The following is a 72,089-nucleotide window of genomic DNA, read 5'->3' as shown; positions in this document are numbered from 1 at the left end:
TTCCTCCAAGGGTTGAACTGTTTGCATGGTTTGTCTTAGTAGGCAGGGTGAACACTAAAGAGAGACTAAGTAGACTAGGAATTATACATCATACTGATAAGATTTGTGTTTTGTGTAAAAGGAAATAGAATTTGTGCATCATTTGTTTCTTGGTTGTGAGTTTACATGGCAGGTATGGTGCACTTGGCTGAAGAGTGTTGATAGAGCTTGGGCTCTTCCGGAGACAGTCAAAGAGCTGTTTGAGAGTTGGACGGAAGTGTCTAGTCGTAATTTTGAGCAAAAGATGCGGTTGGTAGGGTTCTTTGCAGTTATCTGAAACATTTGGTTGGAACGGAATAGCAGAATATTCCAAAGCTCTGAGATAAGTGTTGATGGAATCAAGAATAAGTCATTTTTGAGTTACAGGTAATGGTATGGTGTTGATCCGTTTAGTTGTTGATGGCAATGCCAGAGATGACAACAGATTATATCGTTTTATACTGTGTTTATTGTCTTGTTCTTGTTGTGATCTATTTCTACATGCTCTACTTTAGTATGTTGAGCTCCCTTTCTTCAAAAAAAATTTGGTTAATACTTATCAGCAGTATCAAGTGAACCTCAATTAATTCACAAATGAATCGAAATTAGTTCAGATTTGAACAAGCATTTAAAAAGATTCAATCATCAACAAAAACACATCAAATTCATTTCTGGATCCAAATGAAACTCAAATAAACTAAGAAATGAACCGGAATTATTTAATGATGGCACCAGAGAGAAATTCAGAACCAATAAAGATGTTAGCAAAATGTTAATATTGTTGGTGATGACGATAACGAAAGAGAAAGAAGAAGAAGAAGAAGAAGAAGAAGAAGAAGAAGAAGAAGAAGAAGAAGAAGAAGAAGAAGACGTAGTATAAGGGAAGAAGAAAAAGAGCCTGCGTGCGAATTTTTAAGAAGAAAAAGAAAAAGATGTAAAACTTTATTCATTTAAAATATATCCCCTAACTACCATACAATTTTTCTGTGGCAGAAATTCCACACAAAGCATGCTGCCATCAGATTAAAATGGACCGAATCCTCCTGAGAATTCATAGAACCGCCATGCACGAGGTAGCTTCAATTTCAATCATTTGTTGTTGAGACATTCTCACTCTTTCCAGTGAAACAAGATCTCCTTCCAAGCTTCATTCACTAAGATTATCTTATTTTAAAAAAATCTTTTGATTTCTAACTTTTTAAATTGGATTTGCCTTTTCTGAGGTTATTCATTTACTTTAGAGAAAAAAAGTAATATAATCCGAATCCTTGATAATATAAATGATTATGATCATCTTAAATAAATAAATAGTAAATAAATACATTAAAAGAAGTTAAAAGAAGACTTTTTAATTGGATTTCTCGGGATCGTGCAACAACTGCAACAACTTCCAAAATCGCATGATTTCTTCTTTTTATTTCATTTTCTTTTTCTTTTATTTCGTTTTTTATTTCTTTTTCTTCAACAAAAAAGAGAAATTTTATTTTTGATTCTATTTTTTCACAACATTTAATTCTCTTTTTATGTTTTATATCACGTTCTTCTATGATATTGTTGCTGTCTTTGTTATCTTTTTTTTTTTATTTTTGTCTTCTGTAACTCACATTTAAAGTTATGTCATGAAAGAGATTAATAGTGACCAATAGTGATTTTTCATCTTTTTTGAATACTTAACATTTTTTTGAAAAGCCTGGTAAAAAAACAAAATAAATTAATTTAAAATGGGTCAAGAAATATTTTTTTATTTTAATATTAAAAAAATACTCATGTAAATGTACTCAATTCCTTTTAGATAAATATACTCAATTTTTTTTATACTTGAAATAAGAATATAACTGAGAACAAAATAAAGGGTGTTTAGAATAACTAACGATGTGATGTTAGTTTAATAGATCTCTATTAAATTTATATTGATATAAATTAAATTAATTTATTTATATTTTTATGTGATTTTATGTGTTTATGATGCTTGTTTCATGTCTAATGTTGTAGTTTAAGTTTGAATGTGTGACTTGTTAATCCTAATTTAAGTAGCCTACACTTATCATTCTCATTGTATTGATGTAGAACGATAAATAGGATAAAGTTAGAATAGACATATAATAAAAAATATAAACAAAACAATCATCTCAAATTCCTTAAAGTCATTCATTCTAAATTCGAAAAGAAAAATTGTAAAGTTCAAATAAAGAGCTTTTCATTCTATCATTTAGTTATCTAAATTTGGTATTGTAATTTGACTCCATTCGATGCTGTAACTTGATTCCATGATTGATCAGTAATATATTGGCATGAATAAAGTGGCAAAACAGCTTGATTTTCAGGATTTGAAGTGAAAATTTCAGCTTGTAATATAAACACTATTATAAGAAAAATAATAATACATAAGAACTTCAATAAGTTTTAAAAATGTTTAAAAATGATAGTAAGGAATAAAAAATATTACAACTTGACAGTTTTGGGTGGAATGTTTCCTTGTTAACGCCATTCTCTTGTTTGATTGTTTTTCAACCCAATTCTATAGTCTTTTTTGCCTTTTCATCCTTCCTTTTTTTTCAACCCTTTCACATTTTCAAGTAATCTTTCTAACGCATCTCCATCTGAACAGCTATTAACGATTTCTTTTGCATTTAAAATATTTGAAACATCATCATCTTGATTGTGTCTACAAAAAGAATCTACCTTCTTATATGCCTCGTCTATAACTTGTTCAACAAAATTAGATGTTACTTCAAAATTTGATGATTGTGTAGCTAATTTGATTGCTTTAGAACATATATTCTTATACCGTGTTATAGCATCCACTCTAGTATCACTTTGAACAACTTTTTCATCTGAGTCATGAACAATCATCTCTCTTGCTTCTCTAGTCCATCTCTTCAAAATGTACTGATCCAGAATTTGTTTCACATCCCAAACATTTAAAACATTCAAACTATAACAACATAAGAATCCCATTATTTCAAACATTCCACAACTACAAATAATTATCATATCTTTCACGTTGCTAGAATGCCAGATACGGTGTATTGCCCATCTTTTTCAAAAATGGCAACTTGATATTCAGACATTTGATTGTTCTCTTTACGAAAAACAATATAAGCAGCAGAACTCCAATAAACTTGATCCGTCACCTTATAACTCGGTCTTTATTGTGCATTATGAGTTATAACTCGGCGTTAACTATCATTCATTCTTTGCTTGTAACCGACACCTTCATTACCGACTTAATGACCATCATTTCCATCTTAATGGGCATCATTCCCATCTTAATGACCAAACGGTCATAACATGAATATCATTCATCAATTTTATGCCTATAAAAGCCACCAATTTCTATATCTCAAAACATCACATGATAAGTTATATTTTCATGTCTTAGATTCTATATTCATAGAATTATTAAACAAAACACATGAAAAATTCAATTTCATGTCTTACATTCTATATTCATAGAATTATTATAAAGACACACCTGATAAGTTCAATTTCATGTTTAACATTCTATAATCATAGAATTCTTATACCTCTTAAACACTTACTGACTTGAGCGTCGGAGTGTCTTTTGCAGGTATTCACACCCCCTTATTCTTTCATTGCCGACGTATACCTCATGTTGACAGAGAGCTTACAAGTATTCACCGGTGGACGAACTATACACCAGCCAACCTCTACAAGAACAATTCGCGCCCACCGTGGAGCCGGTAAACTAATTTCCTACTCCATTGAATAGATTAAAAAATTTTGAATTATATTCAAATACTTGAATCAATTTTCAAATAACATTTATATATTTTAGTAACTTATATATTCTAATTTTTTTATTTCTCAACCTCTATTCAAAAATCAGTTTCATAAGGCCATATAATATTCATTGAGGATTTTACAAACAATTCATTTAGAATGATGAAATGACTACTGACACTAATCTTTAATTTGTTATACTTTCTATCAATAATTCGAAGCCTAAAAATATGCACTTCAAACTCCTAAAAATTTAAATAAATCTTTAATTTCATGCTCTTTAATTACTTGCCGTGTTCTATTTTTTTTATTCTTGACCAAAAGCGGAAAGAGTACAAAACCTGCTATACAGTCGCTTATAATTTTGTTTTCAGCTCATGGGATCATCTACTACACAGTAGTCTCATCTCTTATATTTTTCTTATCTGTTGTTATGAGAGTGTTGATAAAATCTCTCTCTATATATCATTGTCATTTTAAATCCAAACGTACCATGATTCATTTTTTACATTAGCTATTCTTATCCATGTGTCACACTTGTCGAACATCTTTTGTTCTCTATACTCCAGTTGTGCAAAGACTTCTTTATACTCAAAATATTCATGAATTATTATTATTATTATTATTATTTAAATTTCATTAAATTTTCTCTCTATACTCCAAAATCAAGGTCTGTAAATCTATATAAAAAAAATTTAAAATGTGTAAAGTATCTTTTTTGTCCCCAACGTTTAGGATAAGTCCCAAAGTTGTCTCTAATGTTTCAATCGTCCTATTTAAGTCCCTAACGTTTCAAAATTGGCTCAATGTTGTCCTGCCATTAGGGATCCGTTAACAGAATTGATGGCGTGACAAAATTGAGACGATTTTGAAACGTTAGGAACTTAAATAGAAAAAGAAAACGTTAGGGACAAAAACGATACATAGAAATAAATTTTATTTTTATCCTTTAGTAATATCAATTTTTTACTGTATATAATATTCAATTATTTTTTAATCACATCTAAGTAAATTACACTTAATCACACTACTTTCATTCTAAATAAATTTTTTTATGTTTTTATATTAACTTATAACTTTAAGTGTAAAATTATAAAAAAATAAATTTATTTAAAATGAAAGTAATGTGATTAAGTGTAATTTACTTAGATGTGATTAAAAAAATAATTGAATATTATGTACAGTAAAAAATTGATATTATTGAAAGATCAATAAAACTAAAATTTATTTCTATGTATCATTTTTGTCCCCAATGTTTTCGTCCTATTTAAGTAACGTTTCAAAATCGTCTCAATTTTGTCTCACCGTCAATTCTGGTAACGAATCTCTAATGGCAAGACAACATTGAGTCAATTTTGAAATGTTAGGGACTTAAATAGGACGATTAAAACGTTAGGGACAACTTTAAGACTTACCCCAAACGTTGGGGATAAAAACGATACTTTACTCAATTTAAAAGTCATTCTTAAAGTTTGATAAACTACAACATCAAATTAAAAGCATGTTTAATTTCAATTTATATATGAATTCATTCATCACACATGAATAAATTCCAAACATATCATTTTTATATGGCATTATAATTTCCATACGATCATGCTAATTTTTTTCCATGAATTATATTTATTTATTTATTTTTATTATCATCTATACAATTAGATGAGTCCAAACCTCGAATGTAATTGAATTCTTTCAAATCTCATAATAAAATTTTCCAATAACACTATATTAATTCAATCTCTATTATTTATTTTATTATCAATACTTCATTCTTTCTTCCTACTACATTTATAAATTTAAAATGTATTTTTGCATGAATTTAAATTCAAAATTGAATTGTTAAAAAATAATCCTAATAGCTCTATGTCATTTGATTGATTATATATTCTTTATTCTCTAGCAATATATAACTGTTGCACTATTCATTTTATTAAATTTGTTGATTTAATACAAAAAGTTAAGCAAAAATACGTGCAAACGTTCAAAATTTACTATTGTTGCACAAGGAATATCCCTCGTTATATTGTAACTGCTAAAAACATTATACTTCGCATTCCAATAGTATACACCTTTATATAGCAATGAGCCCATTTTTCCTTCACTTTATAAATACTCTTCAACCAAGGATTGTCTTTCACTTTGTATCTTTCAAACAATGCATCCCATGCCTCTTGAAATTGAAACTGATCTTCAGAATTATACATACAAGCTTTGAAAATTTTCAAGATAAAAGAACCATCTTTCAACTTATTCCCTAAATTTCTAATAGCATTTTGCATAATATGCCAGACACATAATCCATGATATGTTTCAGCCATTTTTTTCTACCAAAGCACTTACCATAGCAGGATCTTGATCAGTAGAAATAGTTTTAGGCTTTTTTTCATGTGAGCTTCCAAAAATGATTCAAATAACTACATAAAAGATTCTTTTGATTCGTCATACAAAAGAGCAGTGTCAAATATTACTATTTCTGGATGGTGATTGAATCCACAAAAAACACCCAATGGTCTATTTTCTTTGTTTGTGTAGTATGTAGTCAAATGTGATTACATCACCAAAGATAGCATAATTAATAACCATTCTTGCATCAATCCAAAAAATAGTTGTTATTTTCTCTTCATTATCTAACTATATAGCATATTGAAACAAGGGATTATCAAGTAGTTGTCGATAAAAATACTTTAATAAACTACCTGCTTCACTATAGGCCAAGTCTCGCTTTCATTTGCTTTGAAGATAGTTTTTTTGGTCTTGTTTGGTATATCCAAGAAATCTTTACCATCAGCCTGTAAACTTATTTGTTAGTTAATGTGTTTTCTTTGGTCTTATGCCAGCTTTATCTGCCAAATCTATTTGCAATGCTTGTATTTCTAAAATCTTTCTTTGTGATAGCATCATATGACGGTTTTCGAAATTTGCAAAATATGATTGTGATTTAACTCAAGGTCACAAATCACATTTTTTATATCTTGAGCAAACTTGAGTGACATTCTTACTTGATAACTTGTTCTAGTCTCGGCGTGAGGTTGCTTTGTTAAATGATCTTGTTTATCTGGTCTTCGTTGGCCTTTCTTTGTACGAATAAGTCTAAAACTACTCACAGAATTATCAACCTTGCATTTATTTGCATACAATTGTCAAACATCAAAACCCATCATTCCACCATAATTTTTTCAGAAGTCTTTAGCTTCTAGTACCGTGTCAAATTTCATGCATAATTTTGGTATTTTTTTGCTATAATTGGCCGGCCTGAACAAAATAAGTAATAAAATCCTAAATATAATTGTTATAAACATACATAATAAGAGTACTAAATATAATTGTTATAATGGAAAAAGTAATTAATGTAGAATTGTGTTGTGCAATTTGAGTTTTTTTCATATTTTGAGAAATCATTTGACAATCTTCTGCAAATATAGAAAAATATATTGAGTAAAATTTTATCAAATATATTGTAGTGAAATTTGAAATTATTCAATAAAAAAATTACCTTTTCATAGTGGTATCATTGTGACTATCAACTCATTTATTTTTTTGGATAAATCTACCGTTTTAGTTTCAGGAAGCAACACCTCCATGTTTGGCTTGCTAGGAAATCCTCTTAACTCTAGTAGGGGACAACAAAATGCTTGTCTCCATTGGGAACACCATCATCGTAGTGTCTATAGATAGAACCAGAATACTCGTTTCACTTGGTAATTCTGTCATCTTTGTAACTACCATTTTTTGGTTCAGTGACACTGTCGTCTTCAATATTTGTATGGTCTTCTTCATTATTTACTCAATACAAATTTTATTGTTGTACACATTCAATTTTGCAAAAATTCAACTCTGTGCGCAATCTTTGTAAAATGGCACGTTTTTTCTTTTTGATTTTTTAATAGTTGATGTTTTGATTCTTTTTTTAATGCATTTATTTATTATTTATTTATTTAAGATGATCAGAACCATTTATATTATTGGTGGACGAAATTGTGATTCATATGTTATTGCATTTTGTAGAATTCATTGCTTTTTCTTTCCCTAGCAATGGCGCCAAAAACATGATGCCAATACCATGGTTTACAACTATGTGTGGTCACAACTCCGTTCAACTTAACCAGCAAGTGTACTGGGTCATCCAAGTAATACCTTACGTGAGTAAGGGTCGATCCCACAGAGATTGTTAGTATGAAGCAAGCTATGGTTACCTTGTAAATCTCAGTTAGGCAGATTAAATGGTTTATGATAAGTTCGAAAATAAATAATAAACAGAAGATAAAATAGGATCAAAATACTTATGTAAATCAATAGTGGGAATTTCAGATAGACGTATGGAGATGCTGTGCTCCTCTTGAATCTCTACTTTCTTATTACATTCATCCAATCCTTCTTACTCCTTTCCATGGCAAGCTGTATGTAGGGCATCACCATTGTCAATGGCTACATCCCATCCTCTCAGTGAAAATGGTCCTATGCTCTGTCATAGCACGACTAATCATCTGTCGGTTCTCAATCAGGTTGGAATAGAATCCCTTGATTCTTTTGCGTCTGTCACTAACGCCCAGCCTTCAGGAGTTTGAAGCTCGTCACAGTCATTCAATACCGGAATCCTACTCGGAATACCACAGACAAGGTTAGACTTTCCAGATTCCCAGAATCCTACTCGGAATACCACAGATAAGGTTAGACTTTCTGGATTCCCATGAATGCCGCCATCTATCTAGCTTATACCACGAAGATTCTATTGGGGAATCAGAGATATGCGCCCGGCCTAAGGTAGAACAGAAGTGGTTGTCAGTCATGCACGTTCATAGGTGAGAATGATGATGAGTGTCACGGATCATCACATTCATCAAGTTGAAGTGCAACGTATATCTTGGAATAAGAATAAAAGAGAATTGAATAGAAAATAATAGTAATTGTATTGAAACTTGAGATACAGTAGAGCTCCACACCCTTAAACTATGGTGTGTAGAAACTCCACTGTTGAAAATACATAAGTGAGAGGTCCAGGCATGGCCGAATGGCCAGCCCCCATGATCTGAGAACTAATCGTCCCAAGATGATCCTAAGATCTAAAGTGATCAAAAGATGTCTAATACAATAGTAAATTATCCTATTTATACTAGACTAGCTACTAGGGTTTACATGAGTAAGTAATTGATGCATAAATCCACTTCCGGGGCCCACTTGGTGTGTGTTTGGGCTGAGCTTGATCTATCCACGAGCTGAGGCTTCCTTTGGAGTTGAACACCGAGTTATAGCATGTTTCTGGCATTCAACTCCGGGTCGTGACGTGTTTCTGGCGTTTGACTCCAGACAGCAGCATGTACTTGGCGTTGAGCGCCACTTTACGTCGTCAATTCCCGAATAAAGTATGAACTATTATATATTGCTGAAAATCTCTGGATGTCTACTTTCCAACGCTGTTGAGACCGCGCCATTTGGAGTTCTGTAGCTCCAGAAATCCATTTTGAGTGCAGGGAGGTCAGATTCCAACAGCATCAGCAGTCCTTTTGTCAGCCTTTTTCAGAGTTTTGCTCAAGTCCCTCAATTTCAGCCAGAAATTACCCAAAATTACAAAAAAACACACAAACTCATAGTAAAGTCCAGAAATGTGAATTTTACATAAAAACTAATGAAAACATCCCTAAAAGTAGCTTAAACTTACTAAAAACTACCTAAAAACAATGCCAAAAAGCGTATAAATTATCCGCTCATCACAACACCAAACTTAAATTGTTGCTTGTCCCCAAGCAACTGAAAATTAATTAGGATAAAAAGAAGAGAATATACTATAAATTCCAAAATATCAATGAATATTAATTCTAATTAGATGAGCGGGACTTGTAGCTTTTTGCTTTTGAACAGTTTTGGCATCTCACTTTTTCCCTTGAAGTTCAGAATGATTGGCTTCTCTAGGAACTTAGAATTTCGGATAGTGTTATTGATTCTCCTAGTTAAGTATGTTGATTCTTGAACACAGCTACTTTTATGAGTCTTGGCCGTGGCCCTAAGCACTTTGTTTTCCTGTATTACCACTGGATACACAAATGCCACAGACACATGACTGGGTGAACCTTTTCAGATTGTGACTCAGCTTTGCTAGAGTCCCCAGTTAGAGGTGTCCAGAGCTCTTAAGCACACTCTTTTTGCTTTGGATCACGACTTTAACCACTCAGTCTCAAGCTTTTCACTTGGACCTGCATGACACAAGCACATGGTTAGGGACAGCTTGATTTAGCCGCTTAGGCCTGGATTTTATTTCCTTGGGCCCTCCTATCCATTGATGCTCAAAGCCTTGGATCCTTTTTACCCTTGCCTTTTGGTTTTAAGGACTATTGGCTTTTTCTGCTTGCTTTTTCTTTTTCTTTCTATTTTTTTCGCCATTTTTTTTCGCAAGCTTGTTACTTTTCACTGCTTTTTCTTGCTTCAAGAATCAATTTTCATGATTTTTCAGATTGTCAATAACATTTCTTTTTGTTCATCATTCTTTCAAGAGCCAACAGTTTTAACATTCATAAAGTATTCATTCAGAAAACAAAAAGTATTGTCACCACATCAATATAATTAAACTAAATTCAAGGATAAATTTGAAATTCATGTACTTCTTGTTCTTTTGAATTAAAACATTTTTCATTTAAGAGAGGTGAAGGATTAATGGAATTATTCATAACTTTAAGACATAGTTACTAAACACTAATGATCATGAAGTAGAGACACAAAACATAAATGAACACAACATAAAAACCGAAAAGCAGAAAGAAATAAGAACAAGGAATGAATCCACCTTAGTGGCGTCTTCTTCTTGAAGGACCAACAATGTCCTTAAGCTCTTCTATGTCCCTTCCTTGCCTTTGTTGCTCCTCCCTCATTGCTCTTTGATCTTCTCTTATTTCATGGAGAATGATGGAGTGCTCATGATGTTCCACCCTTAATTGTTCCACATTGTAGCTCAAATCTTCTAAGGAAGTGTTGAGTTATTCCCAATAGTTGTTGGGAGAAAAGTGCATACTTGAGGCATCTCAGGGATTTCTTGATGATGAGCTTCCTCATGTATCTCTTGAGATCCGTGGAGGGTCTCTCTTGCTTGCTCCATCCTCTTCTTGATGATGGGCTTATCCTCCTCAATGGAGATGTCTCCTTCTATGATAACTCTAGCTGAGTAACATAGATGGCAAATAAGGTGAGGAAAAGCTAGCCTTGCCATGGTGGAGGGCTTTTCGGCTATTTTGTAGATTTCATTGGAGATGACTTCATGAACTTCTACTTCCTCTCCAATCATGATGCTATGAATCATGATGGCCCGATCCACAGTAACTTCAACTCGGTTGCTAGTGGGAATGATGGAGTGTTGAATGAACTCCAACCATCCTCTAGCCACAGGCTTGAGGTCCAGTCTTCTTAGTTGAACTGGCTTGCCTTTGGAGTCTCTTTTTCATTGAGCTCCTTCCACACATATGTCCATTAGGACTTGGTCCAACCTTTGATTAAAGTTGACCCTTCTAGTGTAGGGGCATACATCTCCTTGCATCATGGGCAAGTGGAACGCCAACCCCACATTCTCCGAACTAAAATCTAAGTATTTCCCCCGAACCATTGTGAGATAATTCTTTGGACTCGGGTTCATACTTTGATCATGGTTCCTAGTGATCCATGCATTGGCATAGAACTCTTGAACCATTAAGATTCCGACTTGTTGCATGGGGTTGGTTAGGACTTCCCAACCTCTCCTTCGGATCTCATGTCGGATCTCCGGATACTAATTTTTCTTGAGCTTGAAAGGGACCTCAGGGATCACCTTCTTCTTTGCCACAACATCATAGAAGTGGTCTTGATGGCTTTTGGAGATGAATCTTTCCATCTCCCATGACTCGGAGGTGGAAGCTTTTGTCTTCCCTTTTCCTTTTCTAGAGGATTCTCCGGCCTTAAGTGCCATTGATGGTAATGGAAAAACAAAAAGCTTATGCTTTTACAACACCAAACTTAAAATATTGCTCGCCCTCGAGCAAGAGAAGAAAGAAGAGAAGAAGAAGAAGAAGAAAATATGGATGAGAGTGAGGGATGGTGTTTCGGCCAAGGTGTAGAAGAGGGGGTTGTGTTGTGTGAAAATGAAGTAGAATGAAAGGGTATATATAGGGAAAGGGGAGAGGGTAGGTTCGGCCATGTAGGGTGGGTTTGGGTGGGAAAGTGTTTTTGAATTTTGAAGGTAGGTGGGGTTTAAGGGGAAGAGTGGATGGATGTGAGTGGTGAAGGGGGTAATTGGGAAGAGAGATTGAAGTTGTTGGGAAGTGTGACATGGGGAAGAGTGTTATAGGATTAGGAGGTAAGGTGGGAATATGTTAGGTGGGGATCCTGTGGGGTCCACAGATCCTGAGATGATCCTGTGGGGTCTACAGATCCTGAGGTGATCCTGTGGGGTCCACAGATCCTAAGGTGTCAAGGAATTACATCCCTGCACCAAATAGGCATGCAAAATGCCTTTGCATACCATTCTGGCGTTTAAACGCCGAGGTGATGCACGTTCTGGGCGTTCAACGCCCATGTGTAGCATGTTCTGGGCGTTCAACGCCCATGTGTAGCATGTTTCTGGCGTTGAACGCCAGTTCCATGCTTGTTACTGGTGTTCAGTGCCAGCTTTCCTCAAGGTACATTCCTGGCGTTCAAATGCCAGAATGTTGCTTGTTTCTGGCGTTCAGCGCCAGATTCATGCTCTGTTCTGGCGTTGAACGCCAGCCAGATGCTCCTTACTGGCGTTGAACGCCAGTATGTCCTCCCTCCAGGGTGTGATTTTTCTTCTGCTATTTTTGATTCTGTTTTTAATTTTTATATTTTTTTGTGACTCCACATGATCATGTACCTAATAAAACATAAAATAACAATAAAATAAAAATTAGATAAATAAATTTAGGTTGCCTCCCAACAAGCGCTTCTTTAATGTCAATAGCTTGACAGTGGGCTCCCATGGAGCCACAAAGGTGATCAGGTCAATGTTGTATAGTCTCAACACCAAACTTAGAGTTTGGATATGGGGTCTTAACACCAAAATTAGAGTTTGGTTATGGCCTCCCAACACCAAACTTATAGTTTGACTGTGGGGGCTCTTCTTGACTCTGAACTGAGAGAAGCTCTTTGTGCTTACTCTCTTTTGTCATAGAGGGATGGCCATGTGCCTTAAACACAAGGCAGTCCCCATTCAATTGAAGGACTAATTCACCTCTGTTGACATCTATCACAGCTCCTGCTGTAGCTAGGAAAGGTCTTCCAAGGATGATACATTCATCCTCTTCCTTCCTAGTGTCTAAGATTATGAAATCAACAGGGATGTAAAGGCCTTCAACCTTTACTAACACGTCTTCTACTATTCCACAAGCTTGTCTCAATGACTTGTCTGCCAATTGTAATGAGAACAAGGCAGGTTGTACCTCAATGATCCCCAGCTTCTCTATTACAAAGAGTGGCATAAGATTTATCCCTGATCCCAGATCACATAGAGCTTTTTCAAAGGTCATGGTGCCTATGGTACAAGGTATTAAGAACTTGCCAGGATCTTGTCTCTTTTGAGGTAAAATTTTCTGAATCCAGGTGTCTAGTTCACCAACGACAAAGGGAGGTTCACTTTCCCAAGTCTCATTACCAAACAACTTGGCATTCATCTTCATGATAGCTCCTAAATATTGAGCAACTTGCTCTCCAGTCACATCTTCATCCTCTTCAGAGGAAGAATAGTCTTCTGAGCTCATGAATGGCAGAAGGAGATTTAATGAAATCTCTATGGTCTCTATATGAGCCTCAGATTCCTTTGGATCCTTAATAGGAAACTCCTTCTTGCTTGAGAGATGTCCCAGGAGGTCTTCCTCACTATGATTTTCGTCCTTCTCCTCCCTTGTGCATTCGGCCATATTGATCACATCAATGGCCTTGCACTCTCCTTTTGGATTCTCTTCTGTATTGCTTGGGAGAATACTGGGAGGAGTTTCAATGACTTTCTTACTCAGCTGGCCCACTTGTGCCTCCAGATTTCTGATGGAGGATCTTGTTTCACTCATGAAACTGAAAGTGGCTTTTGACAGATCAGAAACTAGATTGGCTAAATTAGAAGTGTTTTGTTCAGAATTCTCTGTCTGTTGCTGAGAAGATGATGGAAAAGGCTTGCTATTGCTCAGCCTATTGCGTCCACCATTGTTAAAGCCTTGTTGAGGCTTTTGTTGATCCTTCCATGAGAAATTTGGATGATTTCTCCAAGATGAATTATAGGTGTTTCCATAAGGTTCACCCATGTAATTAACCTCTGCCATTGCAGGGTTCTCAGGATCATAAGCTTCTTCAGAAGCTGCCTCTTTAGTACTGTTGGATGCATTTTGCCATCCATTCAGACTTTGAGAGATCATGTTGATTTGCTGAGTCAACACTTTGTTCTATGCCAATATGGTATTCAGAGCATCAATTTCAAGAATTCCCTTCCTCTGAGGTGTCCCATTATTCACGGAATTCCTCTCAGAAGTGTACATGAATTGGTTATTTGCACCCATGCCAATGAGTTCTTGAGCTTCTGCAGGTGTTTTCTTTAGGTGGATGGATCCACCTATAGAATGGTCCAATGACATTTTTGAAAACTCAGATAGACCATAATAGAATATATCTAATATGGTCCATTCTGAAAACATGTCAGATGGACACCTTTTGGTCAACTGCTTGTATCTTTCCCAAGCTTCATAGAGGGATTCACCATCTTTTTGTTTGAAGGTCTGAACATCAACTCTAAGCTTACTCAGCTTTTGAGGAGGAAAGAATTTATCCAAGAAAGCCGTGACCAGCTTCTCCCAAGAGTCCAGGCTATCTTTAGGTTGTGAGTCCAACCAGATTCTAGCTCTGTCTCTTACAGCAAAAGGGAGAAGCATGAGCCTGTAGACTTCAGGATCTACTCTATTCGTCTTAACAGTCTCACAAATCTGCAAGAACTCAGTTAAAAACTGATAAGGATCTTCAGATGGAAGTCCATAAAACTTGCAGTTTTGTTGCATTAAGGCAACTAGCTGAGGTTTTAGCTCAAAATTATTTGCTCCAGTGGCAGGAATGGAGATGCTTCTTCGATCAAATTTGGACGTGGGTTTGGTAAAATCACCAAGCATCCTCCTTGCATTATCATTATTGGGTTCGGCTGCCATCTCCTTCTCTTGTTCGAAAATTTCTGAAAGGTTACTTCTGGATTGTTGTAATTTAGCTTCTCTTAGTTTCCTCTTCAGAGTCCTTTCAGGTTCTGGATCAGCTTCAACAAGAGTGCTTTTGTCCTTGTTCCTGCTCATATAAGTGAGAAGAAAACAAGAAAAGAAGAGGAATCCTCTATGTCACAGTATAGAGATTCCTTTATGTTAGTAGAAGAAGAAAGGGGAGGAGAGTGAAGAAGAATGGGTTCGGATATTTAGATGAAGAGAGGTGACGAAAAGTGTTAGTAAATAATTAATTAAATAGAATAAGAAAAGAGAGGGAGAATTCAAAAATAATTTTAAAAAGGTGTTAGTAATTTTCGAAAATTAGAGATAAGATAAGATTAAAATTAAAATTTAAAACAAAAAAGAATTTTTGAAAAAGAGATGAGATATTTTCGAAATTAGGGAGGGAGAAGTAGTTAGTTGGTTTTGAAAAAGATAAGAAACAAACAAAAAGTTAGTTGGTTGATTGAAAAAGATTTGAAGTTTTTAATTTTAAAAAGATAAGAAGATAGAAAGATAGAAAAGATATTTTAAAATCAAATTTTGAAAAAGATAAAATTTTGAAAAAGATAAGATAAAAAGATAAGATTTTTAAGAAAAAGGCATTTTGAAAAAGATTTAATTTTTAAAATGACTTAACTAACAAGAAACTACAAGATAAGATTCTAGAATTTAAAGATTGAACCTTTCTTAACAAGAAAGTAACAAACTTCAAATTTTTGAACCAATCACATTAATTGTTAGCATATTTTCAAAAATATGATATAAAAATAAGAAAAAAATTTTGAAAATAATTTGAAAAAGAATTTAAAAAGATAAGATTTTTAAAATTTGAAATTTTGACTTGACTTTTAAGAAACAACTAATTTTAAAAATTTTTTGACCAAGTCAACCCAAAATTTCGAAAATTTGGAGGTAAATAAGGAAAAGATATTTTTTGATTTTTGAAATTTTAATTATGAGAGAGAAAAACATAAAAATGACCCAAAACATGAAAATTTTGGATCAAACACATGATGCATGCAAGAACACTATGAATGTCAAGATGAACACCAAGAACACTTTGAAGATCATGATGAACATCAAGAACATATTTTTGAAAAATTTTTAATGCAAAGAAAATATGCAAGACACCAAACTTAGAAATCTTTAATGCATGGACTTTAACAAACGAAAAATGCATATGAAAAACAACAAACAACACAAAACAAGAAAACATCAAGATCAAACAAGAAGACTTGTTGAGAACAACTTGAAGATCATGAAGAACACTATGAATGCATGGAATTTTCGAAAATAATGCATAAATTTTAAAAACATGCAATTGTTACCAAACTTAAAAATTGACTCAAGACTCGAACAATAAACACAAAATATTTTTGATTTTTATGATTGTATTAATTTTTTGGATTTTTATTAATTTTTTTCGAAAATAAAGTTTGGAAAAACGAAAAAAGAAAAGAAAAATTTTGAAAAAGATTTTTTTGAAAAGAAAATTACCTAATCTGAGCAACAAGATGAATCGTCAGTTGTCCATACTCGAACAATCCCCGGCAACGGTGCCAAAAACTTGGTGGACGAAATTGTGATTCATATGTTATTGCATTTTGTAGAATTCATTGCTTTTTCTTTCCCTGGAAATGGTGCCAAAAACATGATGCCAATACCATGGTTTACAACTATGTGTGGTCACAACTCCGTTCAACTTAACCAGCAAGTGTACTGGGTCATCCAAGTAATACCTTACGTGAGTAAGGGTCGATCCCACAGAGATTGTTGGTATGAAGCAAGCTATGGTTACCTTGTAAATCTCAGTTAGGCAGATTAAATGGTTTATGATAAGTTCGAAAATAAATAATAAACAGAAGATAAAATAGGATCGAAATACTTATGTAAAGCAATAGTGGGAATTTCAGATAGGCGTATGGAGATGCTGTGCTCCTCTTGAATCTCTACTTTCTTATTACATTCATCCAATCCTTCTTACTCCTTTCCATGGCAAGCTGTATGTAGGGCATCACCATTGTCAATGGTCCTATGCTCTGTCACAGCACGGCTAATCATCTGTCAGTTCTCAATCAGGTTGGAATAGAATCCCTTGATTCTTTTGCGTCTATCACTAACGTCCAGCCTTCAGGAGTTTGAAGCTCGTCACAGTCATTCAATACTGGAATCCTACTCGGAATACCACAGACAATGTTAGACTTTCCAGATTCCCGGAATCCTACTTGGAATACCACAGACAAGGTTAGACTTTTCGGATTCCCATGAATGCCGCCATCTATCTAGCTTATACCACGAAGATTCTGTTGGGGAATCTAAGAGATATGTGCCCGGCCTATGGTAGAACGGAAGTGGTCGTCAGTCACGTGCGTTCATAGGTGAGAATGAGGATGAGTGTCACGGATCATCACATTCATCAAGTTGAAGTGCAACGTATATCTTGGAATAAGAATAAAAGAGAATTGAATAGAAAATAATAGTAATTGTATTGAAACTTGAGGTATAGTAGAGCTCCACACCCTTAATCTATGGTGTGTAGAAACTCCACCGTTGAAAATACATAAGTGAGAGGTCCAAGCATGGCCGAATGGCCAGCCCCCATGATCTGAGAACTAATCGTCCCAAGATGATCCTAAGATCTAAAGTGATCAAAAGATGTCTAATACAATAGTAAATTATCCTATTTATACTAGACTAGCTACTAGGGTTTACATGAGTAAGTAATTGATGCATAAATCCACTTCCGGGGCCCACTTGGTGTGTGTTTGGGCTGAGCTTGATCTATCCACGAGCTGAGGCTTCCTTTGGAGTTGAACGCTGAGTTATAGCGTGTTTCTGGCGTTCAACTCCGGGTCGTGACGTGTTTCTGGCGTTTGACTCCAGACAGCAGCATATACTTGGCGTTGAGCGCCACTTTACGTCATCAATTCCCGAATAAAGTATGGACTATTATATATTTCTGGAAAGCTCTGGATTTCTACTTTCCAACGCCATTGAGAGCGCACCATTTGGAGTTCTGTAGCTCCAGAAAATCCATTTTGAGTACAGGGAGGTCAGATTCCAACAGCATCAGCAGTCCTTTTGTCAGCCTTTTTCAGAGTTTTGCTCAAGTCCCTCAATTTCAGCCAGAAATTACCTGAAATTACAGAAAAACACACAAACTCATAGTAAAGTCCAGAAATGTGAATTTTACATAAAAAATAATGAAAACATCCCTAAAAGTAGCTTAAACTTACTAAAAACTACCTAAAAACAATGCCAAAAAGCGTATAAATTATCCGCTCATCAATTATCAAGGGTTCATATTACGTTACTTTTTTCTCTAAAGTAAGTAAACAACTTTGGAGGAGCCAAATCCTTCTAAATTATCCAAATGATTGCAAACCATAAATTGAACCATTTTCTTTTACCACGTTTGACATTCTCTTGGTCACACCAAGATTCAAAGAATGCTCGCACTTTTTCGGTTTCACCCATTTAATTCCCCCACCAAAAAAAAACTTTAAATCACAAGTTAAAAACATAATCACAATGTTAAAACAAATTATCCTTGTAACACCCTTACTTTTAACAATTCATGATCGTACTAAAACTTCAGGCGTTACTTATCTCTAATCCTTTAATTTGATACTATATTTATTTAATATTGAGCCTTTGCGAATATGAACCGAATCTTTAATTATGAAAGCGAAAAATCTTTACTTTAAAATATCATAATCACATATTATATCCATATAATAATAAATACATAGACTTATTCAAAACTTCTTAATATATAATTCCTACCCCTCTAAAATCTCAAAATGACAAATGACGAGGGGTAAAATAAAATTTAAGACTAAATCAAATACAGAGAATGAAAGCATATATATATATATATATATATATATATATATATATATATATATATATATATATATATATATATATATATAAAGCTCCGTAGTTCAATCGCGGCTTCGTGCTAAAGCTTCCTGAATCTGTCACTGAAAAGAAATTCTGTAGAGGAATGAGAACATCGTCCTCGAAAGAGTTCTCAATAGAGGGTATAAGAATTGTTATAAGAATAATTGATTCCAAGGCAGCGATTATTGTTCGTCCTATGAATCTTTTTAAAGAAACAATATTTAATTTTTTTAGAAATCTAAAACCTTTCTTTTCTTATAAGAAAAATCTTAATCAATTTCCTAAACTGTATGAATGACTAACCTGCTCCAAGTATAGGTTCATTAAGTCTATGCTGAACCAGCTTGATTTTTCATACTTTACTAATACCTCAATTAGAAACCAATCACAGCCCCCAACTCAAGCAACTTAACCAAATCAGCAATCAAACCATCACATCAGAAAAACCACGCTTAACTTCACCACCACCAGCATAAGGGATCTCTCAGTTGCACACACATACAATAGAAACAAGAAAAACACCGATAGGATGCAAATACAGCAAGTAAGTCAAATAGCAGATAAGCATAGTTAAACAGATAGACAAACCAAAACAATGTACACCCAAGCAAAACATACAAATGCATATGATGTATGCCTGTCCTATGTCTAATGAGCTCATCTGTCGGTTATACAGCCAACCCGATATGTCCTGGTAGCTAACCATTGGATAGTCCCTCTGTACGCGCATCCCTGGTGCACGAAATTGTAAATAACACTTTTCACAATTCGTACCACTAACTAGCAAGTGCACTAGGTCGTCCAAGTTTTACGTGAGTAAGGGTCGAATCCCACGAAGATTGTTAGCTTGAAGCAAGCTATGGTTATCTTATTATTCTTAGTCAGGATACCAATAGGGTTCTTTAATCTCAATTGTAAAATAAATGAAAGGGCATAAAATAATTAATTGTTACTCAATAATGGAGAATATGTTGGAGTTTTGGAGATGCTTTATCTTCTGAATTCCTGTAACATAATGCTTCCTCACTTTCAAAAGTGCAAAGTTCCTTCCATGGCAAGCTGTATGTAGGGCATCACCGTTGTCAATGGCTACTTCCCATCCTCTCAGTGAAAATGGTCCAAATGCTCTGTCACAGCACGGCTAATCATCTGTTGGTTCTCGATCATGTCGGAATAGGATCCATTGATCCTTTTGTGTCTGTTACTACGCCCAACAATCACGAGTTTGAAGCTCATCATAGCCATTCAATCCTTGAATCCTACTCGGAATACCACAGACAAGGTTTAGACTTTTCGGATTCTCATGAATGCCGCCATCAATTCTAGCTTATACCACGAAGATTCTGATTAAGAAATCTAAGAGATACTCATTCAATCTGATGTAGAACGGAGGTGGTTGTCAGGCACACGTTCACGGGTTGAGGAAGGTGATGAGTGTCACGGATCATCACCTTCTTCATAGTGAAGCACGCATGAACATCTTAGATAGGAACAAGAATGTTTGAATGGAAAATAGAAATAATTGCATTAATTCATCGAGACGCTATAGAGCTCCTCACCCCCAACAATGGAGTTTAGAGACTCATGCCATCAAAGAGTATAAAATTCAAATCTAAAAATGTCATGAGATACAAAATAAGTCTCTAAAAGTTGTTTAAATACTAAACTAGTAACCTAGGTTTACAGAAAATGAGTAAACTAAGATGGATAGTGCAGAAATCCACTTCTGGGGCCCACTTGATGTGTGCTGGGGCTGAGACTTAAGATTCTCACATGCCTGGCTGTTTTTGGAGTTGAACGCCGGGTTGTAACATGTTTCTGGCGTTGAACTCTAACTTGCAACCTGTTTCTGGCGCTGAACGCCAGACTGCAACATGGAACTGGAGTTCAACGCCAGTTTACGTCATCTATCTTCGCGTAAAGTATGGACCATTATATACTGATGGAAAGCCCTGGATGTCTACTTTCCAACCCAATTAACAGTGCACCAATTGAATTTCTGTAGCTCCAAAAAATCCATTCCGAGTGCAGGAAGGTCAGAATCCAACAACATCAGCAATCTTTTTTTTTTAGCCTAAATCAGATTTTAACTCAGCACCCTCAATTTCAGCCAAAAAATACCTGAAATTACAGAAAAACACACAAACTCCAGAAATATGAATTTTGCCTAAAAACTAATAAAATTATACTAAAAACTAACTAAAACATACTAAAATCTACATGAAATTACCCCCAGAAAGCATATAAAATATCCGCTCATCACAACACCAAACTTAAACTGTTGCTTGTCCTCAAGTAACTAGATACATAAAATAGGATAAAAAGAAATCAAGAAGCAATAATATCTTAGAGTTTTACGTGAAGCTCAGATTCTAATTAGATGAGCGGGGCTAGTAGCTTTTTACTTCTGAACAGTTTTGGCATCTCACTTTATCCTTTGAAATTTAGAATGATTGGCATCCATAGGAACTCAGAATTCAAATGGTATTATTGATTCACCTAGTGTAGTATGTTGATTCTTGAACACAGTTACTTTATGAGTCTTGACCGTGGCCCTAAGCACTTTGTTTTCCAGTATTACCACCGGATACATAAATGCCACAGACACATAACTGGGTGAACCTTTTCAAATTGTGATTTAGCTTTGCTAAAGTCCACAATTAGAGGTGTCCAAAGTTTTTAAGCACACTCTTTTGCTTTGGATCACGACTTTAACCACTCAGTCTCAAGCTTTTCACTTGGACCTGCATGCCACAAGCACATGGTTAGGAACAGCTTGATTTAGCCGCTTAGGCCTGGATTTATTTTCTTGGGCCCTCCTATCCATTGATGCTCAAAGCCTTGGATCCTTTTTACCCTTGCCTTTTGGTTTTAAGGCTATTGGCTTTTTTTGCTTGCTTTTTTTTGCAAATTTTTTTTTTCACTGCTTTTTCTTGCTTCAAGAATCAATTTCATGATTTTTCAGATCATCAATAATATTTTTCTTGTTCATCATTCTTTCAAGAGCCAACAATTTTAACATTCATAAAATTCAATATCAAAAATATGCACTATTCAGACCTTCATTCAGAAGACAAAAAGTATTGCCACCACATATAAATAATTAGAATTTTCCTTATTAAGGACTCGAAAAAATATTGCCTCCTTATTCTAAAAATCTGCTATTTTATTTATGTTTGATGATGATTAGAAAAATAAATTATAGCTTAATTGGAGATAAAATCAAAATAGATATACTAATTACTTCTACTCATATATAACTTCTAAGGTAAATTCTTAATAAGAACAGTTATCACAGAGTTAAGGCTAAGATTAGGACTCAACGACCTTTATTTTGGAAGGTGGATGCTCCTTTAATCTGTGGGGTGCTTGATCCTTCAGGAGACAGCTTCTGGTGCTTTAGCTCCTGTATCTCCATATATTTGTCTTCTTTCAGATCGAATTTAACTTCCGGGATCACTGATCTCAGACCCATTATTTTATGGTACTGGTCTGCATGTTCTTTGGTTAAGAACTTCTCTTGATTCCAAAATGGTTTTGGAATATTCTCTTTCTTGCCTCTTAAGGTGGTTTATTTTCCCTTAGGTGCCATGATCTTGGTGAGTTTTAGCTCAGTGATCACGGAAAAACACACTAAACTTAGAGGTTTGCTTGTCCTCAAGCAAAAGAAAGGAAAGCAGAGAAATAGAAGGAGAGGCAATTTCGAAAATTCAAAAGATATGATGAGATTTTGAGAAAGATAACTTTGAATTTAAAAAGATAATATGATAAGTTTGAAAAAGATTTGAGAAGAAATTAAAAAGATTTGAAAAGAATGCAAAAAGATAATTGAGTTTTGAAAAAGGTTTGAAAAGATATTGAAGAAAAATTAAGAAACATGTTTAGGATTAAAAATTTTTGGAATTGAAGTTTGAAAGATGGGAGTTTGTAACATGTTTATGCAAGAAATCATGAATTGAAATGTGAAAAATGGAAAGAAATTGAGTTGAAAACGAATTCACCTCCTCCCAACAATCCTGGCGTTAAACGCCCAAATGCTGCATGTTTTGGGCGTTTAACACCCATGTGTAGCTTCTCCTGGGCGTTCAACGCCCAGCTATTGCTTCTAGCTGGTGTTGAACGCCAGGAACTCCCTTGTCACTGAGCATTTTTCTGAATGCCCAGGACGTTATAAATCTGGCGTTGAACGCCCAGAAGGTGCTTCTTTCTGGCGTTCAACGCCCAGAAGGTGCTTTTTTCTGGCGTTGAACGCCCAGTAGATGCTTCTTTTGGGCGTTTAACGCCCAAAACAGCTCTTACTGGCTTTTTCGCACCAGTGAGCTTCTTTTTGCTGTTTTTATCCTCTGAATCCTTTTGTAACTCTGTGAACTCAAGCAATTGCTATTTTACCTTGAAGATAATTGACATATACCTGTAAAAATCAATAAATTAACAAATAAACTTTGTAAATGGCCCAGCAAGCACTTCTTTATTGTCTTTAGCTGGACTATTACTGAGCTTTAATCAAGTCTCAGTTTTGAGCATTCTTGCTCAAAATTGCTTTCAAGATAATGTTTGACTCTCTGTCCATTAACAATGAACTTTTTATTAGAATCATTATCCTGAAGCTCCACGTATCCATATGGTGACACACTTGTAATCACATATGGACCTCTCCACCGAGACTTCGATTTTCCGGTGACACACTTGTAATCACATATGGATGACAGCTTCTTGTCATGCCATCTTTTTGCTTTCTGTTTGTAAATTTTTGCATTTTCGAATGCATGGAGTCTGAATTCCTCTAGCTCATTTAGCTGGAGCAATCGTTTTTCTCCAGCTAACTTGGCATCAAGGTTTAGGAATCTGGTTGCCCAGTAGGCCTTATGTTCCAGTTCCACTGGCAAGTGACAAGCTTTTCCATACACAAGCTGGTATGGAGAAGTTCCTATAGGAGTCTTGAATGCTGTTCTGTATGCCAACAGAGCATCATCCAAGCTTCTTACCCAATCCCTTATACAGTTAATCACAGTCCATTCTAGGATTCTTTTAAGTTCTCTATTAGAGACTTTAGCTTGCCTATTTGTCTGTGGATGATATGGAGTGGCCACCCTGTGAATAACTCCATATCGAACCAAAGCAGAGTAAAGCTGTTTATTACAGAAATGAGTGCCCCTATCACTGATTAGTACTCTAAGGATGCCGAATCTGCTGAAGATGTGTTTCTGGAGGAATTTTAGCACTGTCTTAGTATCATTATTGGGTGTTGCAATAGCTTCTACCCATTTGGATACATAGTCCACTGCCACCAGAATATAAGTGTTTGAGTATGATGGTGGAAAAGGCCCCATGAAGTTAATACCCCATACATCAAACAACTCAATCTCCAAAATCCCTTGTTGAGGCATGGCATAACTGTGAGGCAGATTGCCAGATCTTTGGCAACTGTCACAATTAAGTACAAACACTCGGGAATCTTTATAGAGAGTAGGCCAGTAGAAGCCACATTGGAGGACTCTTGTGGCTGTTCGTTCACTTCCAAAATGTCCTCCATACTGTGATCCATGGCAATGCCAAAGGATCTTCTATGCTTCTTCTTTAAGCACACATCTACGGATTACTCCGTCTGCATATCTCTTGAAGAGATATGGTTCATCCCAAAGATAGTACTTTGCATCTGTGATCAGTTTCTTTGATTACTGCCTACTGTACTCTTTGGGTATGAATCTTACTGCCTTGTAGTTCTCAATGTCTGCAAACCATGGCACTTCTTGGATGGCAAAGAGTTCCTCATCCGGAAAGTTTTCAGAAATTTCAGTAAGAGGGAGGGACGCTCCTTCAACTGGTTCTATTCAGGACAGGTGATCTGCTACTTGATTCTCTGTCCCTTTTCTGTCTCTTATTTCTATATCAAACTCTTGCAGAAGCAACACCCATCTTATGAGTCTGGGTTTTGAATCCTGCTTTGTGAGTAGATATTTAAGAGCAGCATGGTCAGTGTACACAATCACTTTTGATCCTACTAAATAATATCTGAACTTGTGAGTAGCGTAAACCACTGCAAGTAACTCTTTTTCTGTGGTTGTGTAGTTCTTCTGTGCGTCATTTAGAACACGACTAGCATAATAAATGACATGCAGAAGCTTGTCATGCCTTTGTCCCAACACTGCACCAATGGCATGGTCACTGGCATCACACATTAATTCAAATGGTAATGTCCAGTCTGGTGTAGAGATGACTGGTGCTGTGACCAGCTTAGCTTTCAGAGTCTTAAACGCCTGCAGACACTCTTTGTCAAAGATAAATGGCATGTCAGCAACTAGCAGATTACTCAGAGGTTTGGCGATTTTTGAAAAATCTTTTATAAACCTCCTATAGAATCCTGCATGCCCCAGAAAGCTTCTGATTGCCTTAACATTGGCAGGTGGTGGTAATTTTTCAATTACCTCTACCTTAGCTTGATCCACTTCTATTCCCTTATTCGAAATTTTGTGCCCAAGGACAATTCCTTCAGTCACCATAAAATGACATTTCTCCCAGTTTAAAACCAGGTTAGTCTCTTGGCACCTCTTTAGAACAAGTGCTAGATGGTCAAGACAGGAGTTGAATGAGTCTCTAAATACTGAAAAGTCATCCATGAAGACTTCCAGAAAATTTTCCACCATATCAGAGAAAATGGAGAGCATGCACCTTTGAAAGGTTGCAGGTGCATTGCACAAACCAAATGGCATTCTTCTGTATGCAAATACTCCAGATGGACATGTGAATGTTGTTTTCTCTTGATCCTATGGATCTACTGCAATTTGATTATAACCTGAATATCCATCCAGGAAGCAGTAGTATTCATGACCTGCTAGCCTTTCTAGCATCTGGTTTATGAATGGTAAAGGAAAATGATCCTTTCTGGTAGCGGTATTGAGCCTTCTATAATCAATACACATACGCCACCCTGTAACTGTTCTTGTAGGAACTAGTTCATTTTTTTATTATGAACCCCTGTCATGCCACCTTTCTTAGGGACAAATAGGATAAATAATCACAGTCTCTAGTAATTTAGTGACCTCCTTCTGCACCACCTCCTTCATGGCTGGATTTAGTCGCCTCTGTGGTTGAACCACTAGCTTAACGTCACCCTCCAATAGGATCTTGTGCATGCATCTGGCTGGGCTAATGCCCTTAAGATCACTGATGGACCACCCGAGAGCTGTCTTGTGTGTCCTTAGCACTTGAATTAGTGCTTCCTCTTCCTGTCGCTCTAAGGTAGAGCTTATGATCACAGGAAAGGTATTACCTTCTCCCAAAAATGCATATTTCAAGGATGGTGGTAATGGTTTGAGCTCGGGTTTAGGAGGTTTCTCCTCTTCCTGAGGAATTTTCAGAGGTTCTACTATTCTCTCTGATTCCTCCAAATCAGGCTGAACATCTTTAAAGATATCCTCTAGCTCTGATTCGAGACTCTCAGTCATATTGATCACTTTTACTAGAGAATCAATAATATCAATGCTCATGCAGTCATTTGGGGTGTATGGATGCTGCATAGCTTTGACAACATTTAACTTGAACTCATCCTCATTGACTCTCAGGGTTACTTCCCCTTTTTGAACGTCAATGAGGGTTCGGCCAGTTGCTAGGAAAGGTCTTTCTAGAATGAGAGTTGCACTCTTGTGCTCCTCCATTTCCAGCACCACAAAGTCATTGGGAAAGGCAAATGGCCCAACCTTGACAATCATGTCTTCAATCACGCCTTATGGGTATTTAATGGAGCCATCAGCAAGTTGGAGACATATCCGGGTTGGTTTGACTTCTTCAGTCAAACCAAGCTTTTTGATAGTAGATGCATGTATCAGGTTGATACTTGCCCCAAGATCACATAGAGCTTGCTTGGTACAAGTACCCTCTAATGTGCATGGTATCATAAAGCTTTCGGGATCTTTAAGCTTCTCAGGTAAGCTTTTCAGAATGACTGCACTGCATTCTTCAGTGAGGTAAACTTTTTCAGTTTCTCTCCAATCCTTCTTATGACTTAAGATCTCTTTCATGAACTTAGCATAAGAGGGTATTTTCTCAAGTGCCTTTGCAAACAGAATCTTTATTTCAAGAGTCCTGAGATAGTCTGTAAAGCGGCCAAATTATTTATCCTGTTTCGCTTGGCGAAGTTTCTGAGGATAAGACATTTTGGCTTTGTATTCCTCAACTTTAGTTGCTGTAGTTTTATTGCCTACAGATGTGGGTTGAGAAGCCTTTTTAGAGGAGTTACTATCAGCACTTGTATGTGTCTGATCTCCCACAGGCATTTCAGTGCCAGGGGTGGAAGCTGGAGTGGTGTTAGACGCCAACTCTTTACTTGTTTCTGGCGTCTGAACGCCAGAACTATGCTTCCGTTGGGCATTCAACGCCAATTCCTTGCTTGTTTCTGGCGTTGAACGCCAGGACTGAGCATGGTTTGGGCGTTCAACACCAGCTTTCCACCCATTTTCTGGCGTTTGAGTGCCAGAATTATTCCTCTTTGGGCTCTTACTGTCCTCAGATGAATTTTGGATAGTTTGCTCATTTCTTGGCTTCCTGCTACCTTGAAGTGAGGTATTTAATGTTTTCCCACTTCTTAATTAAACTGCTTGGCACTCTTCTGTTATTTGTTTTGATAACTACTGTTTTGTTTGCTTCAACTGTATTTCCATATTCATATTAGCCATTCTTGTTTCTTGTAGTATCTCCTTGAATTCGGCTAGCTGTTTTGTTAGAAAATCCAGTTGTTGATTGAATTCAGTAACTTGTTCTGCAGGATTGAGTTCAGCAGTTACTGTTTTAGCCTCTTCTTTCATGGAAGGTTCACTGCTCAGGTACAGATGCTGATTTCTGGCAACTGTATCAATGAGCTCTTGAGCTTCTTCTATTGTCTTTCTCATGTGTATAGATCCACCAGCTGAGTGGTCTAGAGAAATCTGAGCTCTCTCTGTAAGCCCATAATAGAAGATGTCTAACTGCACCCACTCTGAAAATATTTAAGAGGGTCATTTTCTTAGCATCTATCTGTATCTCTCCCAAGCATCATAAAGAGATTCGTTTTCTCCTTGTTTGAAGCCTTGGATGCTCAGTCTTAGCTGTGTCATCCGTTTTGGAGGAAAATAGTGATTCAGAATTTTTTCTGACAACTGTTTCCATGTCTTTATGCTGTCCTTAGGTTGGTTATTTAACCACCTCTTAGCTTGGTCTTTTACAGCAAATGAAAATAGTAACAATCTGTAGACATCTTGATCCACTTCCTTATCATGTACTGTGTCAGCAATTTGTAAAAATTGTGCCAGAAACTCTGTAGGTTCTTCCTGTGGAAGACCGGAATACTGGCAACTTTGCTGCACCATGATAATGAGCTGAGGATTCAACTCAAAACTACTAACTCCAATGGAGGGTATACATATACTACTCCCATATGAAGCAGTAGTGGGGTTAGCATATGACCCCAGAGTCCTTCTGGACTGTTCATTTCCACTTAAGTCCATGATGGAAAAAGGGAGATGATGTGGATTTATTTTATTTATTTTATTATAAAAAATTAATTTTTGAAATAACAAAATAAAATAAAATAAAAACTAAAATAATAAATAACAAGAAATAAATAAAAATTAAAAATAAAAATAAAAAATTTGAATTTTTTTTTGAAAAATTTTGAAAAAGTGAGGAGAGAGAAAGTGGTTAGGATATTTTTGAAATTGAAATCTGAAATTTTTTTTTAAAAAAAAATCTTAAAAGGATAAGATTTGAAAAATTTTGAAATTGAAATCTGAATTTTTATATAAAAAATTTGAAAATATGGCTTAAAAATAGTTAGAAAAGATATTTTTTTTTTTGAATTTTGAATTTTATGGTGAAAGAGAAAAACACACAAAAGACACAAGGCTTAAAATTTTTAGATCTAATGCTCCTTGTTTTCGAAAATTTTGGAGAGAAAACACCAAGGAACACCAAACTTAAAAATTTTAAGATCAAAACACAAAGAAGACTCAAGAACACTTTGAAGATTCACAAGAACAACAAGAACAAAAGAAAGAACACCAAACTTAAAATTATTTTTTTTTTGAAAACCATATTAAATTTTCAAAAATTAAAGAAAATTAATAAGAGAACACCAAACTTAAAGTTTGGCACAAGATTCAATCAAAGAAAAATTATTTTTAAAAAGATTTTAAAAAGGAAAACTCAAATGGGCAACTATTCCCAAGAAAATAGACACATTCAAAAAATACATGAACCAAACGGAGAAAAATTATTTTTGAAAAATTTAAGGAACACAAAAAGCATACAGTTGACACCAAACTTAGAACATGACACTAAACTCATAAAATAAAAAAAACGAAAATTCAATTAAGGAAAAATAATATTTTTTTGAAAAAATTTTTTTAACAGGGATAATAAAAGATGCAATTCTAGTAAAAAAAAAAGGATAAATTTTTCCTAATCTAAGCAACAAGATTCACCGTCAGTTGTTCAAACTCAAATAATCTCCGGCAACAGCGCCAAAAACTTGGTGCACGAAATTGTAAATCACACTTTTCACAATTCGTACCACTAACCAGCAAGTGCACTGGGTCGTCCAAGTAATACCTTACGTGAGTAAGGGTCGAATCCCACGGAGATTGTTGGCTTGAAGCAAGCTATGGTTATCTTATTATTCTTAGTCAAGATACCAATAGGGTTCTTTAATCTCAATTGTAAAATAAATGAAAGGGCGTAAAATAATTAATTGTTACTCAATAATGGAGAATATGTTGGAGTTTTGAAGATGCTTTGTCTTCTGAATTCCTGTAACATAATGCTTCCTCACTTTCAAAAATGCAAAGTTCCTTCCATGGCAAGCTGTATGTAGGGCGTCATCGTTGTCAATGGCTACTTCCCATCCTCTTAGTGAAAATGGTCCAAATGCTCTGTCATAGCACAGCTAATCATTTGTTGGTTCTCGATCATGTCGGAATAGGATCCATTGATCATTTTGCGTCTGTCACTACGCCCAACAATCGCGAGTTTGAAGCTCATCACAGCCATTCAATCCTTGAATCCTACTCAGAATACCACAGACAAGGTTTAGACTTTCCGGATTCTCATGAATACCGCCATCAATTCTAGCTTATACCACGAAGATTCTGATTAAGAAATCTAAGAGATACTCATTCAATATGATGTAGAACGGAGGTGGTTGTCAGGCACACGTTCATAGGTTGAGGAAGGTGATGAGTGTCATGGATCATCACCTTCTTCATAGTGAAGCACGAATGAACATCTTAGATAGGAACAAGCATGTTTGAATGAAAAATAGAAATAATTACATTAATTCATCGAGACGCTACAGAGCTCCTCAAATATCTTAGATAGGGTTTAGTTTTACCAAGCCATGTGTCTTCCCAAATTCTAGTTTTCTCACCATTTTCTATACACAATCTCAAACCTGACATACAAACTTCTTTACAAAACAGATTCTCACAAGCACCACTAATAATATCTTTCCACGGGCCAATAGATTTAGGGATCTGATGGTCATATGAATGAATTCCGCGAGAGAGATACTCCATTACAAGAAGCAACTATTTTCTTCCACATCGGCTTGTCTTCAGAAGAATACCTCCACCACCACTTAAACAAAAGAGCCACATTTTTTATTATTATGTCACCCATTCCTAAACTTCCATACTCCTTGGGTTTTTGTATTGTGTTGAAGGTGTGGTGAGAGTAGCAAGAGAATGTGCAGGTTCAGAGAAAAAACAGAGAAGAGAAAGATGGAAATGTGACTTGAATAAAAAAATGGCAAAACTCAACTAACTGTGAGGCATGACAAGCCTTATATACAAGCATAGATATAATGAGTTAAGTTCAACTCATTTGTTAGGTTCACGCACACACTATATTATCATTCACATGCATAGCAGCTGATAGTGCTCTACTCTAACCACTTTGTGATAAATATCTCCACTAGCAAACTAATTCAGCTATTTAGTAACTAAATGGTTAGTTTGTTAGTCTCTCAACTTATATGTCAGGTAACACCTTCCCTCAAATTAGGAGTACAAATGTCTAGTAGTCCTAACTTGCCGTAGAGAGTGGAGAAGGTTTTCAGTGCAAGTGGCTTTGTCAAGAGGTCTGCTATTTGTTCATGAGTCGAGATAGGAAGTAGGTGGATGAGCTTTTCCATCACCTTGTCTCTTACCACATGGCAATCAACCTCAATATGCTTTGTTCGTTCATGAAAAACTGGATTGTGAGTAATGTGGATGGCTGCTTGGCTATCACAATATAGACTTATAGGTTTCTCTAGCTCAAAACCCAAGTCACTTAGGACTTTCTTTAGCCAAATTGCTTCTCTAGTGGCTGAGGCTAACGCTCGATATTCTGTTTTAGCAGAAGATGATGCCACAGTCATTTGTTTCTTGCTTTTCCATGAAACAATCAAATTCCCAATGTAAAAGAAGTAGGCAAATATGGATCTTCGTGAATCAGGGCATGCTGCCCAATCAGAGTCACTAAATCCTGACACTAGCAAATCAGACTTGAGAGAGAAGAACAATCCGGTTGCAGGTGCCATCTTGATGTATCTCAAAATTCTATATGCTGCCTTGAGGTGCAAAGTGGTTGGTTTCTCAAGAAATTGGCTGAGCTTGCCAATTGTAAAACTGATTTCTGGTCTTGTGTTAGCCAGATAAAGGAGTTTGCCAATTAGCTTCCTATACGCGCTGTTGTCAGATAGTAATTCCCCCTCATCTTTTGTCAACGCCATAATCCATTGGGGTCGAAGCTGGCTTGCACTCCTCCATTCTAGAGTCTCGTAATAAATCCAAGGCATATTTTTGTTGGTATAAAGCAATGCCTTCCCTGCTTCGAGCAACTTCCATCCCTAGGAAGAACTTTAAATCACCAATGTCCCTTATACGAAATTTCTCATGCAACAATGCCTTAATGGAATTGATTTCACTCATGTCGTTCCCTGCCAACACCACATTATTTACGTAAACCAATAGTGTAGTGAAGCCACTGCTTTGGTGTTTGGTAAACAAACTGTGATCAGACTTCAATTGGCTGTACCCACTTTCTAACAGAACAGATTTCAACATATTGTTCCACTGTCGGCTCGCCTGTTTCAGGCCATAAAGGGACTTCCGTAGCTTGCAAAAATGATTAGGCGGGGCATTCAACCCGGGGGGGATGCGCATATAGACCTCTTCCTCCAACTCACCATGAAGGAAAGCCGTGTTGACGTCAATCTACTTAAGAAACCAACCTTTGGCAACAACCATGCAAGTACGATGCGAAGCGTGCTGAGCTTTAAAACAGGACTAAAAGTATTGAGGTAGTCAATGCCGGGTACTTGGGTGAAGCCTTTCGCGACTAGTTGCGCCTTATGTCTTTCAATGCTCCCATTGGGGTTGTGTTTAAGCTTAAACACCCATTTGCAGCCGATGGCTTTCTTGCCAGGAGGGAGAGCCTGAATTTTCCAAGTCTGTAGTTACTGTAGTGCATTGAGTTCATCTTTGATGGCATTCCTCCAACATGCATGAGCTACGGCATCCTCATAAGATCTTGGTTCTTTATCAGTGAAGATGGCTAGGGAGAAGGCTCTATGTGATGCTGAAAGTGCATTATAACATAAGAAGTGTGTGAAGGGATATTTGCTTGGTGGGGCTGTAGAAACACTCATGCATTGGAAGTCTTTGAGATATGCAGGTTTCTTATGCTCTCTTGTGGACCTTCTTAAAGGGATAAGATGTTGAGAGTCAATGGTATGAAGAGGATCTATGGATGTATGTTCAGTTATGTCTCTGTTTAAATCATTACTGATGCATGGATCAATGATGTGTGTGGTGCTCTGTGTTAGTGGAGTGGGTGCAGAAATCTACTATTCATGTAGATATTCATGTGTGTATGGATGCTGGACTTGTGGTAAAGTGTATGAATATATATCATATGTGAAAGGGTCAGGCATGGAATGAATCCGTGATGATATAGGATGTGAATGTGTGTCAACCATTTTGGTGAAAGAAAAAATAGTTTCATAAAACTTTACATCTCTAGACACAAAAATTTCATTTGAGTGAAGATCTAACAGAACAAAACCTTTAATGCCTTCCCTAAATCCCAAAAAGGTGCACTTCCTTGCCCTTGGGTCAAGTTTTTTTCTTCCTGCCGTAATGGTGTTAGCATATGCTAAACAGCCAAAGACTCTCAACTGTGATATAGGGGGCAAGGAATGGTGCAAAATCTGGTAGGGTGACTGATTTTTTAAGAAAATAGATGACAGCCTATTTATCAAGTGAATTGCATATGCAGTGGCATAATTCCAATAGCACTTAGGAATGTTTGAGTGAAATAAGAGGGCCCTGGTTACAGCAAGAGCATGTTGGTGTTTCCTCTCAACAATACCATTTTGTTGAGGGATCTCAACACATGTTCTTTAATGAATTATGCCACTGGATGCATAGTAACCTGGCATTAAAAATTCTGGTCCATTGTCAGTTCTCACATTTTTTACAGTTTGATTGAATTGTATTTTAGTGAAATTGACAAAGATTTTAACAAATTTGTGGCTTCTGATTTAGCTTTCATGAAATACAACCAAGTATACCTAGACTTGTCATCCACTATTGTTAAAAAATACCTGTGACCCCCTATAGACAAAATAGACAAAGGTCCCCATATATCTACATGAATGAGTTCTAGGCAATATGATGCAATCTTATTACTTGCTGCAAATGGCAGCTTTCTTTGCTTTGCCAAGTGGCAAGCGTTGCAGGGTAACATCTCAGTGTCATTACAAGTAGTAAAATGATAAATTTTTTATATTGATTTCAAGCTATTTAATGATGGATTCCCTAACCTACAATGCCAAAGACTTCTATCCTGAGTGCCTTGAATGCTCATGATGTATGGTGCAGAATTTGTATGCAATGAATGTTCCTTAGTGAGTGTGTAGAGGCCTCCAACAACCTCAACTTTGCCAATCATCCTCAAGGAACTGCAGTCCTGTATCTCACACAATTTTTCTAAAAAGTTCATAGTGCAATGTAGTGTGGCTGTAAGCTTGGATACTGAAATTAGCTTGAAATTGAATGAAGGAATGTATAATGCATTTTTCAAATACAATTTTTCAGAAAATACAATAGTTCCAATTATACTGCTTGTAGTATAAGAACCATTTGGTAGTTTCACAATAATTAGATCTATTTATTGATATCTTTGAAAATCATCCAAGGTATATGATACGTGATCTGTAGCACCCGTATCGATTACCCAGGATTTGCACTTTTATTTTAAAATGTTTAGGGCTTTAACACTTGTTTTGAAATACAAAACATGCACCAAATTACCTTGATGAGGTGGTGACTGCTGTGAAGTCACAATTTGGCTGGTACTATGAATGTTCCTTAGTTCATGCATATGAAGCAATGCCAACAAAGCTTCCTTCTATTCTGCAGTAAATCCAGAATTGGAAGTCTCGGACTCTCCCAACTGCATACTAAGTTCTCCATTTGCAACCTCAATATCTGCTGTGGCCATTATGTTTACACCAGCTTCTCTACCATTCTTCTGCCTCAAGTGTGGTGGAAGGCCATGCTTTTTATAGCATGTCTCTATGGTGTGTCCCAATTTTCCATAGTGTGAACACTGCATTCTTCCTTATTGTCTTCCTCGACCACCTCTCCCTCCAGCTTGTTGCCTACCTCCTCTACCTCTTCCTCTCCCTCTATTCTGATTGAAGTCTATAGTATTTGAGGAAGTTGTAGAGTATGCCACGAGTCTATCAGTTGAGATAGGTTTCAAGCTATGTTGATGTCTTTCCTGCTGAGAGAGCATTGAAAGAGCTGTGTGGATATCGGGGAGGGGATCCATGAGCATAATTTGGGACCTTACAGCTGAGTACTAGTCGTTCAGACCCCTCAAAAAATGGGTAACTTGATCCTCAGACTTGTATCTTCTCACAACACCTAAACCACACTTGCAATCCTTTCCACATTCACATGAAGGAATCATCCTGAAATTTTCTATGTCTTCCCAAATTGATCTCAATTTAGTGAAATAGGTTGTGACATCCATGTCTCCTTGTCTAACTGCATAAAACTCCTCGTGTAATTCTGCCACCCAAAATCTATCACCATGATAATACCTGCGTTTTAGGTCATTTCATAGGTCGCTAGCAATGTTCATCCATATTACCGATTGCGAAATGCTAGGGCTTAACAAGAGGTTTATCCAAATTACGACGTAGGTATTGCATCTTTCCCAAGATTCGAACACACTATCATTTTCATCAGACTTTGGTAAACTACCATCTATGAATTTCAATTTATTTTTAGATTTCAATGCTAATAACATTGATCTACTCCAAGAGCCATAGTTCTTGCCATCCAGAATAATAGGGATAAGAGGAGTACCGATGCTCTCAGAAGGATGAAGAAAGTAAGGGTTTGTTGGATCTTGACTCGAATTGGCGCTGTTCCGAGTTGGTTGGGCTTGAATTGAAGCGATTTGATTCAGAACTTCAGTAATTCTTTGTAACTCTATTGCAGAATGTGATGAACCCGAGTTCACAGCGAATGGTTCTGCCATCTCTCCCCTAATTTCACTGATTTGTGAAATTGGAGTTATGTACTCTTCAAATTGATGATTGAGGCACAGAGATCAAGTTTTTCCTTCCTCAATTCCTTACTTCTTGCACATGCTACCCTCTTTGGGTCCATGCTCACCGCACCATGTTGAAGGTGTGGTGAGAGTAGCAAGAGAATGTGCAGGTTCAGAGAAAAAACAGAGAAGAGAACGATGGAAATGTGACTTGAATCAGAAAATGGTAAAACTCAACTAACTGTGAGGCATGACAAACCTTATATACAAGCATAGACATAATGAGTTAAGTTCAACTCATTTGTTAAGTTCACGCACACACTATATTATCATACACATGCATAGTAGCTGATAGTGCTCTACTCTAACCACTTTGTGATAAATATTTTCACTAACTAACTAATTAAGCTATTTAGTAATTAAATAATTAGTTTGTTAGTCTCTCAACTTATATGTCACGTAACATATTGTACTCCAGCTTACTGTGGAAAGTTTTGATTTATCATCTTTCTCATCCAAAAAAAACTTTGACTGGATGGATATGATCTTCTTTGCTACCGTCTTCGGTAACTTGAAGATGCTCAAGTAATACAGAGGAAAATTATTAAGCGCAACCTTAATAATAGTCAAGCGTCTTTGCCTTTGATAGCACTCCTACTTTCCACTTGTAAAGTTTGTTTTCTAATTTCTCCATCACTGACTTCCGAATTTCAATCCTCTTAAAATTAGCCCTCAACAGTATATTCAGATAAGTAATGAGTAAATTTTCTATTGAACAATTTAACTCTTTTCTAAAGAGGTTGTTTCATCTTCTTAAACATTAATTGGTATGAATATAAATTTTTAATAGTTAATCATCAAATTTAATATCATATTGAAATAACGTAAAAAGATGTTCAGAACAGAATGTATAATAAAAATTAGTTTAGAATATTTATATAATTTTTAATCCCAAACTATTTATTTATGTAAATTACTCTTTTTGTAACAGTGCTTAATGTAGGTTCCTCTTTTGGCTGGTTCAATTGAATTTGCTTTTATTATGTGGCCAATGATAAATGTGTATGCGTTTATGCCACTCATGGCTATAGTACTAGATAGCCCTTTAAAATTGACTTTTGAAAGAGAATTTTTTAAAATATATAGTACTTATGTAAGTTATGTAATAGATATAGATATTAAAATAACTTAAATAATTATTATTATATTAAATTTTTTAGTTTTAATAAACATAAAATAATTTTAAAAATTAAATATCTTTTAAAATATTTTCAAAAATATTTTTAATTTTTAAAATATATAAACATAAATATGTAATTTTTTATTTATTAAATATAAAATAAAATATATGTATTTAAAAATAATACAAATATATATTTTTTAATTTTACTAAACCAAGCTTAAACTATGTATAAGTGGCTGATGATTGACGATAATGGCTCGCAGCATTATATTACAACGATATATATTATTTTGTTTTGAAACCAGCAGGATTTCATAAAAATATAGGCAAAATATATAAACATAAAATATTTAATTAAATTCAACCAAGTCCAATTAAATTATTATAATAATGTATTATATTAGCGCTTTTATTGTTGTTGTTTTCTTCTTCTTTATACTCGTGTTGCTGATGCTTATTCTTCTTCTTCTCATTTTTCCTCCTATTTCTCTTTTGTTATCTTTGGTATCATCATTACTAGTACCAATTCTTCTTCCTCATCTTCCTCCTTTTTTTTGATTGAATTTTCTTCCCATTTTTTTCTTTTTTTCAATTGAATTTTTTTCCTCCTTTCTTTTTCTCTCTCCTCCTCCATCATCATCATCTTCATCATCATCGTCATCATCATCATCATCATCCTTGTCATCATCGTCTTCTTTTTATACGTAAATTTCTTTCGAATTTTTGCACTTATTTTGGTTAATTTCGCTACGTTATCCATAGTTTTGTCCACTTATTTGTTTCTATCAAAATTTGTAAATCTGCAACTCAAGTCTTCATGAAATAATTTTTTAGTTCCATCACATCATTTAGTTGGATATTTCGGTGTTAGAGTGAAAATATTTAAGTTTTAGAGTGAAGATATTTCAGTGTTATTCTTTAAAAATTTATGTGTTGTTTTATATATCAAATACGTCGTCTTCTTCTTATACATAAATGCTACTATTAATTCTCTTTCAAATTGTTGCGCTTATTCTGCTTAATTTTGCTGTATTATCTACAAATTTTTCACTTATTTTCTTTTCTATTAAAATTTGTGAATCTGCAGCTCAAGTTTTCATGAAATAAATTTTATTTAGTTAAAAAATTTGGTATTAAAGTGAAGACATTTTGGTATTATCTTTTAGTTTTTATGTGTTATTTTATATATGAGATAAGCATTCAATTCACAGAATGTATAATATTTTTTAAAAAGATTTAATATTTTTTTACGTCTTGTTACTGAACTTTTGGTATCAATTTTAAGTAATTTCGGTGCTATCTTGTTTCATTCTATAAAGTCAATGTGATCTTTTAGTATGCAATTTACTTTTTACATTATGTATTATTGTATTTAAATTCTGGTGTTAATTTAGACAAATTTCAACGCTATTTTTGTTTCTAGTAAGAAATCAATTCAATAAGATTATGTATCATTGTATTTAAATTTTGGTGTCAATTTAAACAAATTTCAGTGCTATTTTTGTTTTTAGTAAGAGTTCAATTCAATAAGTGTGAACCTACACTCATTTAACTAAATAAGATTGTAATACAGTACAAACATGTTCATTCAAATCTAATACGAGAAGCAATGCTCTTAAAAGAGGAAGTAATAGCAGCATAAAAGAAAGAAAAAAAGAATAAGAAAAAAAAATACGGCATTAAAGAAGACATTTCTGTATTTTTTAGCGAAATTTCGATGTCAATAAGAAATTTTTATGTCACGGTTAAAAAGTTTCAGTGTTATTTTTTCTGATAAATTCAACACAATTCAAATTTTTTTCCCACATTCTTATAGTTTCACATTCTCATAATTCTTGTTTCATCCTCTTAACAAGAACTTGTGTCACGGTTAAGAAATTTCGGCGTCAAAATTAAAAAATGTGTCACGCTTAAAAAATTTCGGTGTTATTTTCTGATAAATTTTGCATAATTCAAAACTCCTCCTCCTCCTCCTCTTCTTCATCATCATCTTCTTCTTCTTTTCTTGTTCATCTTTTTCTTTTTGTTTTACCTTCTCATATTTCTTCTTATTTTACTCTCTTATCAAGAATAATAATAAAAAAATCAAACAAAAAAATACATAATACTGCAGAATTAGAAGAAAGAAGGAGAAAAAAACAAAAAAAATACAACAACAACAGCAACAATAAAAGAACAATGATGAAGAGAAAACACGCGAAGAAAAAAAAAGAGGAACATAAAATATGACCGTTTATGTTATTAGCTGGAGAGTTAGAGCGTATAAACACGCCACACTAATAAAATTAGTTTTGGTTGAATTTAAATCAATTTAATTAGATTTAATTGCTAAAAAAAATTAGATGTATAACAAAACTAATATTTTATATTTTAATATATATATTATATATATATAACTGACTGATTTAATTTGGTGATTTATTTTTTATATATGCATACCATGATTATATATTTTTTTATTTATATACATTTCTCTCGATCATCAAACATGATGCGCAGTTCATTGATGATGGGTTTTATTTATTTGAAAAAAAAAAAAAGAGAAACTTTACTCAAATATCATTATTTATCCTAAATGGAAATATGAAACTCAAACGGAAAAGTCTAGAAAGCTGCTAAATGAAAGCTCAAACAGGTTATTATAACGTTTCCTTAATTAACTATCTCCTCGGCATACTTAGTTATACATTTGGTAATTTTTTTTTAAATATATCCAAACCATACTAGTTAAATTGCAAGATAAAAACGTATAAGTTATTTCATTCCTTTATTCTCAATCTTCCTAGCTAGAAGGTTATGCCATACAAAATGGATTCACAATAAAGAAATAATAGAATAGAAACAATCTTCATGATCAATTTTTGAAAAGGAAGAAACTACAATATCTTCCATATTATTGTTCCTCACTTCCTCCATTAAGTTTGAAATTGATATCTTAAACAATGTTACGAACTTTCGATACACTAACTAAACTTAATAATGCAACAATGCATCAAGAAATTTGGCATTGACTTTAAATGTAAGATATTGATTCGTAGGCTTAAAATTTGGTAGTTCTCTTTAACAGAAAGGCCACCGATAATTTTACCAAAAATAATTATGAAATGTATCTCACTTTAAAGTTTCTAATACTATAAAAGTGTTCCATATATATTTTATTTTTAATTTTTGTTTTAAACTCGTTGGTCAAACGAAATATCACGCCTTCAGTTGCATGTCAATTGGTTAAATTTTAACAAGTTCTTGCGGTTTTTTTTGGTCTTCCTAATATTATCGTTATATAATAATTGGTTTACTTAAGGAAAATATTTAAAAGCATTCCATTTGAGGCTTCAAAATAGAAACTAGAAAGGTGGGGTAGATCAAATGTTCAGAAAAAGAAACATGAAAAATAATAGTTAAATTGTTTGGAACAAAAACGATGAACACGAGAACGAAAATAAGACCATTGCATGCATGTGAATATTTTTATATATTAAAAACTTTAACATAAAATACATTTTATAATTCTTTGGATAAAATTACCAAAGCCTGAGCTTGCCTCCTAAGTCCTAAGTCCTAACTAAAAAAGAAAGAAAGAAGAAATGAACAAAGCAAACCGGGGATAAAAAAGTCAGAATACTTCTCATTTATTCTCTCCCATGTTTTATGTCGGAGAAACTTCCAATAAGTCCAAATGCTTCACTGTAGTCTGTAACTATGTAAACTTGTAAAGTATAAAACACTGCCATCTGATTCTGAAATACAAACGACAAAGAGAAATATACTTTTCTGGTGACAAAAAAAGAAAAAAGAAATATACTTTTCTTTCATATTCAATTGGCATATTCTTTCTATTTTTATATAACTATAAATTTTATAATGATTTTTTTTATTTTACGAGCAAAGTCACAATTATATTCTTAAAGATTTTGATTTTAAATTAATTAGCTTTAAAAAATTATTAATTAAATTTTTTATGACAGTAAATAATAGATATATATGTCCTTCCATTAAATTTAAGATAATAAATTAATGAGTCTCTTATTTTATAAATTTCTTCTTCTTTCTTATTTTTTGTGATATGAGACTAACTTTATGCACTATTCACTTCCAACATTAACACTATGACGCTGATGTAAAATATATTTGTATATTTTGTATGCAGGTTCACAATGCTTTTATTGCTATGGACAATCAATCATCTTCTAAATGTTTGTCTGATAACTCGAAAAGAGTTTAAGTTCCTTATTTACTTGCAGGATGAGGTAAAGCTTAAAGAAAAAAATAGAGCTGATTTACAATACTTACTTTTCTTGAGTGGAACTGATTATTTCTTTTCTTTTTATCTTTTAAGCATCCTGACAAAGGCTTATTGGTAATTATTTTCTTGGAGTTGAAATTGAAATTGTTAACAGAGTACAACTAAACAAAATAACTATATTCGTTGATCTTTGATGTTTTTGTTTGTGAATTTTTAATTATACATGATGGACGAATTAATATGTAAAATTATATTAATAGATATGTTAGTACAAGATAAAAATAAATGCAAATAATATATATCGTCAGACGTCAAAAAATAATTGAAGAAGCCTATTTATATTATTGGCCTTGTCATAATAACATAATATAATATCATGATCATATTTACTCATATGCCAAATCATAACTCATAAGCATAATATTACCAAAACTAGACACATCACTATCTGTGTCATTGTTGTGTTCATCCCCACATCACACACCACCACCACCACCACCATTCTCCTTCACTACTGACACAACACACTGTCTTCACAGATGGTGCAAAAAAAAAATTGAGAGATAGATTTCTCAAAAACCACAAGAATAATTCAAACACATACAATAACTAACATGCAACTGAAAACACAGTTTTCATTCCTTCTCATCATCATACTCATATGCTATACCATTGGTTCATTCTCTTCTTGTTTTGCTCATAACGATGAAACATCTGCATTGCTTTCCATAAAACAAGGTCTCATTGATCCATTCAACAGCCTCAAGGATTGGAAACTGCACGGTGCAGTTCCAGTTCACCACTGTAACTGGACTGGTGTATGGTGCAACTCAAATGGATCCGTTCAAAAGCTTGACCTCTCTCACATGAATCTCACTGGCACTGTTTCCAACGACGTAACAAAACTCAAGAGCCTCACTTCTCTCAACTTCTGCTGCAATGGATTCAACTCATCACTCTTCAAATCCGTAGTTAGCGTCACCACACTGAAGGTTCTTGACGTGAGTCAGAATTTCTTCACCGGCGAGTTTCCAATTCCAACGGTTTCTTCGCAGCTTGTGACTCTGAATGCGTCAAGCAACAATTTCTCAGGTTTGATTCCAGAGGAGATTGGAAATCTTTCTTTGTTGGAAACACTTGATCTTAGAGGAAGCTTCTTCGAAGGTTCCATTCCGAAATCGTTTGGTGAACTGCGCAATTTGAAGTATCTCGGACTCTCCGGGAACAATCTCACCGGCGAAATTCCGGCGGAGATCGGAAAATTGTCTTCCCTGGAGTTTATGATTATCGGATACAACGAATTCGACGGTGGAGTTCCGTCGGAATTCGGTAATCTCACGAATCTGAAGTATCTTGATATAGCAGAGGGGAATCTTGGCGGTGAAATTCCAAAAGAGTTGGGGAAACTCAAGTTTTTGGAGACGGTTTTCTTGTACAAGAACAGTTTTGGCGGGAAAATTCCGCCGGAAATCGGAAACATGAGTTCGTTAATGTTCTTGGATCTTTCGGATAACATTTTATCTGGAAAGATTCCAGATGAAATTAGTCAGATCAAGAATCTTCAGCTACTGAATCTGATGCGAAACCGGTTAACCGGTCCGGTTCCGGCCGGCATCGGAGATTTGAATCATTTGCAGGTTCTTGAGCTTTGGAACAATTCATTGACAGGGACATTGCCTAGAAACCTTGGAAAGAATTCACCATTGCAGTGGTTAGATGTATCATCCAACTCACTCTCTGGTGAGATTCCAGAGAATCTTTGCACCATGGGGAATCTTACCAAGCTTATACTCTTTAATAACGGTTTCTTTGGTCCAATTCCAGCAAGTTTATCCTCGTGTTCTTCCCTCGTTCGCGTTCGAATTCACAACAATTTTCTTTCAGGGACGATTCCTATTGGTTTTGGCAAGCTTAAGAAGATTCAGAGATTGGAACTGGCCAACAATACTCTCACCGGTGGAATTCCGGATGACATTGCTTCTTCAACGTCGCTTTCTTTCATTGATTTCTCAAGAAACAAGCTCTGTTATTCGCTTCCTTCGATGATTTTCTCCATTACAAATCTTCAGACCTTCATTGTTTCCAACAACAACTTGGAAGGAAAAATACCAGATCAGTTGCAGGACTGTCCCTTGCTTGGTGTCCTTGATCTCTCTTGGAATTGCTTATCTGGAAGCATTCCGGCTAGCATTGGTTCGTGTAAGAAATTGGTGAGATTAAACATGCAGAACAACCAATTGACTGGAGAAATTCCGAAAGCAATAGCGAGCATGCCTACATTGTCCATTCTTGATCTTGCTAACAATTCTCTGACTGGTAAAATACCTGAAAACTTTGGTATGTCGCCGGCGTTGGAAACATTCAATGTTTCGTACAATAAGCTAGAAGGCCCTGTCCCTGCAAATGGTGTGCTAAGAGCGATTAATCCGAATGATCTCGCTGGCAATGCCGGCCTCTGTGGTGGTGTCCTCCCTCCATGTGCCAAATCATCTTCATATTCGTCAAGCCATGGAAATTCATATACAAAGCATATTGTTCTAGGATGGATCATTGGAGTATCAACAATCTTTGCTGTTGCAATTGCGATTTTAGCTGCAAGATCATTATACATGAGATGGTACACCAATGGATTGTGCTTCTTCCCAAATGGATTTTATAAGGGTAACAAACGGTGGCCGTGGCGATTGATGGCATTTCAGAGGGTTGATTTTACAAGTACTGATATTCTGTCCTGCGTCAAGGAAACAAATGTGATTGGAATGGGGGCAACCGGCGTTGTCTACAAGGCCGAGATAGCACAATCAAGTACCGTTGTTGCAGTCAAGAAATTGTGGAGATCAGGATCTGATATTGAAGTGGGAAGCAGCGATGATCTTGTCGGCGAGGTGAATCTTCTAGGGAGGCTAAGGCATAGGAACATTGTTAGGCTATTAGGATTTCTTTATAATGACACTGATTTGATGATCATTTATGAGTTTATGCACAATGGAAACCTTGGGGATGCCTTGCATGGCAAGCAAGCTGGAAGATTGCTTGTGGATTGGGTTTCGAGGTATAACATTGCTCTGGGAGTCGCGCAGGGGCTCGCTTATCTTCACCATGATTGTCATCCGGCCGTTATCCATCGAGACATCAAGTCGAGTAACATACTGCTCGACATGAATCTCGAGGCAAGAATAGCTGATTTCGGGTTAGCCAAGATGATGATGCATAAGAATGAAACTGTCTCCATGATTGCTGGATCCTACGGATACATTGCCCCAGGTGAGAATTTACTTTTACTTTATGTAGGATTAATGTTTACTTTGTTTTTAGAAAGCTTAACAAGTACGATGGTCAAAAAGATCATAGCAATGACAGCATAGTTATTAGGATTGAATAAAAGCATCATGTTATTTAGAGTAGTGGTTAACTTTAGTCTTTGACAAAATTGCAAATATGAATCATGTTAGTCCTTAAACACTTATACATCACTATGTCATAACATTCCACTTGACGTCTAGGGTAACATCAATCAAGAATATATTCGAATTAGTCCACCAAGATAACCATTTTGTTAGTATCCCACTTATTTCATATGCCTTTTGTTTTTAAACACGTTTCCATACCTTGGAGCATAGTTGTCCCTGTGACCTCAAGGTCACGGGTTCAAGCCGTGAGAGCAGCCACTAATATGTAATTATTAGGTTAGATTGTCTACATGACACTCTCTGGATGCAGTCATTCTCTAAATTCTACATTAACACAGGATGCTTGTGTACTAAGCTGTCCTATTTTCTTTTTCCATAAATTGCAAGAACTAACACCAGTGCAACTTGAAGGACAAAATCGACGTTTCCTCATATGATTTATATGAAGATTAGTCAAAATAACTTTTCTCTTTCTCAGATGCATAAGATTCACATTGCCAACTATCTAAGTGCTTCATTATTTTGCAGAATATGGATACTCATTGAACGTGGATGAAAAGATAGATATCTACAGTTATGGTGTAGTATTACTGGAGCTTCTAACAGGAAAGAGGCCCTTGGATCCAGAATTTGGAGAATCAGTAGATATAGTAGGGTGGATTAGAAGGAAAATAGAGACTAAATCCTTAGAAGAAGCATTAGACCCTAGTGTAGGAAGCTCCAAGCATGTTCAAGAAGAGATGCTTTTGGTTCTCAGAATAGCACTTCTTTGCACTGCAAAACTACCAAAAGATCGACCCTCCATGAGAGATGTGATAATGATGCTCGGAGAAGCAAGGCCAAGGAGGAAGAGTGCTATGAGCAATGAAACTTTTGAAGCTAACAAGGGAATGCAAAATATTAGCACTTCACCAGTTAGTGGCCTTATTTGAGGAACCAAATTAGATTATCAAACTCTCGTGTTAACTCTTAAAATTATTATTAGAAGTTTACAAGTTTAGGTCTCCACAAAGAGCTTAGAACTTTAGGAGTAAATCCTCGTGAGTTTACGAGTTGATTCCCTTACCAGCAGCAAAACCAGATTCTTTTTTCTTTTTCTTTTTTTCTTTCAGTGTACTTAGATCTATATAGTTTTGTTAGTTTCATGTAATCTAGTAAATGAATCTATTGGTGAATATTTTGTTAAGATATCTCGGGGTATGTCAAAATGATTAATTTTTGGCAGATAAAACTTGTAATTTCTCATGTATCCTGTTTCTGATAAAGTGGCATGTTAATGTAATTCTGCCAGAAAAACAGACAAAGCAACTGAGGAATACAACTGATAAATTTTGTCTCATTTCTTGATTCGTGTGATTTGTGTTCACATTTTTCCCTTATTTTTATTGTGATCAATTCACTAGACCGTTCCAAAGGAATTGAAATTCATGTAGCTCCGTTTGTCAGTTCACTTAATCTGACAGGCTTGATTTCTGAAGTTATCAAATTTACAATTTCAACCCCATTAAAAAAAAAGTAAACATGGCAGCTCCCGTACAAAGCATCTTGCATTATTCAAGATCTTGAGAAGGATTCCAGCCCAAAGAAGGAATATAACCGTATAAGCAACCTGACCTATATATATATATATATATATATATATATATATATATATATATATATATATATATATATATATATATATATATATATATATATAAACCCTCAAGTATTGCTCTAATGTTCCCTTTCTTTTAAAAGATAGTAGTAAATAAAATAAAATAAAACCTATTTCAAACTCTGCTTCTGTTATTTGCCAGAAAATAATTTAAGAATGGAAATAAAAATGATGTTATTCACACGTATTATATCATGGTGTGTTATGTAGAATTGTGAACCTGCATATTTAGGGTTCTATAAAATGCAACTTGCGTTTGGAGGGAACGAAAAAAATGCAAGTTGCATTTTAACCTAAACGAAAAAAAAGAAAGAAAACATTATCGTGCGTTTTATCTAGGAGGATTGCATGGACAAAACGTGTCCATCTTTTGAATAAAAACAAGAAATCTTTTTTCATCAATCTTTTTGCCCAGAAATTAATTTGATTATGGATAAAAGATTGGTGATAAACTTGTATATGTATGCATGGTGTGTTATCCATAAATGTGGACCTGCGTCAGGGGCGGAGCTAGAAAAAATATTAGAGGGGGGCTAAAATTATTTACAAAATAAAATAATATTAAAATAAATTTTTGAGAAGGGGCTAAACTGAAATTTACATGTAATTTACATGTAAAAAATTAAAATTAGGGGGGCCGTTGCCCCCTTTCCCAGTATGTAGCTCCGCCCGTCCTACGTTGATTAGAGACTTGCAAAATGCAGGTGTTGGAATAAAAAATCTGCCGCTGCTGCAAAACGCAGGCTGCGATTGAGCTGGGAAGAGAACCAGCAAACGAAACGTGCCCTATATGCCGACAGGAGCAGGTTTTGACCAACATGGAACTGCGCAAAACACAGGCTTCCTAGCTGCACGTGCGCCACGTGTTCTCGAAGGGTGTTCAACTTGGTCCTTATAAGCCAAAACGCATATTGGAAGGGGAGCAAAGTAAAAAACGAGTTACATAAGCAAAGTGAGGAAGAGTTGAAGAAGAGTGAGAAAGCAAGAGTTAAAAGTGAAGGAGCTAAGTGTTGCCGAAGAAGAACTGGACGGTAGAAAAAAAAGTTGCGTGATTATACCAAACCGAAAGAATATATTATTGAGTATTTGGAGTTATTAATATTATTATAACTAATATTATGTTGTTATTTATTTCTCGTTACAGTTTAATTTTTTTAATATTGTTATTATATTATTATTGTTATTATTAGGCAAATTAATCTCTGTATTGTTAGTGACATTATTATTATTATTATTATTATTATTATTATTATTATTATTATTATTATTATTATAATAGTGGGTATGTTAATGATAATAATTTATTAATAATTTTTAATGACAATAATGTGTAATAATTTATTATTATTTTTTATGATAATAATAATAATAATAATAATAATAATAATAATAATAATAATAATAATAATAATAATAATAATAATAATAATAATAATAATAATAATAATGTATAGTAAATGGTTTTTTTTAACAATGTTTAATTTAAAAAAATTATTATGTTTAATACTTTATTAATATTTTCTAATAATAAGTAATATTGTATGTTAATAACATACCGGTTTAGGATATAGATAATATAATAAATGGTTATTATTATTGTTATTATTGTTATATTCGAGTAATTATTATTATAATTAGTATATTATTATTATTATTTTATAATACTGGTTATGATAGTGAGAATAAGTTATTATTAATTTTTAATAATTAATAATACTATTTAATAAATAATAGATAAATAATTATGATTTTTTAATAATTTATTATTATGTGTTAAGATAATAATAATAATACTGTTTAATTATTGTTGTTATTTTTTTTTGAACAAATTATTAACTGATATTATTTAAAATTTAATAATTATCATTTTTTTTGCAGGCTATCAGAAATTTGTTACCCAGAAAACTGGATCCGCTCGATACCTTTAACGAGGTAGCTGCAGTGGCACTGGCATTGACTGAGTTTCAACACGTTTTGCGAGTAGGCGAAATGAGAGGTCATTCTGCACTACTGAATGCTTTGGTGAAACGCTGGAGGTCGGAGACTCGCACATTTCATCTTCCGATCGGTGAAGTGACGGTGACGCTGGAAGATGTGAGCTATATTCTTGGTCTCCCGATTAATGGGGAGGCCATTACGGATAGATCAGATAGCAGTCACCAGTTTTTGGTGGAGAACTGCATTGCATGTTTTGGTCGGGAGCCCGGTCCGGAAGATCACGTGTTCGGGAAGGTTAATATTGTTTGGGTCGGGCGGTGCAGAGACATCGAGCCGTGTGATACTCAGGAGTCTCTTGAGCGGTACGTCTGAGCGCACATTTTCTACGTGCTCGGAACAGTTGTGTTTTCCGATAAGTCGACCATTTCACTGAACTCGAAGTTTCTACCGCTACTTCGGAATTTTCACCGGATTTCAGAGTACAGTTGGGGGGCAGCTAGTCTGGCACACCTATACAGATCGTTGCGTCGTGCATCACGATACAACTGCAAGGAAATGGATGGTCCACTGATACTACTTTTTGTTTGGGCGTGGAAGCGTATGCCGTTCCTGGCACCTATACCCCGCGATCAACTCGGCGATGTTGGTGTTCCACTAGTGCAACGGTATTGGCTTTTATCGTTATTGTTATTGTTATTATTATTTTTATTAATTTGGTATTTGTTCATACCCTGGGTCAAGCTGTCCGACCCGGGATGTTCTACAGACAAAGCGACCGACCTCTTCAGGTCAGGACAACCCGACCTCTTCTCAAAGAGCTCGGCCAAGTCACAGGAAGGCCCAAACAAAGGGCCTAAACAGAGGAACACGTCCCAAATCCAAGGGCGGCCCAAGCCCGTAGAGATAAAGGCGGTTCTCTTGAAGATAAGAGGACCCCAGTCAAAGATAATATAAAGATAAGATAAGATAACTAACTTATCTCATCCAAAGAGGTCACTCTACACCATTATAAATACACTGGAGCACCCAGGTATAATTCATACTCTGATTCTACTCAATACCTGCTTAATACCCTTGCTAACTTAAGCATCGGAGTCCCTTGTAGGTACCCCCCACCCTCCAGGGACGAAGGATCAGCACCATCACCAAGTCCAACAAGTCGGATACAACAGCTCTGACCCACACAGAAGATCTCGTCCGAGATCGAACTATAGTTTCAGGTAACCCTCAGAACATTGGCGTTGTTTCCGGGGAACCTGGAAGTCATCCCGTTTCCATGGCGGACGACCATGACAACGACCACACCTCAGATCTAGAAGAAAGAACACCGCACAAAAACGTGGGCACAACACCAAAAGATACTCCTCAAGTCAATAATAAAAACTCCCCAAACGAGGGAGCCTTGGAGGCATTCCAAAATCGGTTAAAACAACTCGAGGAAGACGCTCTACGTCAACGAGAGGCCGAAAAGGATCTACAAAGAGAAATAAGACGACGCCGGGAATTGGAGAATAAACTCCTAAAACTTGAAGCCGATGTCAAGACTAAAGCCAGCCAACCCACCCCCGAAGATAGCACCCGCAAGGAACAAGACCCATTCACCAGGGAGATCATGAAAACAAGAATCCCAAAAGACTTCAAACTCCCAGACATGACCTTGTATGACGGCACAACGGATCCCAGCCATCATCTCAGCAACTTTAGAAGCAGAATGTACCTCACCGATGCCTCAGATACAGTTCGTTGCAAAGCCTTTCCAACCACTTTAACAAAAACAGCAATTAGATGTTTCGACGACTTGGCTAAAAAATTTCTGGCCAGATTCTCCATCCAAAAGGGCAAAGCAAAACATGCTCCGAGCTTACTAGGAATCAGACAAGCTACATGGAGAGATTCAACAAAATATGCATGGATATACAAAACCTTCCAACAGAAGCTGCCATCATGGGCCTCATTAACGGTCTGCGAGAAAGGCCTTCTAGTCAATCCATATCAAAGAAGTATCCCACATCTCTGAACAAGGTGCAGGAGCGAGCAGAAAAGTACATCAACATAGAGGAAAACTCCCGATTAGGAGAGACTTCAAAACCAGGGTTCACCCCTCGGGATAAAGACAAAGATTCCAGAAAAAAAGGAAGATCGACATGGAGAAAAAATAAAAAAGTACCACAATTACACCCCTCTTCGGGTGTCTCTTGTGGATGTCTACAGAGAAGTTTGCAACACAGAAAAAATACCACTAGCTCAACCACTCAAAGGTAAAAAAGGAAAAGGAAACCGGGCTGAATACTGTGAATATCATCGGATCCACGGACACTCCACCAATAAGTGTTTTGACTTAAAAAATGTCATAGAAAAGCTCGTACGAGAAGGAAGGTTAGATTGATACCTGGCCACCCACAAAGATGAACAAAGGAAAAGAAAAAGAGCAGAAGATGTCGGACCAACTATGCGATCATCCCAGACACCAGAAAGACACGTCCACATGATACACGGTGGATTCGCCGGAGGAGGAATCTCCAAGTCATCCTGCAAAAGATATCTCAAAGACATATATCACGTCGCAGAAAGGAAGGAAGCACTCGACATCCCGTCGATCACTTTTACCAAAGAAGACGCATCCGGCATCACATCAGGACATGACGATCCCATGGTCATCACAATTATACTGGCAAACGCAAATCTCCATCGCACACTGATAGACCAGGGGAGCTCTGCCGATATCTTATTCAAAACCGCCTTCGACAAACTCGGCTTGGAAGAAAAGGAACTCAGAGCATATCCGGACAGCCTGTTCAGGTTAGGAGAAACCCCGGTTCAACCAATGGGATACATTTCGCTCCACACAACTTTTGGAAAGGGAAGTCAATCTAGAACACTCAAAATAGACTACATCGTCGTTGACGTAAGCTCAGCCTACAATGCTCTAATAGGTCGGACAACGTTAAATCAACTCGGCGCAATAGTCTCGACTCCGCCTCTATGCATGAAATTTCCAACCGCAGAAGGAATAGCCACAGTAAAAGCAGACTAGAAAATGGCGCGCCACTGTTACAAAAAAAGTCTAAACCTCAGAGGCAGAGGTGAAGAATTCCACACAATCGAGCTTGGTGGAGCTCGGAGGCGGGAGGAGCTTCGCCCACAACCTGAAGGAGAAATAGAGAAAATCCAGATCGGAAACACCCCGGACCAAATAACCAACATCGGCACACTCCTAAAAGGGGACACAAGAGAATCACTCATACAGTTCCTACGTGATAATGCCGACCTCTTTGCGTGGAAGGCCGTAGACATGCCAGGTATAGATCCCAAACTAATGTGCCATAAGCTAGCAGTCTACCCAGGATCTCAGCCGGTACAACAAAGGCGCAGAAAGTTAGGACCAGAATGCTCTCAAGCGGTGGAAGAACAGGTACGAGCTCTACTGGAGGCAGGCTTCATAAGAGAAGTCAAATACCCGCTATGGCTTGCTAATGTCGTTTTGGTAAAAAAGTCAAATGGGAAGTGGAAAATGTGCACCGACTATACCGATCTCAACAAAGTTTGCCCAAAAGATCCTTATCTGCTCCCAAACATTGACGCACTGGTAGATGCCTCCTCTGGATACAAATACCTCTCCTTTATGGACGCATACTCGGGATATAACCAAATCCCAATGTACCCACCCGACCAAGAAAAAACCTCTTTCTTAACCCCAAAGGCAAACTACTGCTACATTGTTATGCCTTTTGGTCTCAAAATTGCGGGAGCCACTTACCAAAGATTAATGAACAAAGTCTTTTCGGACCACATCGGAAAGATCATGGAGGTCTACGTAGACGACATGCTAGTGAAGACGCAAAATGAAGAGATGTTATTATCCGACTTGACACAAGTATTCAACACCACAAGACGATACGACATGCGACTCAATCCCACAAAATGCACCTTCGCAGTAGAAGTAGGTAAATTATTGGGTTTTATGATCACACAGAGAGGAATCGAGGCAAACCCGGACAAGTGTAGGGCCGTACTCGACATGAAAAGCCCGACTTGTATTAAAGAGGTACAGCAACTCAACAGACGGCTGGCAGCCTTGTCCAGGTTCCTGGCAGGATCCGCAATAAGACCTCTCCCCTTCTACGCCACTCTAAGGAAGGGAAAGGAATTTGAATGGATAGATGAATGCGAGCAAGCCTTCCAAGACTTCAAAAAATTTCTGGGACAGCCACCTATATTAAGCCAACCACGGGAAGGGGAACCACTCATCTTGTACCTCGCAGTGGGAAATCAGGCAATAGCCTTAGCATTGGTCCGAGAAGACAACAGCGGGCAATAGCCCATATACTTTATCAGCAAAGCATTACAAGGAGCCGAGCTAAACTACTAGAAAATAGAAAAGTTCGCTTACGCTCTCATAATAACATCTCGACAACTTCGCCCGTATTTCTAGTCTCACACCATTAAAATTCGGACCAACCAGCCCATAAAAGGAATCTTACAGAAAACAGACTTGGCAGGTAGAATCTTTCAATGGGCAGTCAAGTTGTCTGAATTCGACCTTCAATACGAAGCTCAGTCGGCCATCAAATCCCAATATCTGGCTGACTTTATTGCGGAATTCACGGACACACCAGAAATCCCCACAAAATGGAATCTATACGTGGACGACTCCTCAAATAAAACGGGAAGTGGCGCAGGCGTAATAATTGAAAGCGACCGGGGAACCCAGATCGAACTCTTCCTCAAATTTGGGTTCCCTGCCTCAAACAATCAAGTGGAATATGAGGCACTACTAGCTGGTTTGAAGCTGGCTAGGGAGGTGGGAGCTCAAAAACTTATCATCTTCAGCGACTCACAGATAGTCACTTCACAAATAACAGGCAGCTACCAAGCCAAAGATCCTACCATGAAAAAATATCTGGACAAAACCAGGGAAGAGCTCGGACAACTCAGAGAGTATAAGATTCGACACATACCCCGAGAACAGAATGCCTGGGCCGATGCACTCTCAAAACTAGCCAGCACCAAACCAAGAGGCAACAATAGAAGCCTTATCCAAGAAATTCTACAAAATCTATCAATCTCGGAAGAAGGAAAGGTCCTAGCCATAACAGGTCGCGATCAGGGATGGATGACCCCCATAATTAATTACCTAACAGCAGAAGCCCTCCCCACAGACGAGAAAGAGGCAAAAAGGTTAAAACGGGAAGCACAATACTACACCATCATAAATAATGCTAAAACATTATCTAAAAACATTAATGCTAAATTAGCATTTAGGCAATAAGGGGCAGCAATGTATAGTAAACAAAGTCAATAATCCAACACTTATGATGAAAAGAGAGAAAATAAAATGAAAAACAAAACTAAGACTAACTAATCAACTAACTAACTAACTAATTAACTAACTAACTAGCTATCAACTAACTAAAATAGATGGTTATCGATGGTGTTTGGAAGTGTTGGATGAGGGGTAGGAGGAGGGAAGAAGAAAGGAGAAGGAAAAGAGATGGAAAGAGGAGAAGAAAAGAAATGGATGGAAGAGAGGGCATCCACGCGCACGCACGCATGACGCGCGCGCGTCGATGGCTTATTTCGAGAGTGGCGCGTACGCGTCAGGTGCGCGTACGCGCAAGTGGGGTTGTGCCAAAGGCACAACGCACGCATAGTGCGGGCCTAACTCTCGGGTTAATGCATGGAAGGTGGAACTTCTCAACCCACGCGTACGCGTGCATGGCGCGCTCGCGTGGATTGTCGAAAATGCTTAATGTACGCGTACGCGTGCAGTGCGCGTACGCGTGGATGGTGCTCTGTTTTTCAAAAATTTTTGATACGTTTTTACACTAATCCAAGCATTCCAAACCTCCAAACAGCTACCAAAACACCATAAAACCTTATTCAACATACTAAACTACCAAATATACTCAACAAACTATCAAAACATGAAATTAAACTAATTCTACCAAATATTTACAAAAGAGAAAATGAAAAGAAGTTACCATGGTGGGGTGTCTCCCACCTAGCACTTTTATTTATTGTCCTTAAGTTGGACTTATGGGGAGCTCCTCATCAAGGTGGCTTGTGCTTGTATTCATCTTGGAACTTCCACCAATGCTTGGACTTCCAATAAGCTCCATCATTCAAGATTAATATCTCCAAGCTTTGATGGAGTTCTTCACAAACCATGGGCTCCCAATGTTGATCCTCATGTGTTCCTGGATCCCATATTTTATCTTCGCACCCATCTCCAAGTTGATTATCATTAATCCATGTGGGTGGTGAGCAAGGTGAATTCTCAACAAAGTGACCAAACATCCTTCTAGACCCATGTACTCTAGTTATACACCAACCTTTGCTATCAAGCTTTGGACATGTGACCATAATGAACCTAGGATGATGCTTCCAACCACTAACCATCTCCTTTTTACTCTTAAAGCCACAAATATATCTAAGTTGACCATCCGTCTCAAGCAAACCATATTCAAGGGGAATAACAAAGCTTAAGTATAAGGAATTTACCCACTTGAATGAGAGAATGGATGGTGGTGGCTTGGGGAGAGGTATCTCTAATGTGCTAGTAAGCTCTACTCCCTTGTTTGCTTCCTTGATTTCCTCCACCTTTTCACAAACTTCTTCACTTTCAATCCTTTGTTCATCAACTTCTTCTAACTCTTCTCCATCACTCAAGTCATAAATGGGAGGTTGAGAGAAATCTACCTCCACATCACTTTCAAATTCATTGGGAGAAGGTTCTTCAAATTCAAAGGATTCTTCACCAAGAAGATTGGATGCATGATCTTCATCACCAAGGGAACTCAATTCTTGCTTTACTCCTTCCAAGTCTTCACATGGGATATGCCTTGGAGGTTGTACACATTCCTCCTCAACATCAACTTCAATCTTCTTGGAGGGGTTTTCTATAACTCTAGGTTCCCATGGAGGTTCCGCATCTCCTAAGTCTTCAACCACTTCTTCCTTTTCTTCAATGGTCATAGGTTCCTCCAATTGTTCTAACACAAAGTACCATTCCTCCTTTTCCACCGAAGTTTCCAATCTCTCTTTTAAGCTATGCTCCTCTTTAGATTCTTCACATGCAACCATGGGAGTTCCTTGAGTGTCCAAAAGTTGGGATGCTAGCCGGTTTACCACCTCATCTAAGGTGGTCATGAATTGTTGCACATCCCTTGTCATCTCCTCTTGTCCTTGAAGAAGAACGCCGAGGGTTTCATCCATTAGAGATTGGGGTGGATGGGAGGGTTCATCATTTTGGAGAAAGGGTTCATTATAGGAAGGTGGTTCTTCTTGGTAAGGTGGTGGTGTGTATTGAGGTGGTTCTTGGGAGTAGTAATCTTGGAATTGTGGTTCCATGTATGGCTCATATGGTTCAAAAGTTGGTTGGTGTGATGGATAAGGATCATGGTCATAGGGAGGTGTTTGTTGAAAATAGGCTTGTGAGTGTGGTTGAGGTTCATGTTGAGGATATGACTCATAGGCATATGGTGGTGGTTCTTGAAAATCACAAGGAGATTCACCATAGCCATTTGATTGGTATGCATCATGGAATGGCTCTTCTTCATAGTTCATTGGTGGAGGTTGTTGCCAAGAAGATTGATCATAAGCATATGGCTCCTCCCACCTTTGATTATCCCATCCTTGATACACAACTTCATTATAGTTCTCATCACCTACAACATAATTGTAACTACACTCATAGCCAAAGTGAGAATTCATGATAGCAAGAGAGGGCAAAAACAAAAATAGTAACAAATAAAGAGAACAAACTAAAAACTAACAAAGAAGCAAAAAGCAAACATATTCACAATATCCACATATATACAATAACCAATAACATAACACCATTGCAATTCCCCGGCAACGGCGCCATTTTGACGAATGGATTTTTGATGGTTTAGAATTTCACAAATGAATTCTCGTTGCAAGTATAGTTTCTAAACCAAGCAATAATCCTTTCATACAAAAAGTTGTTTGTCACTAAAACAAACCCCTAAATTTATAAACCGAAGTATTCAAACCTCGGGTCGTTCTCCCTAGGAATTACAATAAAGTGTCTTGTTATTGGTTGTGAGTTATTTTGGGGTTTTTGAGATTATGGACAAGAATTATAAATGGCAAGGGAAATAACCTAACAACTAATAAAGCTCTTGGCAAGATATGAGAACTAGAAGTCCTATCCTAGTTATCCTCCTCAATTGTGATAACAAATTATCCATTACTCCCACTTAGTTAACCTCTAACCATGGAGGAAAGTCAAGTGGATGAATCAATTTGATTCCTCAAGTCCTAATCAACTCCTAAAGGAAAGACTAGCTTTAGAGGTATTCAAATCAATTAGCAACTTCTAATTATCAATCAACAAAAGGATTAGATAACTCAAGAGTCACTAATTACTCAACCAAAGCCAAGAGGAACAAAAGCTACACTAAAATCCTACCAAGCATTTCATCAAACACTTGGAAGGCACAAAAGAAAAGCAAAGCAAATTAACAACAAGAAGAGAATCTAACAACAATTATTGAAAGAAATTAACAACAACAATCAAAAGAAACACGATTATTATGAATTACCTTGAATTGAATTGAAAGAAAGTAGAAGGAACAATACTAGATCTACAACAAAATATAAGAACAACATAAAGGAAATTACAACAAAAGAATGGAAGAAGAATGAATGTAACTACAAGGAATTGAGAAGATAGAAGTAGAAGAAGATGAATCTAAATCTAGATCTAAGAACTAAACCTAATCCTATTCCTAATTCTAGAGAGAAGTGAGAGCTTCTCTCTCTAGAAACTACTTCTAAACTAAACTATGACTAATGGTAACTAACATGTGTTTCCCTCTTCACTCCTTGGGTTAAATAGCATCAGAAAATGAGTTGGATTGGGCCCACAAGGCTTCTAAAATTGCTGGCCACGTTTTGCTTCAAGTGGACTAGGTGGCAGCAACGACGCATGCGCGTACTATGCGCGTGCGCGCCACCATACTTGTAGCAACTATGGCAAATCTTATATCGTTTCGAAGCCCCCGGATGTTAGCTTTCTAACCCAACTGGAACCGCATCATTTGGACCTCTGTAGCTCAAGTTATGGTCATTTAAGTGCGAAGAGGTCGGCTTGACAGCTTTCCGGTTCTTTCATTTCTTCATGAGTTCTCCAACTTTTCATGCTTTCTTTCTTCATTCCTTTGATCCAATCTTTGCCTCCTAAACCTTAAATCACTTAACAAACATATCAAGGCATCTAATGGAATCAAGGAGAATTAGATTTAGCTATTTTAAGTCCTAAAAAGCATGTTTTCACTCTTAAGCACAATTAAAGGAGAATATACAAAACCATGCTATTTCATTGAATAAATGTGGGTGAAAGGTGATAAAATTCCCTAAAATCAATACAAGATAAACCCTACAAATGGGGTTTGTCAAGGATCACCCAAAGTAATCCACTTTAGCGAAAAAGCCAATTCCCAACTTTAAAGGGAAGAGCTCGACTTACTTCCAGAAATCCGAGAAAAAGCTCAGATAAGAGAAAAAGCGCTGAAACGACGAATGGCCTCCAGATACAACCAAAAAGTAATACAGCGGGCCTTTGCTGAAAACGACCTCATCCTAATCCGAAACAATATAGGAACAACTCGACCGGGAGAAGGAAAGCTAGCTGCAAACTGGAAAGGACCATTCCGAGTCACAGAAGTCTTGGGAAAGGGCTATTACAAAGTTTCTGAACTTGATGGGCGAGAGCTGCCTAGATCATGGCACGCCTGTAACCTAAGAAGGTACTATAGCTAGGGATGATAAAAGATCTTGGACAAGGCGCACTCTTTTTCCTGAAAAAGGTTTTTTAACGAGACGCCCCGCCAAGACCTACAAATCACCCGACTTAGGAAATTAATCCACATATATTTGCATTCTTCTTTAATAAAATTTGCTCAGATTCTCTACAAACGCTCAAGTCGTATTATTCTGAAAACATTCATCGCCCGATTATAAAGCTACAGATCGACAAAAAGTGAAAATCGAATTCACTGCACGATCACGATGAAAACGAGGGCTAAAAACCCAGATTCTACAAAATCGGCAAAGGTGAAAACAGAATAATGCAAGAAGTTATAGAAAGTGATCCATAGAAAGGACCTGACGAGGACCTAATAAAATGGATTGCTATAAAATAACTTAAAGACTGGCCGGCACAAAAAAGTCGGACCAGCCACAACAACCCAAGTTATAAGTAAAGCCCTGGAAAGAGGTCTGGCCAACCCTATAAAAGAGGATTACTATAACTTCGAAGAGCCCGATAGGAGGAGGTCGGACTCCTACAAAAAGTTACAAAGATAATCCCTGAAAGAGACCTGAACAAAGGTCCAAGAAAGAGGATTATCAAGTAACTCGACAGAGCCCGACATGACAAAGTCGGCCCGAAAAGATAAAGTTACAAAGATAATCCGTGAAAGAGACCTGAACAAAGGTCCAAGAAAGAGGATTATCAAGTAACTCGACAGAACCCGACGTGACAAAGTCGGCCCCGAAAAGATAAAGTTACAAAGATAATCCCTGAAAGAGACCTGAACAAAGTCCAAGAAATAGGATTATCAAGTAACTCAACAAGGCCCGACATAACAAAATTGGCCTGGGCAGATAAAAGCTACAAAGATAAATCCCTGAAAGAGACCTGAACAAGGTCCAAAAAGAGGATTATCAAGTAACTCGACCAAAAGTCCGACATGACAAAGTTGGCCCAAGACAAAAAACTACAAAGGTAATCCCTGAAAGAGAGGGCTTATTACGATAAACGACAGTTTAAGATCGATGAGAGCAACGTCAGGCCAAAGGATCAAGTTAATCATGTCAGATAGAAACTTACGAAGGCACCAAGACAAGTGCAAACAGACATAATATAGAAACTACCGAGTTACGATAATAAACTCCAGAGGTCATCAAAGACCAGCCCCGGAAGCTAGAGAAATACTTTGTTTTTCAAAACGAAAGTTGCTAAACGAGCAACCCTAGAAAGTGTCAACAAGTCAAACAAAACACCATTTACAAAAAGTTCAAACACCCGCAGACCGGACTATGCACAAATTTATCAGGAACAATCAAAGAGAGTCCAAAGGTTTCCCAGTAGCAACATCAACAGGAGGTGAAGGAGGACGAGTCTGGAGAGGCACCCATCCACTGTCTCGTCGCCTCGATTCAAGATCTGACAGTCAGGATCTGGCTCAATTACGGTCAAGGGGGCTGAAGGAACCGGCATGGTAGAAGCTTTCAGAGGAGGCATAGGAGGTGGTTCAACATCATCATCGGGATCATCCGGGATAATCTTGCTATCCTTTACTACATTATCAAGACTAACGAGAGTCAAATCAGCATCAGGGGCAACAATCCGGAACTGCTCCATCAGATTCTCACAGGCGGCAGTCACGCTGCCCACAAGGTGACCCTGGAGCTCAGCATAATCAGTCCGAGCAGTTTCCAAGTCATCACGAAGATGCACCAACTCCCTATAAGTCGAGACATAGCTATCTTTGTGCTTCAGTGCCATGTCCTCAACGAACTTCAAAGAAGCAGCCAAGGCAATAGAGCTAGCCTTCTCACCCTCCAGTTCCTTCTCTACCTTCGCCAACTTCACCTCCAACTCCTCCTTCAGACCCTTGATCCAATCAAATTCTGATTTAGCCTCCTCCATGAAGGATTTTGTGGCATGAATCGGGATCCCCTGAACAGTTCAGAAAATAGCCGCACCCATATGTGCCATTTTCACACTACTTTTGGTGATAAAATCCAGATGCTGAAGAAGAGACACATCATCCATGGAGAGCCCACCATAGGGGGCAATTTGCTGGTCAACAAACTCGACAGCATCAAAATCCGAGGCATCCAGTTAAAGGGCTTAGATGTTTTTTGTCTTTTTGAGGGAGGAGCACCAGAAGCAGCAACAGAAGTTTGTGGGGGATCTACCAGTCGAACCCGAGGAGTAAGGATCACTCTCCTCGGCCCAGAGGTACTTGGCACAGGCGGCTTCAGGATGGTTTGAGAAGACCCCTCCCCAGCCGCCCTGATCGAGATACTCTGTGCAGCGGCTGCCTTCCTAGCTTTTTCAAAAGCCTTCATGGAGTCGTTGTTCTTCGACATTTCTGAAAATCAGGAAAGACAGAATCAACAAACAAAGTCATGGAGCACAGGGAAAAATAGAATAAACTAAAAACACGTCAGTCAGTACCCAACACATTTCGGACTAAAGATGGGTCCCCCTGAAATTTTTTAGTATCCAGATGCGGGGGCTCCCCCCAAATATCCTCCAACACACTCACAAAGGCCTGTTCGACCTCGTCCAACATCTCCCAAGTATACCGAGACACCATGACATTCTTTTTCCACTCAAGAGGAAAAACAGGTTCATCGTTTTCATCATGAAAAAAGGGGCGAACACCCTCAACAGCTCGAACTTTAAAGAAATAGTTTTTGAAGTCCTTAAAAGACTCGTCATACATGGCAAAGACTTTATGCCCCTGAGTAAGTCTAAAGGAAACCCAAGAAGCTTTCTTTTTTGAAGAGGCCCTAGGCTTGGCCGAAACAAACAAATAGAGGAAAAGAGTTAGAGAAGGCTTGATGCCTAACTCTTGACACAGCAGCTGAAAAATCTTTATAAAACCCCACGAATTGGGATGAAGCTTGGATGGAGCAATGTTACATGACCACAATAAGTCAGTCCCAAAGGCAGAAAAAGGAAACGTAACGTTCAACTGACTAAAGAAATATTTGTAAGCATAGAAGAAGGGACACTCCCCCTCGAGTGAAGTGGGAAAACAAACTCTCTCGTCAAAACCAGGTGCTACAAGCTCATAATCCCTCTCCTGGGCATCACTACCACAAACCCTATGATGCTTTCGCAGCTCTATACAAAAATAAGAGTCCACCACAGAAATACACAGAAGAACCATAGAATCTACCCAATCAGCCATGCCCTCAGGGACTTGGTAAGACGTCTCAACAATATTTTTGCGAGAAGCCATGAGGCCAACTAGTCCTACAATAAGAAAAGAATATTGGATTACTAAAAAATAACTCGGACAATAGCAAAACAACTCGGCTACACAATCAAGCACAGTATGAGGAACAAAAGGAGACCCAAGACCTACACGAAAGATCCAGGGCCGTCCTTTGGAGGCAACCACAGAACAAAAATTCAAGGGACCTACAAGTTCACACCCCAGCAACGACCCTTCATTCTTAACCAGAAACTATCAAGAAATCATCATCTCCGTCAAAAAGAAAAAACTATCGACAAAACAAAGCCACCAAAGGAGCAACCATTTTTCAAAACGCAGCAACTTGCAAAACCCTAAAGGCACTAAACCACCAAGAAATCCATCCGAAAGCATACAGAAAGACGAAAAGAAAATCAAAAAACATACGTCGTGGCGACAGTCAAGCATGGTAGTATGAAAAGGTTCAGGCTTTCCAACAACTCAGGCAAAATCAAAACTTTATGAAAGAAACACATTCCAAAGTAAAAACAGAAGCAAGGAAAAAGTTCAAGCTATCCAAGCATATCAAATCGAGGCGTCATCAAAAGGGTCAAAAACAAAAGTAGCAAAAATAAAAAGGTGAAGAGGAAAGCGAAACCAACCTGGAAGAAGGAAGAAAACTTTGGAAAAGGGGCAGCAGAGAATCGACGGCGAAGTGGAAGCACCAAGCGAATGCCAAAACGCCACAAAGAGAGGAAACGAGAAAGTGCAGGATAGGAAACGGCGAGAAAGAAGGGGAGTTACAGGGAAAGGAAAACTGCCTCTTGGATGCAAAATTTGAAAACCAAGAGAAACGGAACGAAAACAAATTAATGGGGCATTAAAAACCGTCGCACATTCCCAAGGAAAAACGCTAAAGGCAAAAGCGCGTGCTTTCATAAGAAACGGAATAGAAATGTTCCGCATTCAAGAAAGAGCTCTACGAAAGATAAGGCGACAAAAATGCTCGAGTTCGACTTTACCCGAGAAGACTCAACCTGCAAATAAAAGACCAAGCTCGAGCAGGGGCACTGTTCATACCCTGGGTCAAGCTGTCCGACCCGGGATGTTCTACAGACAAAGCGACCAACCTCTTCAGGTCAGGACAACCCGACCTCTTCTCAAAAAGCTCGTCCAAGTCACAGGAAGGCCCAAACAAAGGGCCTAAACAGAGGAACACGTCCCAAATCCAAGGGCGGCCCAAGCCCGTAGAGATAAAGGCGGTTCTCTTGAAGATAAGAGGACCCTAGTCAAAGATAAGATAAAGATAAGATAAGATAATATAACTAACTTATCTCATCCAAAGAGGTCACTCTACACCATTATAAATACACTGGAGCACCCAGGTATAATTCATACTCTGATTCTACTCAATACCTGCTTAATACCCTTGCTAACTTAAGCATCGGAGTCCCTTGCAGGTACCCCCCACCCTCTGGGGACGAAGGATCAGCACCATCACCAAGTCCAACAAGTCGGATACAACAGCTCCGACCCACACAGAAGATCTCGTCCGAGATCGACCTATAGTTTCAGGTAACCCTCAGAATAGTATTCTTATTAATATTATTATTCTGTTTTTCGTTAGGTGGAGTCATTGGCATCGACATACAAGATATATAAGGAGGCTTACTGCGTATTTTAGGCGAGGACTCGACGACATGGGAGTTGACGATGTAAGTTGTACCATTAATGTCCAATATTTTTATTTAGAAGAATAGTTCAAATGCCGGCATATGCCCAGTAGTTTCAGGATCCGGCATATGCCCAGCAGTTTCAGGACCCGGCATATGCCCAGCAGTTTCAGGATACAGCATATGCCCAACAGTGGCTGGCATATCAGCAGCATGCAGCATACATACCGGAATCACAGCCGCCTCAGGCATCTAAGCCCTACATACCACATCTAGTAATTCCAGCCGAGGGTCACTTTAGTTCGTTGGGTGGATCTGACATCATAAGCTTCTTTTAGGTCCTGAGAGATGCAGATTTTTTTATCCCCCGATGCCACCGCAGGAAGGGCCTGCTACATCTCAACATTCTGGTGGTCGTCGCACCACTTCAGGCCTTGCTAGTGACTTTGACTTTGATCAATCGACAGGTCATATAGATCCGCCCGGTCCTTCCGCACCACCACGCGGCTAGTTGTTTGATTTGAATGAGTACCCACAGTAGGAAGAGGTAGACTTGGGATACGACTTGCAGCACTGGTATGATCTTGGTGGAGCGAGTGCTCCGGGGATGACTGGCTCCGGTTTGTATGACACTGGTGGTGCGAGCATGACAGATTTCGGTGTTCCTGACATTGGCAGTGGGCTGGATGCCGGTGTGTCTCAGGGTCATCTATATAACTTATGGACACAGACTGCGCCTCCGGACAAATACACCCAATCCTTGTATTAGAAGAAGGGTCGAGAAAGTAGTCTATTGCAGTTGATGTTGTATTCAGTGTTGTATTCAGATTTGTATTCAGTATCGTTTCTTATGATTCTGCTCAGTATTATTATTATGACATATTTAGCTTTGTTCTCGTCTAACTCTGTTTGGATCGAAAATGTTTATTCTCTAAAAAATTAAATAACGAGGTTAAAAACTTTATCTATTATAAATTGTTAACTAGGTTAAAGTAAATGAAGAGGTTACAAAAAAAGCAACATATAATTGTGAAGTAGGTTATAACAAAGTTACATTGAAAAGCTTAACCACTAATGACCTCTAGCGCAGTTTGGACCTACGCGCTGAGGACATCGGTTGCAGCTATGTCCCTTATGTCCACATATAGTGCACCAGCGAGGACCACGCATTTCATGCGAATCCATCTCATTCAAGTAGCGGGTGGACTTCGGTCTTCCTTTTGTCGTGCGCCTCAATGTCCAGTTGGCGATCACCTTCGCTCCTTCGTGTCTATCCCACGTAGAGGGGTCACCCATCGGAACAAACTCGCCTCTGTACACCTTGCAAATTTTAGACATCTTGTACACATCGTGCACGTACACTTGCCAATCAAGACGCTGGTTGGCGCAACATGCAAGCACATGGCGACATGGAAGTCGCTCAACCTGGAAATAGCCACAGTCACAGTGTCGTTGCGCAAGGTTAACAGTGTAAATGGTACCATCTTGCATTTCACGAACCTCAAACATCTCATTACACCTGTCGAACCGGTTGACCACAACATTTTCTGCACGTCGAAAGCTTTCTTCAACTCTCTTCGTTGCAAATTCTGAATACGTGAATTCGTTGCGGAGACACTCATGAGCCTCGGCACTCTTCCGAGTGAACAACTCATTCAGCCGATAGAAAGTTGGCCGGACCAGGGCAATCACAGGAAGGTTGCATGCACCCTTCAGGACAGAATTTATGTACTCTGCCAAGTTTGTCATCATATGTCCCCAACAATGACCACCATCAAATGCCAGCACCCATCTCTCAACACCGATCTCATCGCACCATTGAGTATATGCCTCACCCCGCTCTTTAAGCCTTTGGTAGTTTTTGTTGTACTCCTGCTCCGTCTTAGAATAGCCTGTTGAACAAACCATTTAGTCATAAGCAGATGCCACAAATGTACTATCAATAGAACCATAACAACGAGTTGAAATACTTGTGTTCACCACGAGTTTATGCAAATATAGAGGCTTGAACCTCCTTAAGAAGTTGGACCCGACGTGCCTGATGCAGTACATGTGCCACGCCCTTGATGGTGACCATGCACCGTTACTGCGAGCTATTGCAGCATCGATGGAGGTATGGCGGTCAGAAATAATACCCACACCATCAATGGTAACAACATATCTCCGCAAATTCGTTAGGAAAAACTCCCATGGGTCTGCCGTCTCGCCCTCGACTATTGCAAATGCAATAGGCACAATGTTTTGATTCCCATCTTGTGCAACCGCTACTAGAAGTGCACCTTTATATTTTTCGTACAGGTGCGTGCCATCAACTTGCACCAGTGGCTTGCAGTGTCTAAATGCTACAATACACGGATAGAAGCTCCAAAAAATGCGGTGCAGAACTCTTACACCTTGAACCTCCTCACTCTCATGGTAAACGGGGAGCGTTTTGATTTGAACACGAGACCTTGACATCTTCATCGTCATTGCTTTCGACCATACTGGCAGAGTCTAGTAAGAAACTTTCCAATCACCAAAAACATTGGCAATAACTTTTTGCTTTGCCAACCAAGCCTTGCTGTTCAAACTCAACGTACAACTGTATCATCGGCACGTGAAATCGGGTTTGTTGATAAATACAAAACATCTGTTGCATACTGGCATCGTCAATGATGGGCATTAATTGAAACTGTATTAACCCACCAAATACTTGCACAGGACTTCTGTATAAAAAGTTGCTCACCCTTTTCAAAATTTTGCTTTGAATGTTATTACAAAGCCCATTTTGCAACCCGACAAAACTCATGGTACATGGAATAGAAAATGACAACGGACATTCACAAACAAAAGTCACTCCTTCATGTGTGTTTGGTATAACTTCACCGTTATAATATACTCGCAAATTTGTAATATTTTCCATAACTTCAACCTCACCTAATCCGATTTTTTTGACACACCTAACTGCCAAAAAAAAACTAAGAACTACAACATATGTATAAGAAAGAAGAGTATGATGAGTAGAAGTGGAGTGAGGCCATTTGGGCGAGGAGTGCTTCGTATTTATAGGCAGGCCTCTTCATTAAATTTTTTTTCACAAAATGCAACCTGCATTTTTCATTTTTCAAAAAAATAATCTGACAACGCAAAAAACGTATTTTGCATTTTCCAAAAAAAAAAGCTGACATACAGCACAAAACGCAAGCTGTGCTTTGTTATTACGAAAAAAAATAAACCCATCACAAAAGGCAGGCCGCGTTTGGGTTAGAATAAATTAAAAAAAAATTGAAAAGCATGCAGAAAGCAAAACGCATCCCACGTTTGTTCCCTTTCCTGAACAAAAAAAAATGAGCCAAAAGTAAAACGCATGTAACGTTTTAAACCTGACACCATAGCAGGAAAAAAATTGTCCATACATCCATTACATTGAACAATACCAAGCTTTGTTCCATAACAAAAAAAGTGAGCCCTTTTTGCCTCCATCTTATTTTTCAAGAATTAGAAAGATCATTTTCAATTAAGTTTGAATTTGTTCGTTTGAAATCGACACTTATTTTTTTATTTTTCTCTTCCATTCCATTATTCCTTAAGTCTCTTCCACTAAGGCCCACTATGCCAAAAACGAAAAAAACCCCATCCCTCTCTTTCTTTCTTTTTTCGCCCCAGGTCCATGCAAAATAGAACCTGTGTTTTGCAGGTGACGGAATCCAAGTATAATCTGCTTTTGTAAAACAGAACCTTTCAACCTAATGAATGTGTGACATATATTAATTGCTTTTCTCCTTCTTCTTCTTTAATTTATATAATCACAACTTTCCCTCTATCATTCATCATCTATGTTTTGCAATTGTTTGTGTAGAGAAAGTGAAAAATTAAGTTGAACTTATTTTTTCTTCAGCACAAATTTTTTATTTTTTTAATTTAATTTAAGTAAAATAGTTTGTAATTTTATATTAATTACAGAACATGTTATTGAGCATCTGAACAGTTCTCAATATGTAAGTTTTTTATTTTTTATTAGTATATTATAATATTATTGTTAATAATATTATTATGATTACTGTTTTTATTATTATTATCATGATATTATTATTATTATCATTGTTTTTATTATTATTATTATTTGGTTATATTATTGTTAGTGTTAGTTAATATTAGGAATAATAGTATTATTAATATTATTATATTATTATTTTACCATTATTATTATTATTATTATTATTATTATTATTATTATTATTATTATTATTATTATTATTATTATTATTATTATTATTATTATTATTATTAGGTGTAGTTAGTATTATTAAAGGTTTAATTACTCTATTGGTCCTATAGTTTCACGAAATTTTTAATTAAATACCTATACTTTTTCTCCTTTTAATCGGATCCCTCTACAAATTTTTTTTCAATTAGGTCCCTACCGTGACCAAACAATTTGATTTAACGGAATATTTCGTTCCTAAATTAATGATTTTTCTCTAACTTTTTCCTAAATTCCTAATTCTCTTTCACTCTTATTTTCTTAAAGACCAAAATAGCCCTGCCAGACTTAAACGAAAACTGTTCAGTCTCCCAAACTTAGATAAAATTTCTTCACATTCCTCTCCTCCTTCGTTCGTTTGTTGCACATTCCGTCATCAGCTGAGATCAACTCCATTAGAACGTTGCTGGAAGGTGTCACTTCTCCGGTGTCACTACCATTGTTGTTGGTGTTGCTGCTGCTTCTAGGTAAGACAATGCTTAACCTTCTCAGTCATTGAAAGGTTTTTCTTTTTCTTCTCCTGGGAGAATTTGCCACATTGTTTATTAGAGCTTCCTTTTGTTTCTGAAAATGGTTGAATAGGGATTTATGGTATTGTATTTTATTATTTTTGGTATGCAGTTATGGGTGATTCAGATTTCACCATTGAGGTCCACCATGGTGAAAAATTTGTTGACAGTGCACACGGATTAGAGTATTTAGGAGGAATGGTTATGGAGAATTTACATTTTGACGTTGATGAATGATCATTGCAAGAGATTGTGAGTGAGCTAAAGTAACTAGGGTATAAGGGATACGCCAGGTTATGGTATAAGAAACTTGGGATGGATTTAAAATCAGGTCTTAGAGAGATGAAGTCGATGGGGATGCGATGAGAATGGCTAGGTCACTGGTGTCAAGTTCTTGCAGACATTGCAAGGTATACATTGTTGATAGAATCAGAAAAGGTAACAGGATTGAAAGCACTTCTAGTGATGTTGATTATGTGCCAGAGGAAGATGAAGACAGTGGCTTTCGGTTGATAGAGGTTGAAGTGGATGCTGAGTCAGAGGCTTCTACTGATGAAGAGGTATTTGATGACAATGCTGATGATGGTGACCATAAGGATCACTTTGGGTTTGAGGTGGAGGATAATGATCTTCAATCAAATGCGTTTGGGGAATTTATTGGCCCACTGAATAATGAGAGACCTACAGCAGTTAGAACATCTCAAGGTGATGAAGGTTTAATGGAGGGTGATGAGCAAGTTGGGGGCATATCTGATGGATATGAGACTGAAGATATAGACAGTTATGAGGGGGACTCTGATGATATGATAAAAAAAGAGGAAGTTTTCCAAATACAATGAGGCAGAAATGAACAGAGAGTATGAACTTCGGGTGGGACTAGAATTTAAATCATTAAATCAATTTAAAGATGCTATTAAGAAGCATGCCCTATTGAATGGTCGGGACATCAGGTTTCGAAAAAATGATGAGGTGAGGTGCAGAGTTGTTTGCAATGGAAGAAAGGAAAAGTGCAAGTGGGTTTGTTTTGCAAGTAAGGTTGGTGGTTCTAATTGTTTCAAGATCAAGACTTTGACTGGAAAGCATACTTGTGGAAGGAATTATAGCGGAAGACTTGCATTAAGCAATTAGATCTCAAAGAAGATTGCCAACAACATCAGTAGAGGCGAGAAAATGAAGCATGCGATAGTTATTCAGACCATCCAAGACTAATATATGGCCAATATCATTGTTGGTAAGGCTTACTGAGTAAGGAGAAAGGCAAGAGAAGAGGTACATGGGCGGGCAATCCAACAGTATGCTAAGCTAAGAGATTACTGTGCAGAGATACTTAGGGCGAATCCAGGATCTAGTCTGAGCATATTGGTTGATAGGCCTTCTCTTACGCACCAGCTCTGATTTATGAGAATGTATATGTGCCTTGATGCAGTCAAGAAAGGCTTCTTGGCAGGTTGTAGACCTATTATTAGCGTCGATGGTTGTCACTTGAAGGGTGACCATGGACAGCAGCTGCTAGTTGCTGTTGGCATAAATCCGAATGACAATTACTCTTCGATTGTCGTGGCTGCAGTAGAGGCAGAGACTAAGGGCAGCTGGGGGTGGTTCCTGAGATGCTGTTAAATGACATTGGAGAATAAAAAAAGTGGCTTTTCATGAGTGATCAACAAAAGGTATATCAAATGTACGTATTAATTAATTTGTTATATTTGCAATTTAAAAAAGACCATATATAAATTTTCTATGTTTGTGAATATTAATCTGCTATATCAATTTGCTATGTTTTTGAATATTAGTCTGCTATGTTTATGACCATATATGAATTTGCAACTTAAGGAGATCAATAGAGACTGTTATGACAAGTTGTTTGCTTTGGATCGAAAATTGTGGACAAAGAGTCACTTCACATTTCTGGCCAAGAGTGACATGTTGATGAACAATATCTCAGAAGCATTCAATGAAATAATTCTAGAGGCAAGAGACAAGCCAATTCTTACTATGTTGGAGTGGATTAGGTGCTACTTGATGACAAAGTTTACAGAGAAAAAGAAAAAGGCAGAGAGGTTTGATGTAAAATCCAGTCAAACTATAATTAATTAAATAATAAATTAAATAGGAGTGAATATGGTTAGAAAATTTAGCAATTGGAATTTGATAATTTAAATATGATATTTGGACTCAGCGGATTTTTCTAAGTCGGAAAAATATAGTTTTCTGCGTAAAAACGCGCACTGAAATTTTGACCGATAGTACCGGATGAGATCTGTCTGGCACTGTAGCTGAGAAAATTGATTATAAGTAAATAAGGTTAAGAAATTATGATTTATAATTAGGAAGGTAGAAATATTTAAAATGAAATTTAAAGCGCTAATCTTAAAAGTTTCGGCCCAAAATTGGGCCAACAGGTTAAACCAAGTGAACCGGGCCTAAGTGGACCCAAGGCCACACTATATAAGAACTCATTTCAGCACAAAACAAACCATTTTCTCCCATTTTGAGAGAGAAGTTCGGTGGTGAAGAGAGAAGAGGGTGGAGAAATCAAACCCTAGCCATCACCAACTTCAAATCACCATAACTTTCTCTCTGGAACTCTGATTGACGAGTCATTTACAGCCATGCGTCGCTCTTCTCATCTTCTAAAATTATCTATGTTTTTTAGTGAGTAATTCACTGTCCTCTACCTAGTTTTTATTTTTCCCTTTAAATTTGAATTTGGTTTGGGTTTTGAAGAAATATTGGGATTTTGATTGTTTAGGAGTGCTCTAGTATGAGCCATTGGTGAGTTCCATCAACCAATTTCGTGGGTTAAGGTAAGGAACCCTCTAACCTTTGTGATTTATCAATTTCATGAACCCTAGGTTGATTATAAGTGTGAAAATTGATCATGTTATAGTATTGGGTGATTTTGGTGCACAATTGGAAGATTGATATTGCTTGTGGGGCCTTGGTGAGGCTTGGAGCTAAGGGTGGTGGAGGCTATTAAGAAGAAGCTCAATTATTTTGGCTACAAGAGGTACGGTTTAAGTTTCATTTAAGTATCGTGTGGTGTGATGAGAATTCTTAAGTTAGATGCCCCTAGGATTAAGTTTGGATTGTGTAAATGCTTGGTACTAATATGCATAGTTGATATGTAATGTAAATTAATGATTGGGTTAAGAATTGTGTGAATTGTATGTTTGGTGTGTTGAGAATTTGATGAATTGGATAATGAGTATTGGTTTGTGGAATATGCATTTAAATTGTGAATTTGGGCCGGAGGCCATGAATTTGGGCCGGAGGCCAGAAAGAGGTAAGAAAGGTAAGTTGATGTGTGTATTGTGTGATGATATAAGAGATTGGATGAATTTTTGATATTGAATGTGTGAATAATTGGTTTGGTTATTGAACAAAGAGGTTTAAGAAATTGAGGTATGAAATTTGATAGTTTTGGGTGAAATTGTGTAGATGAGGTAGGTTTGGTTTTGGTTGAGTGTAATTATGTGAATGTGGTTGGGTTGTGGTCATTTGGATGAGTGAAAATGAATTTGGCTTGTGAACGTTGGAAAAATTGGTAATTTCTATTGTTGGGTAATGGTGCACGAATTTGTGATTCGCACAACTAACCAGCAAGTGCACTGGGTCATCCAAGTAATACCTTACGTGAGTAAGGGTCGATCCCACGGAGATTATTGGTTTGAAGCAATCAATACTTATTTTATAGATCTTAGTCAGGATGCCAATAAGGTTATTTGGATTTTACTTGTAAAAAGCCAAACTACTTAAAATTGTAAGTTGGAATAATAAAGAGTAATAGCGTTACTTGTTGTGCAGTAATGGGGAATATGTTGGAGTTTTGGAGATGCTTTGTCCTTTGAACTTCAACTCTTCCTTGAAATCCTTGAACACACGCAAGGCTCCTTCCATGGCAAGCTCTATGTAGGGTGTCACCGTTGTCAGTGGCTACTTCCCATCCTCTCAGTGAAAACGTTCCTATGCTCTGTCACAGCACGGCTAATCATCTGTCGGTTCTCAATCAGGTTGGAATAGAATCCATTGATTCTTTTGCGTCTGTCACTAACGCCCAGCCCTCAGGAGTTTGAAGCACGTCACAGTCATTCAATCCCGGAATCCTACTCGGAATACCACAGACAAGGTTTAGACTTTCTGGATTCTCATGAATGCCGCCATCTATCTAGCTTATACCACGAAGATTCTGTTGGGGAATCTAAGAGATATTCATTCAGTCTGATATAGAACGGAGGTGGTTGTCAGGCACACGTTCATGGATTGAGGAAGGTGATGAGTGTCACGGATCATCACCTTCTTCACAATTAAGCGCGAATAAACATCTTAGATAAGAACAAGCGTGTTTGAATGGAAAACAAAGGAATTGTATTAAATCATCGAGATGCTGCAGAGCTCCTCACCCCCAACAATGGAGTTTAGAGACTCATGCCGTCACAAAGTATGTAATTCAGATCTGAAAATGTCATGAGGTACAAGCAATGTCTGTAAAAGTTGTTTAAATAGTAAACTAGTGACCTAGGTTTACAAAAAATGAATAAACTAAGATAATTGGTGCAGCAATCCACTTCTGGGGCCCACTTGGTGTGTGCTGGGGCTGAAACTAAAGCTATCCACGAGTAGAGGCCTTTCTTGGCGTCAAACTCCAGGTTATGACGTGTTTTGGGCGTTCAACTCCGGATCATGACGTTTTTCTGGCGTTTAACTCTAGACAGCAACATGAACTTGGCGTTCAACGCCAAGTTACGTCGTCTATTTTCGCGCAAAGTATGGACTATTATATATTGCTGGAAAGCCCTGGATGTCTACTTTCTAACGCAGTTGAGA

At 37.0% G+C, this 72,089-nt stretch overlaps 2 protein-coding genes and 1 non-coding gene across 3 annotated transcripts; 2 read left to right on the top strand and 1 right to left on the bottom strand.

Annotated features, from left to right (window-relative positions):
• The first annotated feature begins 14,412 nt into the window (after positions 1–14,412).
• On the top strand, positions 14,413–14,516 carry LOC112765993 (small nucleolar RNA R71). The gene has a single exon (XR_003184034.1). It is a non-coding gene; the product is annotated as a small nucleolar RNA R71 (small nucleolar RNA).
• A 26,722-nt stretch (positions 14,517–41,238) lies between these two features.
• Positions 41,239–45,622, top strand: LOC112740989 (uncharacterized). Its single transcript, XM_025789749.3, has 2 exons — positions 41,239–44,137; positions 44,812–45,622. The coding sequence occupies exons 1-2, from the start codon at positions 41,488–41,490 to the stop codon at positions 45,213–45,215; spliced, it is 3,054 nt and encodes a 1,017-aa protein (XP_025645534.1). The 5' UTR covers positions 41,239–41,487; the 3' UTR covers positions 45,216–45,622.
• A 17,962-nt stretch (positions 45,623–63,584) lies between these two features.
• On the bottom strand, positions 63,585–64,421 carry LOC114924681 (uncharacterized). The gene has a single exon (XM_029289949.1). It carries the CDS (start codon positions 64,419–64,421, stop codon positions 63,585–63,587), a length of 837 nt encoding a protein of 278 aa, XP_029145782.1.
• Positions 64,422–72,089: the final 7,668 nt, after the last annotated feature.

This window comes from Arachis hypogaea, chromosome 2, assembly GCF_003086295.3.
Source record: "Arachis hypogaea cultivar Tifrunner chromosome 2, arahy.Tifrunner.gnm2.J5K5, whole genome shotgun sequence".
Lineage (NCBI taxonomy): Eukaryota > Viridiplantae > Streptophyta > Magnoliopsida > Fabales > Fabaceae > Arachis > Arachis hypogaea.
Note: the sequence above shows the minus strand (reverse complement) of the source record. Positions and strands in the feature narration are given on the sequence as shown.

Bases quoted from the DNA above. Each gene is read 5' to 3' on its own strand.
- LOC112740989 (XM_025789749.3), top strand. From the start codon at position 41,488: ATGCAACTGAAAACACAGTTTTCATTCCTTCTCATCATCATACTCATA. The intron at 44,138-44,811 runs GTGAGAATTTAC...ATTATTTTGCAG, and splicing joins CTACGGATACATTGCCCCAG to AATATGGATACTCATTGAAC.
- LOC114924681 (XM_029289949.1), bottom strand. From the start codon at position 64,421: ATGGTTTGTTCAACAGGCTATTCTAAGACGGAGCAGGAGTACAACAAA.